This window comes from Triticum dicoccoides, chromosome 6B (assembly GCF_002162155.2).
Source record: "Triticum dicoccoides isolate Atlit2015 ecotype Zavitan chromosome 6B, WEW_v2.0, whole genome shotgun sequence".
NCBI lineage: Eukaryota > Viridiplantae > Streptophyta > Magnoliopsida > Poales > Poaceae > Triticum > Triticum dicoccoides.
Window position 1 is genome coordinate 303,710,660 of NC_041391.1, and position 72,089 is coordinate 303,782,748.

The window sequence follows — 72,089 nt, forward strand, 5'->3', positions numbered from 1 at the left end:
TCATTGCCTGGACATTGTCATAATTATTTGAAGTTCTATCAATTGCCCAACAGTAATTTTTTTACCCGTCGTATGCTATTTTTCTCGAGAGAAGCCACTAATGAAATCTACAGCCCCCGGGTCTATTCTTTATCATATTTGCTTTCCAATCTATTATTTGCCTCTTTTAGTTCAGATCTATTATTCCAAAAACCAAAAATACCTTGCTGCAATTTTTTGTTATTTATTTTATTTCGTGTTTCCACGAGATCTATTTATCCAATCTACTACAAAATTATCTATCTTTTACGTGGGAGGGATTGACAACCCCTCTTACGCGTCGGGTTGCAGGTATCTGTTCTTTGTGTGCACGTACTGTTTACATAGTGTTGCGATAACCTTGATCTCATCACTGAGGGAAACACCTACCGTATATTTGCTGCATCATCCCTTCCTCTTTGGAAAAAATACTAACACGGACACGAGCCATCAGCAGGCACACTGTCATCACCAAATCGTTTTTTATAAGAGTAAGATAAAAGTAGAGAGAGTAGAGAGTAGAGATACACTAGTAGGAGCCTAAGCTACAAGCCTGCTTGCTTGGGTTGCTCTCTTCACACTCTCCCGCATAGAACGACGGTGGCCACACCGCTGGTCACATAACCGGCATGATCCCTCCGCCGCAGGAAGGGGAGAATGTTCTGTGTAGAAGCAGTCCACAGCGGCGAGGGAGAAAACCCACAGTTGGTGTGTCCCGGTCGGGGGTCCCCGTGGTATGGTCTGATGCAGCCTCCCATCGGCCTTCTAGCTACACCTCAACGTCCTATGTAGTACAACTTCATTTTGGAGCCGGCTTGCTCCACTGCCGCAGCTCCCCACGTAGCATCATCTTCATGTGGATCTTTCTCTACTTCTACCGGCTTCTATTTGTGATGAGTTTATGTCTCATGAACTAGTGCCACTACTATTATTCTAATCACACTTCTTCAATATCTTTTTTTGAACATTAAAACAGCAGGAGAGGCTCCTACTGTTGCTTTATTAAAAGGAGGGGCAATTACATTTTACAATTTGTACAAAACCAAAGGGCTAAGCAGGAAAAGAAAAGAAGGCTACATTTTATACAGAGGGGTTTTGGTGAAGAACCAAGTCTTGAATCTGTCCTTGGATGAAAGTATTGATATCCCCCATTGTCCTAAATGTTAGAATCTCTGGGTCCTTCTTAAACATCCTCAACAGTCCAAATGTGAGGCCATCTCACCATCAAATACAACTTTATTTCTTTGTTTCCATATATTCCAAGCTGCAAGAATTGTGATTTCTTTGAATGCAGGCTTGTGCCAAGCTGTGTGAGATGAATCAAACATTATTTGGATATCATTGTCAGTCCCCCACTGAATTCCAATTGTATCCCAACACCTATTAGCAAATTGGCACTCATAAAAAAGGTGTTTGTTTGTTTCAAGATCACCCAGGTTGCACATCAGACAAGAATGATCTTCTCCAATATTAAAGTGTCTTCTAAGGAGCATATCTCTTGTGTTGAGCATGTCCATCAACATGAGCCACACAAATACTTTGTGCCTCATGATGCAGATTTCCATATTGAAGTTATATAGGTTGGGGCTGTAACATTTTTGAAAAGGAACTTGTAGAATTTTTTGGGTTTGTATTGTTCATCTCCCCAACATAAAATCCATTCGTCAACACTTCTTCAATATCTTTGCCAACAGGGATGCTCGGCTTGATTTTAGTGGAACTGCACAAAAGAATTATATGATCCGAGGGTGCCATGCTTCTTTCCTTCGACAGGTTCTACCTAGCCAGGAAATTAAATCTTGTTTAGGGTTTAGGGTTTAAGGACTAGAGACCCCATCAATAGTCCTTTTTCTACACACTGTCACAAATTTTGTCTTCAGTTGTGAAGTAAATATTGTCTATGATCTATGAATCATTGAGATGCATCAGCTTTCATGTTAGTCTTCCTTTGTATTTGATGGAATGTTGTAACGGGGCAACCTTGGAGTCAGGATACATACATGAAACAAAATTTCAAAGCTTCGTCCTCCCTTCAGTCCTTTTTTATATTCGTATAATGCTACTCATAGTGGGGAGTATCATATACTAGTATCATTCATATAATACTAGTGTATGATGCTATCTTCATAGTGCATAGTATCATAGAGTAGTATCATAGATGATCATATTTATTGCCATGCATGACACAAAGTAGCATAACATTTAACACGATACGGTATCTACCTATGTTACTCTAACCCTCTCTTCCTTCTTTCTTCCTTCTTTAATTATTTGCCACCTCAACATGATTGCTATTCCCAAATTAATGACCTAGGTATACATGCACGACTTGTAACCTGAGATGGAGGGAGTACTTTCTTGTAGCCCATTACTATACATGTTGACTACTCACATTGGTTGTAAATGACATGTCAACATGTTAGCCATCAACCGGATACATTATTAACCATGCTTAAGGCATGCTTGCATAGAGAGAGAGAGAGAGAGAGAGAGAGAGAGAGTCGCGATGCATGCATGCAAAACCGGGGAGAGAGAGATAGAGAGAGAGAGAGTTGAGTCACATGCATGCAAACCGGAGAGAGAGAGAGAGAGCTGCATGCAAATAGATCTAGTGAGCCTGCATCTAGAGAGATCGAGAGAGGAGTAATTGTTCGCGAGAATTGATTACTTTGCATGCGTGTAACTATCCAGCATTTCCTGCATAGCAAACTGGGGCAAAATAGTCTATACACTCCGGTGTATAGTAAGTTTTTCTTAGCATGGGGGCTGCTACGTAGTACTACCTCCGTCTCGATGTATAAGTCATTCGCGTAGTTCTAGGTCATTGATTTGAGGAATTAAATATGTGTTATATGTCATAAAAAGTATATCACTAGATTTTGACACGGATGTAGTTCCTAAATATATATATTTTTTGTCATTAGATAGTTAAACTGTTGACCTAGAACTAGGCAAATGACTTATACACCGGGACGAAAGTACTACTACTATACCATAGTGTGTTTGTTAAACACAAAGAAAAAAGAACCGGAGGTGTCGCACGATGTCCAAGATATATGGTGATAATGGGAGGTGGGCCATGTAGTCGCTGGGCTGCCGTGTTACGTACTCCTCCAGTGTAAGAGTGGAGAAAGTTAGTTTTATCATAGAATAAATAAATAAGAGTGCAGACACTCTACCGCCGCAGTAATAGTGACCAATGAGCCATCAAATCACATAGACCTGGCAGTTAGTTGGACGGAACAAGCAAACCATCACGCTTTTGGAAAGAAAAATTTTGTTTTGTTGGATCGCGCCATCGAGCAAAACCAATGTTTAAATCACGTCTGTCGTGTTCGTGTCTCACCCTCCTCCACCCCACACGTTCCATTGCTTGGCATGCCACTCACCGCAAACCTAGTATACACAAACTTTCTCGCCTGCCTGTCAATGTATCGCGCCATGGAGTACTAGGACTACTAGAAGAGATAGACGAGGAGGGGGAAAAGAGCTAGCTGTAGCACGGACTCCCAAGAACTTTTTTACATGCATGTTGTGGCCGTCCATGGTGACGTTTGAACACGGAGCAGCCGTGTGCACCAGGAAGCGGTGCGAGCGGCGCTCTCTCGTCTGGCGCGCCGCTTCAATGTCGGCGCTAGTGAGAGGTTGCATCCGCTCTGCCTAGGCATGAATGCAGCGCTGACAATTTCGGGTGGGAAGTGCGCGCGGGTGATGATGAGGGTTCGGTTTGGCCAGTGTGGTCAGGAGCGGGCGTGGCAGTTGTCTGGACGGCCGCAAACGAGAGGTGCTGGCCGTACGTAATTAATAACATAAATAATGTGTTAGTTGGACAAATATGATTGGAGATGGAGATGAAAGTATGAATTTTACGTAAACATGGATATGCATATCTATGTATGTGTGCACGCAAACACATAGTGACGACTCTCGCGACTACTCATACATATCATCGATGTCTCGTTCTCCCTACACACACACAAACTTGGTACTGCCTCATTTTGTTCCTAGGATAGGAATATCATAGGAGTGGAAAACAATATGAAGTGAGATAAATGGAGTACTAACTACAAGAAGAAATGTACACGCACTCACTCTGCCTCCGACATAACCGCAAGTACACGATGGAGCGCATTTGTACATGAAGAGGCAGTTTACATACGTAATAATTTGTCTGAGGGAGTCCTGGACTAGGGGGTGTCCGGATAGCTGAACTATCACCATCGGCCGGACTCCAAGACTATGAAGATACAAGATTGAAGACTTCGCCCCGTGTCCAAATGGGACATTCCTTGGCGTGGAAGGCAAGCTTGGCGATACGGATATGTAGATCTCCTACCATTGTAATCGACTATGTGTAACCCTAGCCCTCTCCGGTGTCTATATAAACCGGATGGTTTTAGTCCGTAGAGGACAGCAATCATACCATAGGCTAGCTTCTAGGGTTTAGCCTCCTTGATCTCGTGGTAGATCTACTCTTGTAACATCCACATCATCAATATCAATCAAGCAGGACGTAGGGTTTTACCTCCATCAAGAGGGCCCGAACCTGGGTAAAACATCGTGTCCCTTGTCTCCTGTTACCATCCGCCTACACGCACAGTTCGGGACCCCCTACCCGAGATCCGCCGGTTTTGACACCGACATTGGTGCTTTCACTGAGAGTTCCTCTGTGTCGTGACCGATAGGCTCGATGGCTCCTTCGATCATCAACAACGACGCGGTCCAGGGTGAGACTTTTCTCCCCGGACAGATCTTCGTATTCGGTGGCTTTGCACTGCGGGCCAATTCGGTTGGCCATCTGGAGCAGATCGAAAGCTACGCCCCTGGCCGTCAGGTCAGATTTGGAAGTCTTAACTCCATGGCTGACATCCGTGGAGACTTGATCTTCAACTGATTCGAGCCACAGCCGAGCGCGCCGCACTGTCACGATGGGCATGATTTAGCTCTGCTGCCGGACAGTGCCCTGGAGGCCGCACACGAAACCGCTCCGACCCTCGATTCGGAGCCGGCTGCGTAGATCGAGGATGGATGGTTAGACACCGCCTCGGGGGCTGCAACCTCTACGACTATCGAGCCGAATACTGACTTTGTCCCTTCTGAAGCTCGTGACTCCAAGGTGCCGGACTCCTTGCCGGACTCTGAACCTCCCGCGCCCCCACCAATCGAATCCGATTGGGCGCCGATCATGGAGTTCGTTGCCGCGTACATCTTTCAACACTCACCTTTTGGCGACATTCTGAGCTCGCTAAAATATCACTCGTTATCAGGAGAGCCCTGGCCGGACTGCGGTTAGGACGGTTGGGATGCGGACGATGAAGAAATTCAAGACCCACCCACCACCCACTTAGTAGCCGCTGCCGACGATCTAACCGACATGCTAGACTTCGACTCCGAAGACATCGACGGTATGGACGACGATGCCGGAGGATCAGCGGAGGAAGACCCCTCCAAGAAACAGCCCAAGCGCCGGCGTCAGCGGCGCCGCTCTAAATCTCGCCACAGCAAGAATGGCGATTCCGGCACCGGAGACAATAATACCCAAGACAGTGCCGAAGACAACCCCCTCCAGCAAGATTCAGTGCAGGAGGACAGAGATGCCAGCCCTCACAAGAGGGCGGCAGACGAAGAGGTAGAGGAAGATAGTTACATGCATCCCTCTGAAGACGAGGCAAGCCTCGACGACGACGAATTTGTCGTGCCTGAGGATCCCGTCAAACAAGAGCGTTTCAAATGTAGGCTTATGGCCACGGCAAGCAGCCTCAAGAAAAGGCTGCAATAGCTTAGAGCTGATCAGGATCTGCTAGCTGACAGATGGACGGAAGTCCTGGCAGCCGAAGACCATGAGCTCGAACGCTCCTCCAAAAGCTACCCCAAACGCAAGTTGCTCCCCCGATTAGAGGAGGAGGCATATAAACCTCCATCACCAGAGCATAATACGGCTGACCGGCCACCTCGTGGCCGCGACAGAGAGGCCTCTAGGCCCTTCACTAGAACCGTACCCCGGCATCGCTCGAACAACACAAGGCCACAGGGGAATGCTCCGGACTTGCGAGATATATTGGAGGATAAGGAAAGACAATCAAGATCGATCTACGGATCGCGTGGGCGCCCCATGATACGTGACGACAACCGTCACGCCGGACATAGTAAGTTCGGCCGGGCCGAACACAATAGACAAAACTCATTGGAGCTTCGCCGCGATATAGCCCAATACAGAGGCGCCGCACACCCACTATGCTTCACAGATGAAGTAATGGATCATCAAATCCCTGAAGGGTTTAAACCCGTGAATATCGAATCCTATGATGGCACAACAGACCCCGCGGTTTGGATCGAAGACTATCTCCTTCATATCCACATGGCCCGTGGTGACGATCTTCACGCCAACAAATACCTCCCACTCAAGCTTAAAGGACCAGCTTGGCATTGGCTTAACAGCTTGCCAGCAGAATCAATTGGATGTTGGGAGGACCTGGAAGCCGCATTCCTTGATAACTTCCAGGGCACGTATGTGCGACCACCAGACGCTGACGACCTAAGCCACATAATTCAACAGCCAGATGAATCGGCCAGACAATTCTGGACACGGTTCTTAACTAAGAAAAATCAAATCGTTGATTGTCCGGATGCGGAGGCCCTCCCAGCCTTCAAACATAACATCCACGACGAGTGGCTTGCCCGGCACCTGGGACAGGAAAAGCCAAAATCCATGGCAGCCCTCACATCACTCATGACCCGCTTTTGCGCAGGAGAGGACAGCTGGCTAGCTCGCAGCAACAACCTCAGCAAAAATTCCGGTAGTCCAGATACCAAGGACCGCAATGGCAGGTCACATCGCAACAAGAATAAATGCCGCATTAACGGCGACAATAATGAGGATACGACAGTCAACGCCAGATTCAGAGGCTCGAAACCCGGTCAGCGGAAGAAGCCATTCAAAAGAACTACTACGGGTCCGTCCAATTTGGACCGAATACTCGATCGCTCGTGCCAGATACACGGCACCCCCGAAAAGACAGCCAACCACACCAACAGGGACTGTTGGGTATTCAAGCAGGCAAGCAAGCTAATTGCCGAAAACAATGACAAGGGGCTGCATAGCGATGACAAAGAAGAGACCCGACCGCCGAACAACAGAGGACAGAAGGGTTTTCCCCCACAAGTGCGGACGGTGAATATGATCTATGCAACCCACATACCCAAGAGGGAGCGGAAGCGTGCACTCAGGGACGTATACGCGATGGAGCCAGTCGCCCCGAAGTTCAACCCATGGTCCTCCTGCCCGACCACTTTTGATCGAAGGGACCACCCCACCAGCATGCGCCACGGCAGATTCGCCGCATTGGTTTTAGACCCAATCGTCGATGGATTTCACCTCACCAGAGTCCTGATGGACGGCGGCAGCAGCCTGAACCTGCTTTATCAGGACACAGTGCACAAGATGGGCATAGACCCCTCAAAGATTAAACCCACAAAGATGACCTTCAAAGGTGTCATACCAGGTGTAGAGGCCAATTGTACGGGCTCAGTCACACTAGAAGTGGTCTTCGGATCTCCGGATAACTTCCGAAGCGAGGAGTTAATCTTCGACATAGTTGCGTTCCGCAGCGGCTATCATGCTCTGCTCGGACGGACCGCGTTTGCAAAGTTCAACGCGGTGCCGCACTACGCATACCTCAAGCTCAAGATGCCAGGCCCTCGAGGAGTCATCACGGTCAACGGAAACACCGAGCACTCCCTCCAAACGGAGGAACATACAGCGGCTCTCGCGGAGGAAGTACAATGCAGCCTCTTAAGGCAATTCTCGACTCCTGCCGTTAAGCGACCGGACACGGCCAAACGCGCTCGAAGTAACCTATAACAAAACCACCTGGCGCGTTCCGAGCACGCGTAGCAATGCAACCCCAACCCCAGCCCTCGCAAGATCACAAGATTGGTCCTTCGCGTACATAATTACGCTCTGGAGATACCATGCGCATAGGGGAAGGGGCACGACCACGACAGGCCCAAAATGCGGCTCAACCACATCAGGGGCTCCCAAGTGTGTCATTTCCTTTTTTTTCCTTTTTTCTTTCTTACCCACAGGACTCCGTTTACCAGAGGCCCTGTCCGGCAGTAGACCGGCCGAACTCACGATGCAACAGCCAGGGAAGGAGAAAGGCTGCGACGAATATCCAGGTGGTCTCCCTTACGAGCATTAAATCTGTTTTACACACCACTCCGCAGCCTACCCCTAGAGGAGGACATGTTTAATAGTCCCGTCCCTTGCTTATGGCTCTATTTGTATCGTTCTGCATTCATAGCAGTACTTCTTGAATAAAACAATGCATCACCTTTTTGCTTATAATTCCATTTCTTTCTTATACATATGTTCATTTGCGACATGTTGCATCCGTACACTTTGGTATGGCTAAAAACACCAGGGGCTTATGTTCCCCACATCATGGTGTGATAAGTCCGAACACTTTCACAAGTGCGGCACCCCGAACTTATAGCATTATATGCATCAGCTCCGAATCATGTCTTGGGTCAATAGTTGGGTTTGCCCGGCTCCCATGTTTTGGTGCCTTACGTTCCGTTGTATTGGCTAAGGTAGCACTAGGAGAAGCACTGCGATTGCGCCCCAGTTGAGCTGGGCTAAGGCCTCAGTGGAGAAAGCTAAAACTGACCATCATGATGAGGTGAGAGCCGGTCGCTCTCCGAGAGGTTTTTTCGAGTCCCTAAAGACTTATGCTGCTTAGAGCGAGGAACCGGCTTTGTCCGGCCCAGGCGTGGATAGCGCCCCGAATTTGGCCTTCCGAACACTAGGGGCTTCGCCGAAATTTAAAATTATAGAATTCTATGGCTAAGTGAGAGTGTTCAAGCATTATAAGTCCGGTTGCCTAGTTCATCGTGTTGAGCGCCTCCCTAGATGGACCCAAATATGGGAACAAGAGTGCTCAAATTTATCCCGAACACCCCAGCACTCGTGGCATGGGGGCTGAAGCCGACGACTTGCCATCTCTCAGATTTGATAAACAGCCGCACAGAAGGTAATATTTTAAATCAACAAGCGTTGCTTAGCGCATATGAACAAAGTTTTCTACGCACAGGATAACTAAATGCGAGTCTACTCAAATATTACATTATTGGAGCACTCACCCGCAATAGTGTGGGGCACCCTTCAGGACACTCTTGTAATACATCTCGGGCGTGCGATACTCCTTGCCCGGCAGTGGCGCGTCCGTCACAAGCTTCTCAGCATCCATCTTGCCCCAGTGCACCTTAGCACGGGCAAGGGCCCGACGGGCACCTTCAATACAGGCGGATCGCTTGATGACCTCAACCCATGGACACGCATCCACCAGCCGCCGCACCAGGCCGAAGTAGCTCCCAGGCATGGCCTCATTGGGCCACAGCTGAACTATGAGGCCCTTCATGGCCTGTTCGCCCACCTTGTGGAGCTCGACCAGCTGCTTCAGCTAGTCACTAAGGGGAACCAGATGTCCGGCCTCAGCATACTGAGACCAGAAGACCTTCTCCGTCGAGCTCCCCTCCTCGGCCCTGTAGAAAGCGGCAGCATCGGACATGCTGTGGGGCAGATCTGCGAACGCTCCTGGAGAGCTCCGAATTCGGGTAAGTAATACGTAATCCACATCCACATGCTTGCTTTGCATGAAAAATGCCTTACCCGACGCTATTTTCTTCAACGCCTCGATTTCCTGGAGGGCCTTGTAGGCTTCGGCCTTAGCGGCTTTGGCAATCTCAAGAGCCGATGCAAGCTCGGACTCTCGAGTCTTTGAGTCACGCTCCAAACTCTCATGTTTTTCCATGAGAGCCTGGAGCTCTTGCCGTACCTCCGCCACCCACGCCTCCTGCTTCTCTCGCTCAGCGCGCTCCGCGGCCGCATTACGTTCGGCCACGGACACCGCCTCCTTTAGGGTCGCCACCTTGTTTGTGGCCCCTGCAATACCCATGTTATCCTTGTCATTCTTTTTGCAACCAAATCCTTTTCTGTAAGGTACAACTTTAATAAGGTGCTACTCACCTTCTTTGTCCTCGAGCTGCTTCTTGGCACGGCCGAGCTCGTTCTCGGACCGCTCGAGGTTTTGCTTCAAAGCATTGACCTCCACAGTCAGTGCGGCAGAGGTCAGCAGGGAAGCCTGCAATCCCATATCGACATATTTTTTATGACTCCTACGTATATCTTTTTAGATCCCCAGTCCGGCTTTTCTTTCCGAACACCGAACCAAGCATCAGGGGCTACTGTCTATGTTGTACTATTTTACATATATTAATATTCTTACCTCAAAGCCTAGTAGAAGGTTGTGCAGGCTTCGGTCAGCCCGCTTTTGGCGAGCTGGACCTTCTGAATCACCGCACTCATGACAGTGCGGTGTCCCTCCTTGATGGAAGCGCGGTTGAGCGCCTCCAGCAAGTTATCCGGCGCCTCCGGTTAGACGGAGGCCGCCGGTGCCACGGTCTTGCCCTTCTTACGAAGGGACCGCCCGCGCGGACTCTGGAACCACTACAGGTTCTGGTGCAGAGTCCGGCACGAAGTCCGGGAGGTTGCCCTGTGCCACCTCCGGGTCCTCCTCCTCTGGATGGGTCCCTCTGTGGGATCCCACCTCGACGTCGTCAGCATCGCGGGGAGAAGAGGCGGTTGGAAGTGAAGTGCTGTTCACATCTGACGAGCCCAAGGACCCGCTCGACGAAGCGGGAAGATCATCCTTGGGCGGACCGCAGGGTTGTATGCGGCGTTAGAAAGACACCAAGTGGCAAAAAGAAAAATCATGAAGTCATTCGGGAGTCCGGATACTTACGATCTCGCTAGGGGCTTGGCCCTTGGAGGCCAATCCTCGTCGTCGTCACCGGCGTTGGCGGAACAGTCCGGGGGAAGAGTACTTCCCTTCTTGGACCCTTCGGCCTCCCTAGCTAGGGAGGCCTTCCTTTTCTTCCCTCCCCCCGCTGGGGGAGAGACCTTTTTCTTCTCCTCGTCCTTGGGGGAGGAGTCCGCCTCAGAGTCATCGGACACTTGAAAACGGGAACTCTTTCGAGTACCCGTGGCCTCCTTCTTGGCCTTCTTCTCCGGCACCACATGGGGTGCCGGAACCAGCAGCCCCGCCAGATGGGCATCCACTGGGTCTTCTGGCAAGGGGGCCGGACAGTTAGTCTGCTCGGCCTTCTTCAGCCAGTCCTGTCAAAGGAAACGGAGTTTAGATCCCGCATAGAGTCAAACTATGGAAAACAAGTCTCCCGTAAAAGGGTAAAATCATTTACCTCGTCAGCCCGACGCTGCGAGCGGAACCCGCGATCTTCGGTAGCGGATGCGGGGGCCTCGGCGCCCTTAAAAAGCACCTTCCAGGCATCTTCGTACCTAGTGTCGAAGAGCCCGCTCAAGGTTCGGTGCTGAGCCAGATCGAACACCCACAATTTAAAGGCCCGTTGTTGGCACGGGAGGATCCGGCGGATGAGCATGACCTGGACTATGTTGACAAGCTTGAGCTTCTTGTCCACCAGCTTCTGGATACAGGCTTGGAGTCCGGTCAGCTCTTCCGAATTGCCCCAAGTCAGGCCACTCTCCTTCCAAGAGGTGAGCCATGTGGGGATGCCAGATCTGAATTCGGGGGCCGCTGCCCATTTAGGGTCACGCGGCTCGGTGATGTAGAACCACCCCGATTGCCACCCCTTGATGGTTTCCACGAAGGCGCCCTCGAGCCAAGTAACATTGGGTATCTTGCCCACCATGGCGCCTCCGCATTCCGCTTGGTTCCCCTTCACGACCTTCGGCTTGACATTGAAAATCTTGAGCCACAAGCCGAAGTGGGGCTGGATGCAGAGGAAAGCCTCGCACACGACGATAAACGCCGACATGTTGAGCATGAAATTCGGGGCCAGATCATGGAAATCCAGGCCGTAGTAGAGCATGAGCCCCCGGACAAAGGGGTAAAGTGGGAACCCAGTCCGTGGAGGAAATGGGGAAGGAATACCACCCTCTCATTGGGCCTGGGTGGGGATGAGATGCCCCTTGTTGGGGAGCCGGTGCGCGATGTCGCTGGACAGGTATCCGGCGTGCGCGGCCTCTCGATGTGCCCCTCCGTAACGGAGGAGGCCATCCACTTGCCTCCCGCTCCGGACATGACTGGAGAAGGTCGAGGCGAGATGTGCGGACTTGGGTAATGGAGATCGAGTGCGCGGAGATGGATAAGGAAAGGAGGAAGAAGGCGCAGGTAAAAAGGTGGATCCTTATCCCCTTATATATGGGCAGACGAAACTATGCATCCCCACCGGCCTGGTAAAACTCGCTTTCCTCCCAAGCACCGCAATCAATGGCGTGGTTTGTGAAAGAACATGTGGTGCTCCCATGTTTGGTTTTGGTAATTGATGACAATCTCTATGGACTAATGGTTGTCTTGAGTTATATTTGAAGTATTTGTCCATAGGATTTTCTTGAAGTCCATGTGTTGGTTTCAAGGAGTTTATGAGTTGACCAAGATGCTATTAAGGAATCATCCAAAGATTGGTCATGCGAGTGTTGAGATTATTGCAAGCATGTCTTGAAGAAGAAGGTTGTGTGATCATTCATATTTACCTTCAATACATCATCCAAATGAAGAGAGTTGCAAAGATTTAAGGTTGATCAAAACTAAGTCAATAGTGAATCAAGTTGATCAACTCACAAAGCGTAGAAGATGTACCGAGAGGGATCAAGTGATCCCATGGTATGGTAAGCATTGTCCATTGCACTTTGTGTACTAACCCATGGTCTATGTGAGAGTTCTATGTGGGGTTAGGTACGTATCCATGGGCTTGCATCAAGAGGAAGATATCATACAACCCATGGAAAGGATGACATCAAGTGGTGATCGTCATCAAGATTGTCGTGTGCAAGTTCAAGTGGAGCATCACGAATAGATCAAGTGCTAGAATCTTGCCATCCATTGTGGTGTCAGTGGACTTGTGAAGATGAGCCGAAGAGTGGCTCACCCATAGTGGACTATGGGGGAGCAATCATCTAGTCTTCATCGAGCCAACGCAATCAAGAAAGGTGGTCCATCTTGAGGGAGTCAAGATCGTCATCATCTAGCTCAAGTGGACCATGTGCAATGCAAAGGTTTGCCCTTGATAGGTTTTCTATTTTACCGGTCTCATGGTGGTAGTAGGGAGACCGGGTTATATGATCGTTTGCCGTACTATCAAGGGGGGCTCTCAAGTTGGTAGCTTGATCGTATCGTTAGTAGAGAGCTCAAACCCTTGCCTCCTTGCATCATGTTTCTTGGTTCTTGTTTGGTTCTCTTTGTGAGTCTTAGAGCTTATGGTTATCTTGATGACAAGCTTGAGTTCATCGAAAACGGAGTTCACATGCGTCTTTTATGATGTTTTCGGTGTTGGAGGTTTTACCGGTCTTTTCCGAGGAAGGGTTCTCACCATTTTCTTTTGGGACTTTTCTCATTTTCTTATTCTTGATATTTCTATCAGGATTGTGTTTGCCCATGTCGTTAGCTTTCCAACAAACTTGGTTTCGTTGAATTCGGAGTCCGTTTGCAAAAGTTGTGGCTGTTTTGGTAAAGGCTGCAGCGGTACTACCGCGACTAGAGCGGATGTAATTTTTTACTACCGCTCCAGAGCAGTACTACCACGGCTCCTGAGCGGTAGTACCGCCCCAGAGCAGTACTACCGCGGCTCCTAAGCGGTAGTACCGCTCCGGACCAAAATCTCGTGTTTTGCTCAGCGGAAGTAGGCACAGAAGTATTTTTTTTAGTACCGCTCGCAAGCAGTAGTACCGCTACCATTTGTGGTAGTACCGTGAGGTCGAGCGGTAGTACCGTGAGGACGAGCGGTACTACCGCTCCGAAGGTTCTTTTGGCCTTTTTGCCTCCTCGCTGTTGTGTTTCGAAGGGATACTACCGCCCTAGCGGTAGTACCGCTCCTTGGAGCGGTAGTACCGCTCTGTGCGGGCTGTGAACATAACGGTTGGATTCGGGAGCTCCTATAAAAGGGGGTCTTCTTCCCCATTCATCCTTATCCTTTGAGCTCGTGTTCTTACCCCATTGTTGACCTTCTTCGAGCTTGCTAACTCTCAATCCCTCCATGGATTCTTGCTAGTTTTTGAGGGAAAAGAGAGAGGAGATCTAGATCCACATTTCCACCAATCACTTTCTCCTCTATGTGAGGGGAACCCCTTGGATCTAGTTCTTGGAGTTCTTGGTGTTCTCCTTCTTGTTCTTCCTCTCATTTTCCTCCCTAGCATTAGTTGCTTCGGTGGGATTTGAGAGAGAAGGACTTGGGCACTCCGTGTGCCCTTGCCATTGCATTTGGTGCATCGGTTTGAGTTCTCCACGGTGATACGTGGAAGTCACAAGTTGAGAAGCTTATTACTATTGGGTGCTTGGTGCCCTTGAGCTTGTTCCTCTTGGGTGCTTGGGCGCCCTAGACGGTTTGTGGTTTTTGGAGCTCAATCATTGTGGTGTAAAGCTCCAGGCAAGCGTCGGCGTCTCCAATTAGGTTGTGGAGATCGCCCCGAGCAATTTGACAGGTTCCGGTGACCGCCCCCAAGGGTTGCCAAAGTGTACGGGTTTGGTGACCGCCCCCAAGGGTTGCCATTTGTACGGGTTCGGTGACCGCCCTCAAGGGTCCCTTAGTGGAATCACGGCATCTTGCATTGGGCGAGGGCGTGAGGAGATTATGGTGGCCCTAGTGGCTTCTTGGGGAGCATTGTGCCTCCACACCGCTCCAAACGGAGATTAGCATCCGCAAGGGTGTGAACTTCGGGATACATCATTGTCTCCGCGTGCCTCAGTTATCTCTTACCCGAGCCCTTTACTTATGCACTTTACTTTGTGATAGTCATATTGTTCTTATCATATATCTTGCTATCCCATAGTTGCTTATCTTGCTTAGCATAAGTTGTTGGTGCACATAGGTGAGCCTAGTTGTTGTAGGTTTTGTGCTTGACAAATTAACCGTTAGGTTTATTCCGCATTTGATCAAGCCTAAACCGTAAATATTTTAAAACGCCTATTCACCCCCCCTCTAGGCGACATCCACGATCTTTCAATTGGTATCAGAGCCTCATCTCTCTTTATTAGGCTTTACCGCCTAGAGAGTAAATATGTCGACTAGGGGATTAGGATTCTCTGACACTCTTAGTTTCGATGGCACAAATTTTGATGATTGGGTAATTCGCATGCTTAATCTCTTTAGGGTCATGGACCCAAATTTAGAGCGAATTGTAGATATGGGTTTTTCTCCTCCAAAGGATCCCCAAAGATTATCTTTAGAGGATGATAAAAACTCTTATCTCAATGCTCAAGCTTCTAATGTGCTTTTCAATGCTTTGAGAAATGTAGTTATATTTCAACTCATGCCATTCCGAGATGCTCATGAGTTGTGGACGAAGCTTCAAGATAAATATGGTGTGTCCAAGATTTGTGGGGATGATTGTTCTCCCTCCACCTCCGGTCGTATAGTCTTCTCAACTTCTTATACTTCACCTACATGTGGTTTGCCACAAGGTAATGACATGGTGAGTAGTGTTGGTCATTGCAATGATGATAGTATGCTTATTGTGGATGATCCTTCATCACTATATTATTGCAATGCTCCTTCTTTGGGCTTTAACACTTCGAGCACTCCAAATGTTTCACATGCTTGTGTTGATAGTCCTTGCATATCATGTAGAAATTGCTTGACTAAATCTCATGATGATATGCTTGCTATGTCTTGTTGCCATGATAAAAATGCATCTATTTCATCGAATTGTTGTGCTAACAATGTAGTGGAAACAGAACACTCCATGGAACAAGATGTGGTGTTTAATGGTGCCTCAAGGGATCCTACATCATCATCTATTGCTTTTTGCCTTATGGCTAAGGCGTCAAAGGTATCTCCTACTTTGTACCCCAATATGTCTCTTGATGATGATGTTGATGCTAATGATGATGAGGATAATGATGAAGAGAATGATAATGTTGCCTCCTTAAAAACTAAGGGAGAAATGATTTTTAAAGCTCTTCATAAAAATAAAATTGCTCGTTCCAACTTCGTGGAAATAATGTCCATTGTCATTGATGGCAAGAAATACATTGAGGAGTTGGAATCTCATCTAGAGGAGCATGAGGCCACCATTGATAAAATGGAAGGTCATGGGCGTGATTACGCTAATGAGATTGCAGACCTCTCTCAAGCTACTGAACTTGAACAAACCACCAAGGAATCTCTTGAGGAGACTTTTGCTCTAGAATTGTCTAGAGTGAAGGAATCTACTGATAAAGCTCTTAAGGTGGCCAATGTTTTTGAAACTAAAAATGCTAAGCTTGAAGTTTCTCATGCTATACTCCTTGAGGATTTTGAGCACCTCGAGAATGGCTCAAGGGTCATCAAGGGTGAGCTCATCAAACTCACCGAGTCTCATGTCGAACTTGAAGCTTCTTATTTAAAAGAGCTTGCCAAGTTGCCTTCTCCTCTTGCTGTTAATGATGATGCTTGTTCTACTAATTCTATTACTTGTGAAGCATCCATTTTGAAGGAGAATGTTGAGTTACGGGCTCAACTTGAGGTGCTATCTAGCAATTATGGGAAATTGGAAGAAAGTCATGAGAAGCTCTCAAGCTCTGATGATGATCTTCTAGTATCCCACAGTGCGCTAAAGATAGCTCATGAGGCCATGATTGCTAAGGTAACATCTAGTGAGCCTCATGTGGATACTAGCACTACTTCTAGTCAAAATAGTATATTGCCATGTGCTAGTCCTTGTAATTCATCTACTCACAATGTTGGTACTTCTTGTGATGAATTACTTTCCTTGCCTTGTTGCTCTAATGATGAAGCGTATACTTCCTCTAGTCCTTGTGTTGATACTAACCATGTAGAGGAAATCAAAGAGCTCAAGGCCCAAGTCACTTCTTTGAAGAAAGACTTGGAAAAGTGTCATGAAGGGAAGGCCACACTCAACAATATCTTGAGTGTGCAAAAATCCCCCAATGACAAAGGTGGACTTGGATTCAACTCCAATAAGAAGAAGAAGTCTATGTTTAACAAAAATAAGGGCCAAGAACAAGTCAAGAATTCGGCCAAGATTGTTTGCTTCAAGTGCAAAATAGAAGGGCATCATGTTAGATCTTGCCCATTGAAGAAGAAGGCCATTAGTGTCAAGCAACAAGGGAAGAGGGCACAAGTTCAATCACATGCTCAACCTCAAGTTTAAGAAAGGCCTCTTCCCAAGAAGACTCAAGTTAATGCTTCGCAAGTTGAGAAATCAAGTGAGAAGAAAGTGAAGAGTAGACGTTGCTACCTATGCCGTGAGAAAGGTCACCTCGCTTCTTCATGCACTAGTGGTAACTTATCCAACCCAATTATTATTGATGATGTCTATTCTCTTGGGAAGGATAAGGTTGGCAATGTGGTTGCCAAGTTTGTTGGTACTCAAAGTGGTTTGAAGCAAAGAACCATTTGGGTAGCCAAGCCTATTGTGACTAACCTCTTAGGACCCAACTTGGTTGGGGACCAACTAGCTCAAACTTGATCAATAGGTGTTGTTGGAGGGCATTGGAGACTTGGCTACATTATGAAGAATTAAGGGGACTTCATCACTCTTATTGTCTCAAGCTAAGTCAATTGAATCATCAAGTTTATATCTTATATCCAATGTGCCTCCTTGCGGTAACTTGTACTTAAAATTGCTCACATTGTAAGTTACTTGCCCCCTTGCATGTTTTGGTTTTGTTCCTTGCTTGTGTTTGTATATGTTGTGATTCCAACTTGCTTATCTTGAGCAATCAAGTATGTGTGTGTTGGTTTGCACATCATGTACGTGTGTGTCGTGCGTTGAGCCTTTATGCTTCTTGTTTGTATCCTAGTTGGCTCGTGTGAGAGATTAATGGAACATCCCATTTTGGGGGAGTGATGTGCTTTGTGCACCTCACAATCCTATAAATGTGTGTACATGAGGAATACCATCTAGTATTGATATTACAAGATTATCTAGTCGCTAGGTGGTATATCTCTCATGAGAAATTCAAATTCTAAATAGTCCATTAATTATCTCTTGTTTGTTCGTCTTATTGCCTCTTGTTAAGTTCTTATTGGTATCACATTATGGGGGAGTAATATGCTAAGTGCATATTACAAGCCTAGAAAATGTGTACATTTGAGATACTGTCACCTAGAATTGATATTGTAGATTATCTTGTTCCTAGGTGGCATGTTAGCTCTCCAAGTTGCAATGTGCTTGTGTTTGTTGTGAAGATGATGTTGGATGTCCTTGTTATCTACCACCGGGAATTATTTCCAAATACTTCTTGTCTTTTGACAATTGGTAGTCACTTATGTGTGGTAGAATTTGTTGATCATCTTTACTTTGGCTTTCGTTTTTATTTGTCTTTTCTCTTGCCAAGGTTTGTGTCAACTCCCGGTGTCTTCCCTACCACTTGTGGATCTTGTTTATTTCTTGTTCTTGTCTAGTGTTTTCTAGATATAGTGAAAGTAGTGATCCCACCCTGTGCATTTTGTATTCAAATGCAAATCCTATATAATGCACAACTCATGGGGGGAGCTATCATATTTTCTTTAGAACACTCTTCTTGTGATCCTTATCAAGTGTGTTTTGGTGGAAGGCAAGCCATTTCTTTTTGGTACTTTGTGCCATCATGAAACTTTGCTGAGAGCTTGGTTTTTTTGGAACCATCCTCTCTTTGGGAGTTTGTCATCTTTAGTTTAGTGTGTATCAATGGATATCTCATTCCTTGATGTATCTTTAATGATATCTTCCAAGTGATGATTTCTCCATTTGGTATCCTTTTCACTTGGCATTTCCTTGTCTTTTGGTTTCGGGTTTTTAAGTCTTGAGCATGCATGTTTACTTCATGTATTTCATTTGGCATGCTTTCTTTCTTTGACTCAATATATAGGGGAAACTCCGCCTAGTCTCAATTTGGATGAGATGTGCATGAAATTCATTTTCATATCTATATGCACATATTTATGTGGAGTTTGTCCTATGTATTGGTGTTTCTAACTATTTGGTCCCGATGAGTTTGGGTACCGTTTAGTTTGTGTTGTTCTTCTAGGAACATTTGGAGATGCATTGGATGCTTGGCTCACTCACAAGGAAGGTGTTGTCACCATGTGCATATTGGAGTCAAGCTAGGATGATCAATGAACTACTATCTACCTTCAATTGGTATCTACTACATCCTTCCAATGATATCTCAGGTAACAAGTATCTATTCATGCTTCCCCTTCTTGTATTCAACCTTGTGTAGGTTGTACCTTGGCATGATATTCATTCCATATCTTGTGATACTTGTTTCCCGTCTCAAAGCATCCCAACAATGATCTCATGTTGCTATTTGTGATGTCTTTGATGGTTGTGTGGTAGGAATTCATTTATATACAATAAGACCATATCTAGCCAAGTGCTATGCTTTCAAGCAAATATCTTATTGGTATATTTATGACTTCCTTGTGGATATCTTGTTCCTTCGTGTTGTAACTATTTCGAGTGTACATCATTCTTTGTAGATATATGTCGCCATGATTTCGTCTACCTAGAACCTTATACACTTGAGAGAAATTACATCTCTAGTTGATTCCTCTCTTTCACGTCCACCCTGTCTTTCTTATGTTATTTCTTTGGTGGCTCCGTGAAAGCTTTTGCCTTGAGTGCATGTTCTCTATCGTTGCATCTTGTTGCACTCGTGTGTGGTGAAGATTCTTTTTCTTCTTGCTTATCTCTACGAGGCTTTTGCCATCTTAATTGGTATCCCTCGTCTTGATGAGGCTTTCATCTTCTATCTTCACCATGGGTTGTCACAAGCATAGGTTCTTTATATGCTTATTAGTGACCTTGTGAACCTGTTTGCTAGTTGTGTGTGGGAATGACAGGCCTTGCACCGTGTGCCTCATTCTTTCAAGACTATGTTGATGCTTAATGCTCATCCTAATTTTAGTCTTCTCAAGTGCTTCGCCATGACTCACACACATTATTTTGGTTGAGCCCATTCTTAAGTTGCCTCTTTTACTTGTTGCTCAACCATGTGTTTGTTGCAAGTACTAGGCTTTGTTTCCTATATGCTCACTTCCACTTATTGCAAGTTTCTATTGATTTTGGGGGAGCTATGATCCTATTTTGTGCACTTTGTATCCAATTACAAAACATTCTTTTTTGTGCACAAATCATGGGGAGCTTCTCTAGTTTCTTTAGAACACTCCTCGTCTCATATCATAATATCCTTCATTCATGTGGCTCATAAGATCTTTGGTCTAGTTGGTTCAATTGATATCCTTTGATTGCTTGCTTCAATTGGTATCTTTTGATTGCTTGATTGCTTGTTTCTCTATTTGTTATGTCTTTGTGGCATATCATTCTTTTGCAATCTTTGGGCCTCAATATAGTTTGTGTTCCTCCAAGTATTAACCGTTGGATATGTGTATTGCATTCCACTCTCTTGTTGAGAAATACACAATTTATGGAGGACCACAATTTATATTGGTCTTCTTAGCTTTTCGCCCATTTTGGCAATCGATGCCAATGGGGGAGAAGTTTCAGAGAGTTTTGTGGAGAAGTTTACAGAGTTATCTCCTCTTGCTTTGGTTTTGTTCCTTAGCATTTGCATCTCATACGCATGCACTATCGGTTGTTGCATTGCATAGTGAAGCATAATTCCTTATATAAACTCTCTTGAAAGTGACTGTCATCAATTACCAAAATGGGGGAGATTGAAAGAACATGCGGTGCCCCCATGTTTGGTTTTGGTAATTGATGACAATCTCTATGGACAAATGGTTGTCTTGAGTTATATTTGAAGTATTTGTCCATAGGATTTTCTTGAAATCCATGTGTTGGTTTCAAGGAGTTTATGAGTTGACCAAGGTGCTATTAAGGAATCATCCAAAGATTGGTCATGCGAGTGTTGAGCTTATTGCAAGCATGTCTTTAAGAAGAAGGTTGGGTGATCATTCATGCTTACCTTCAATACATCATCCAAATGAAGAGAGTTGCAAAGATTTAAGGTTGATCAAGACTAAGTCAATAGTGAATCAAGTTGATCAACTCACAAAGCGTAGAAGATGTACCGAGAGGGATCAAGTGATCCCATGGTATCGTAAGCATTGTCCATTGCACTTTGTGTACTAACCCATGGTCTATTGAGAGTTCTATGTGGGGTTAGGTACGTATCCATGGGCTTGCATCAAGAGGAAGATATCATAGAACCCATGGAAAGGATGACATCAAGTGGTGATCGTCATCAAGATTGCCATGTGCAAGTTCAAATGGAGCATCATGAAGAGATCAAGTTCTTGAATCTTGCCATCCATTGTGGTGTAAATGGACTTGTGAAGATGAGTCGAAGAGTGGCTCACCCATAGTGGACTATGGGGGAGCAATCATCTAGTCTTCATCGAGCCAACACAATCAAGAAAGGTGGTCCATCTTGAGGGAGTCAAGATCGTCATCATCTAGCTCAAGTGGACCATGTGCAAGGCAAAGGTTTGCCCTTGATAGGTTTTCTATTTTACCGGTCTCATGGTGGTAGTAGGGTGACCGGGTTATATGATCGTTTGCCATACTATCAAGGGGGGCTCTCAAGTTGGTAGCTTGATCGTATCGTTAGTAGAGAGCTCAAATCCTTGCATCCTTGCATCATGTTTCTTGGTTCTTGTTTGGTTCCCTTTGTGAGTATTAGAGCTTATGTTCATCTTTATGACAAGCTTGAGTTCATCGAAAACGGAGTTCACATGCGTCTTCTATGATGTTTTCGGTGTTGGAGGTTTTACCGGTCTTTTCCGAGGAAGGGTTCTCACCATTTTCCTTTGGACTTTTCTCATTTGCTTATTCTTGATATTTCTATCAAGATTGTTCTCTCCCATGTCGTTAGCTTTCCAACAAACTTGGTTTCGTTGAATTTGGAGTCCGTCTGCAAAAGTTGTGGCTGTTTTGGTAAAGGCTGCAACGGTACTACCGCGACTAGAGCGGATGTAATGTTTTACTACCGCTCCAGAGCAGTACTACCGCGGCTCCTGAGCGGTAGTACCGCCCCAGAGCAGTACTACCGCGGCTCCTAAGCGGTAGTACCGCTCCGGACCAAAATCTCGTGTTTTGCTCAGCAGAAGTAGGCACAGAAGTATTTTTTTAGTACCGCTCGCAAGCAGTAGTACCGCTACCATTTGCGGTAGTACCGTGAGGTCGAGCGGTAGTACCATGAGGACGAGCGGTACTACCTCTCCGAAGGTTCTTTTGGCCTTTTTGCCTCCTCGCTGTTGTGTTTCGAAGGGGTACTACCGCCCTAGCGGTAGTACCGCTCCTTGGAGCGGTAGTACCGCTCTGTGCGGGCTATGAGCATAACGGTTGGCTTCGGGAGCTCCTATAAAAGGGGGTCTTCTTCCCCATTGAACCTTATCCTTTGAGCTTGTGTTCTTCCCCCATTGTTGACCTTCTTCGAGCTTGCTAACTCTCAATCCCTCCATGGATTCTTGCTAGTTTTTGAGGGAAAAGAGAGAGGAGATCTAGATCCACATTTCCACCAATCACTTTCTCCTCTATGTGAGGGGAACCCCTTGGATCTAGTTCTTGGAGTTCTTGGTGTTCTCCTTCTTGTTCTTCCTCTCATTTTCCTCCCTAGCATTAGTTGCTTCGGTGGGATTTGAGAGAGAAGGACTTGGGCACTCCGTGTGCCCTTGCCATTGCATTTTGTGCATCGGTTTGAGTTCTCCACGGTGATACGTGGAAGTTACAAGTTGAGAAGCTTATTACTCTTGGGTGCTTGGTGCCCTTGAGCTTGTTCCTCTTGGGTGCTTGGGCGCCCTAGACGGTTGGTGGTGTTCGGAGCTCAATCATTGTGGTGTAAAGCTCCAGGCAAGCGTCGGGGTCTCCAATTAGGTTGTGGAGATCGCCCCGAGCAATTTGACGGGTTCCGGTGACCGCCCCCAAGGGTTGCCAAAGTGTACGGGTTCGGTGACCGCCCCCAAGGGTTGCCATTTGTACGGGTTCGGTGACCGCCCTCAAGGGTCCCTTAGTGGAATCACGGCATCTTGCATTGTGCGAGGGCGTGAGGAGATTACGGTGGCCCTAGTGGCTTCTTGGGGAGCATTGTGCCTCCACACCGCTCCAAACGGAGATTAGCATCCGCAAGGGTGTGAACTGCGGGATACATCGTCGTCTCCACGTGACTCAGTTATCTCTTACCCGAGCCCTTTAGTTATGCACTTTACTTTGTGATAGTCATATTGTTCTTGTCATATATCTTGCTATCACATAGTTGCTTATCTTGCTTAGCACAAGTTGTTGGTGCACATAGGTGAGCCTAGTTGTTGTAGGTTTTGTGCTTGACAAATTAACCGTTAGGTTTATTCCGCATTTTATCAAGCCTAAACCGTAAATATTTTAAAACGCCTATTCACCCCCCTCTAGGCGACATCCACGATCTTTCAGTTGGGTTACCCACGTACGTATTGATGAGATTCCCGGAATAAGGGGAGCATGATCTCTGCTTCGACAAGACGTGCCAAGGAAACCGCTTCGCTAAACGCGTTGAGGCGGTATAATAAAAATAATTCGAGTGAAGGCTTGGTTGTGGTGTGACATCACGCCACGAAATACGTCAGCAGATTGAACTTGTGTAAATATTATTCTCTCCATGGTGGAATGTGGAATTTATTTTGCAGAGACGGACACTATCCTGGTGTTCACAATCTTCTACAAATTATTCGGAGAAGGAACCCGCCTACAGAGATTTTTTTACTCCATTGTATGTAGCCTCTTGTTTGATAGGGTTTCTTGCGTCTCTCTCTCTCACCCTCTCCATATCTAAACAAGATGACAGTGTCCACTCTATCTCTCTCCTCACCAGTGGTCACATATCCGGCCAGATCCTGTCCATGGCGGGAGGTGAGGAGGTCCACTGTTGACGTTGTCACCGTCGGCTATGGAAGAAGCGGATGCACACCGTCCTCTCTGAGTGGGCGGCAGTGCGGACGCAGGTCCTCTGCACCCTTGTTCGCTGCCGTCGTGTGGGCAGATCCCGCCCACCCGCCTAAGCCACATCTCGCCCACCTGAGGTATAACTTCTATTTGATTTCATGCTCCATTGTAATCTGCATGTCGGTTTTCTTCCATACCACTACTCCCTAGCTTCCCATGTACAGTAGCCAGTGTTCGTTGACTGGTCCAACATCACCTATTTTCTACTATTATAGAGGAGAGGCCACTCCAAAATTTGTCCTGGTTTATCATTTATGCATCGGTGGAGGTATATATGTTTTTTTCTGACAAAAACTACATGGTGGTTGCGCAGACATTGTCCATATACTCTTATTGCTACTGCTAATCTAAAACTATCATTGGTAAAATGAAGCAATGCCCATGTTAAAGTGATGTCCCTTTTAAGTAATTCTACTGTCAATCTAGAGGCGTCGATAAATGCTTTTGTCCTGCTTTAGTTTCTTTTGGGTATCCTGCTTTTGTTCCCATCAAGATAATCATGATGCTTCTATATTTTGGTGTATGTTTCACTAATTCTTATTGACAATTAAAATGTCATTGTTAATCTTGTTCCACTACTATAACAAAGTGACGACACTACTGAGGGAGTCCTGGATTAGGGGGTGTCCGGATAGCCGGCCAGATCCATTTATACATGTGGACGCACATGGTGCTGGCATGTCCCATGTCCGATACAAGTATTTCGTTGTTGTTAATCTAAGAATGCCGGTCGAAAATTGAGAAATGCCACTACTAAAACTAAATTACATTTTTAATGAATGTTATTTTAAGAGAATGTCTCTATAAATTACATTGTTGTCAATGCAACCATTTTAGAAATGCTACTATCCTACTTTGTTTCCATCAAGATAAGGTATATGCTTATTTTTGTGACCGTATGGTTCATCCTCTTTATTGGTCAGTAATTGTTTCTTTTTTACCTCTAATAACTAGGATATCTATTCAACTCATTGCTATTGCAACCTTTTGCACTACAGAAAACACTTTTGTTTTAAGAGTGTTTTGTGCAGTTCAACTTAGATGTCACACAGACAACTTTGCTTGATTTAGTTGAACTAAACAAAACGAGATTGGATTTCCTACTCGTGTTGGCAGATTCATATTTGATCTTGGCTGCCTCATGAAAGGTTAGTACGGGCCTTCATCCACATGATTGTGCAGTGTGCTTTGAGATGTTGTGCTACTTTTATTGGTATTGTTTTAAATAAATGTGATTGGAGTTATTGTATTGCTGACTTTTCCCATTAATGCTTGCTTCTTTGTTACAACAAACTCTGAATCACCCCCTTTATAAGTAGATGGAAGCACATGGTGTTGTTGGGCCTGAGGGAGTCCTGGATTAGGGGGTCCTCGGACAGCTGGACTATATACTTATGCCGGACTATTGGACTATGAACATACAAGACTCAACACTTCGTCCCGTGTCCGGGTGGGACTCTCCTTTGCGTGGAAGGGAAGCTTGGCAATTCGGATATGTAGATTTCCTTCTCTGTAACCGACTCTGTGTAACTCTAGCCCCCTCCGGTGTCTATATAAACCAGAGGGTTTAATCCGTAGGACAACAACAAACACAATCATAGGCTAGCTTCTAGGGTTTAGCCTCTATGATCTCGTGGTAGATCAACTCTTGTAATACTCATATCATCAATATCAATCAAGTAGGAAGTAGGGTATTACCTCCATAGAGAGGGCCCGAACCTGGGTAAACATTGTGTCCCCTACCTCCTGTTACCATTAGCCTTAGACGCACAGTTCGGGACCCCCTACCGAAGATCCGCCGGTTTTGACACCGACATTGGTGCTTTCATTGAGAGTTCCACTGTGTCGTCACCATAAGGCTTGACGGCTCCTTCAATCGTTTACAACGATGCGATCCAGGGTGAGGTTTTCCTCCCCGGACAGATCTTCGTATTCGGCGGCTTTGCACTGCAGGCCAACTCGCTTGGCCATCTGGAGCAGATCGACAGCTATGCCCCTGGCCATCAGGTCATGTTTGGAAGCCTTAATTACACTACCGACATCCGCGGAGACTTGACCTTCGACAGATTTGAGCCCATAACAGGTGCACCCTACAGTCGCGATAAGCATGACCTAGATCTGCCATCGGACAGTGTTCGGGAGATCGCACCTGCAGCTGCCCTTGCTTTAAATCTGGAGCAGATCGTGCCATCCGAGGTCGAGTGGATGGACCCCACGACGGAGGCCGCACACTCAGCAGTGATGGAGCCGAACACAGATCTCACTTCCAGGGAGGTCTGTGTTGTCGGATCCTCAGACTCGCTTCCGGCCATAGGATCCGAACCGCGTGCATCTGTGCCCATCGAACCTGACTGGGCACCGATCATGGAGTTTAGCTCCACGAATATCTTTCAGCACTCGCCCTTGGGCAACGTGCTAAACTCATTAAAATCTCTCTCCCTGTCAGGAGACTCTTGGCCGAAATGTGTCCAGCTTGAGTGGGAAGCGGACGACAAAGAAATTCGTTTCCCACCCACCACCCACTTAATAGCCACTGTCGACGAGTTAACCGACATGCTTGATTTCGACTCCGAAGACATCGACGGTATGGACGACGATGCCAGAGAAAAACAGGAACCACCGCCCACAGGGCACTGGACAGCCACCTCATCATATGATATATATATATATATATGGTGGACACATCCAAAGAAAGCAATGGCGATGAGGCAACGGAGGATAATCCACTTGAGAAGCAATCGAAGCGCCGGCATCAGCGGCGCCGCTTTAAGCCCCGCCATAGCAAAAAAGCAATACCGGCACAAGAGACAATAGCACTCCAGATGATGCCGAAGATGAAAACAATCCTGCCCAGCCAAGCATCGAGCAAGGCGGACGGGAGGATGGGCAAGTTTTCCCTGATGAATAGGCAATGGATGGAGACTCGGAGGATGAAAATTACATGCCCCTCTCCAAAGATGAGGTGAGCCTCGACGACAAAGAATTTATCATACCTGAGGATCCTGTCGAGCAGGAGCACTTCAAGCGCCGGCTTATAGCCACTGCAAAAGCCTGAAGAAAAAACAGCAGCAGCTTCAAGCTGATCAAGATCAGCTAACTGATAGATGGACAGAGGTCCTGGCAGCCGAGGAATACGGACTCGAGCGCCCAACCAAATGTTACCTGAAGCGCAGGTTGTTACCTCAATTCGAGGAGGAGGTGCTAGAGCCTACACTACCAGTGCATGATGCAGCTGACCGGCTACCTTGTGGTCGAGACAAAGCGGCGTATCAGCCCGGACACCAGCCCGCACCCCGTCGCCAAACAAATAAAAACACGAAGGCCTGGGGCTACGTGCATGACCTGCGAGACGAATTGGAAAACAAAGTAGGACAGTCAAGATCGATCTACGGATCACAGGAGCGCGCCCTAACGCGTGATGATGACTGCCATGACGGATATACTAAATACAAATCCGGCCGGGCCGAATACAACAAACCAGACTCATTTGAACTGCGTCGTGATGTAGCCCGGCATAGAGGCGCTACACACCCCCTATGCTTCACTGACGAAGTAATGGAGCATGAATTCCCAGAAGGGTTTATGCCCATGAATATCGAGCCCTACGATGGGACTACAGACCCCGCGGTATGGATAGAAGATTTCCTTCTCCACATCCACATGGCCCGCGGCGATCATCTACTTGCCATCAAGTACCTCCCACTAAAACTCAAGGGACCGGCTCGGCATTGGCTAAATAGTTTGCCAGCAAACTCCATTGGAAGTTGGAAGAACCTGGAAGACGCATTCCTGGACTCGGATGCTGATGATTTAGGTCACATAACCCAACAGCCCAGAGATTCAGCCAGGAAATTCTGGACTTGGTTCCTAACTAAAAAAACAAATTGTCGACTGTCCTGATGCCAAAGCCCTAGCGGCCTTTAAGCATAACGTCCATGACGAGTGGCTTGCCCGACACCTCGGCCAAGAGAAGCCGAAGTCCATGGCAGCCCTCACAACACTCAAGACCCGCTTTTGTGCGGGTGAGGATAGCTGGTTGGCTCGTAGCAACAATACATTAGGAAATACTGGCACTTTAGATGCCAGAGATAGCAGCGGCAAGCCCCGGCGCAACAGACACAAGCGTCGCAATAATGGCGATAACGTCGAAGACACGGCCGTCAATGCCGGATTCAGTGGCTCCAAGTCTGCTCAGCGAAAAAAGCCATTTAAAAGAAACAATCCGGGCCCGTCCAGTCTGGACCGCATACTCGATCCCTCATGTCAAATCCACGACACCCCCGATAAACCAGCCAACCACACCAACAGAGAATGTTGGGTATTCAAACAGGCCGACAAGTTGAATGCTGAAAACAAGGAAAAAGGGGCCGCATAGTGATGACGACGAGGAGCCCCGGCCGCCGAACACAGGAGGACAGAAGAAATTTCCTCCCCAAGTGAAAACGGTAAATATGATATACGCCACCCATATTCCCAAGTGGGAGCGGAAGCGTGCACTAAGGGACGTCTACGCGATGGAGCCAGTCTCCCCAAAGTTCAACCCATGGTCTTCTTATCCGATCACCTTCGATCGCAGGGACCATCCGACCAGCATCGGTCATGGCAGTTCGGCCGCACTGGTACTTGACCCTATCGTTGACGGATTCCACCTCACACGAGTCCTCATGGATGGTGGCAGCAGCCTGAATCTGCTCTATCAGTATACAGTGCGCAAAATGGGCATCGATCCCTCAAGGATCAAACCCACCAAAACCACCTTTAAAGGTGTCATACCAGGTGTAGAGGCCTGTTGCACGGGCTCAATCACACTGGATGTAGTCTTCGGGTCTCCGGACAACTTCCGAAGCGAGGAGTTAATCTTCGATATCGTCCCCTTCCGTAGTGGCTATCATGCACTTCTCGGACGAACCGCATTTGCCAGATTCAATGCGGTGCCGCATTATGCCTACCTCAAGCTCAAGATGCTAGGACCTCGCGGGGTTATAACAGTCAATGGAAACACATAGCGCTCCCTCTGTACGAAGGAGCACACTACCGCCCTCGCAGCAGAAGTACAGAGCAGCCTTCTAGGAAGACCTCCAATTCGGCAATAAAGCCCCCGGACACCTCCAAATGAGTCTGAAGTACTCTGTAACAGGATCGTCCGGCACGTCCAGAGCTCGCCTACAATTCAGCCTCCGTCCTAGTCCCAGTTAACTGATGAAATTTGTGCCGCGCGTACATAATTACGCACTTAAAATACCATGGGCATAGGCAGAGGCACAACTACAATGTTGCTCAACAGCCCTAGGACCCGTACACCTTCACCCTTTTCTTTCTTTCAGGTCCCTATCTTCTTGAGGCTCTTCTAATAACCTGATTATCGGACCCATCACGGGATGGAAACACCAAGGAGGCAAGAAGCTTTGACGTACGAGGGAATCCCCAGGTGGTCTCTGATAACGATCGCTATACCTGTTTTTACATGCCCGCATGCAGCTCGCTCTTGGTTAGGACATGTCAAAAAGTCCTATTTTGTTTATCGCACTACTTGTATACATACGCCTTGACGTATCATCCAAATAACAATGTAAAATAATGTACAGCGCCAGCTTATTATTACATTTCTTTTTCTTTTTCTTTTTCCTTGACTCTTTATTTATAACAAATCCGCCCATACACTCTGGTATGTTTAGTTCGCCAGGGACTTCAGTGTACCCCATAACATGGCAAGAAAGTCCGAACACTTTCGACAGTGCGGCACCCGGAACTTATAGCATTATATGCATCAGCTCCGAATCATGTCTTGGGTCAATAGTTGGGCTGCCTGGCTCCCCTGTTTTGCTGCCTTACGTTCCGCTATATTGGCTAAGGTGGCACAGGGAGAACTACTGCGATTGTGTCCCGGTTCTTCGGGACGAGCACCTCAGTAGAGAAAGCCGAAAACTGACTGTCATGATGCGGCGAGAGCTGGTCGTAGTTCGAGAGGTTTCAAATCCTTAAAGATTTTTTCCGCTTTGGGCGAGGAATCGGTCTTTGTCCGATTTAGGTGTGTATAGCGCCCCAAGATCGGCCTTCCGAATACCAGGGCTACGCCAAAATTTAAAATTATAGAACTTCTATGGCTAAGTGAGGGTGATAAAGTTGTATAGTCCGATTGCCTTGTTCGTTGCACTAAACACCTCCTCAAAGGACCAAAAATTTGGATAAAGAGTGTTTAGATAAATCGCACCCCTGTACTAGTTACATGGGGGCAGAAGCCGACGACAGGCCAACTCTCAGATTTTATAAGCGGCCGCAAAGAAGGTAAAGTTTTAAATCAACAAGCGTTATATTGCGCAAATGAACTTGTTTCATAGTACAGGATAAAATGAGTGCATTCACTCAAAGATTACATCCTTCGCACATTGCTCCGCCACAAGGCGGAAGCCCTTCAGGACACTGTCATAATACTTTTTGGGCCTGCGGTGATCCTTGCCCTTCGGTGGCCCCTCCGTCATCAGCTTCTCGGCATCCATCTTCGCCCAGTGCACTTTTGCGCGGGCGAAGGCCATTCGTGCACCTTCAATGCAAACTGACTGCTTTCTGACGTCGAGCCACGGGCAGGCATTCACAAGCCGCTTCACGAGGCCGAAGTAGCTACTGACAAAGGCTCAGCAGGCCACAGCCGGACTATGAGGTCCTTCATGGCTAGTTCGGCCGCCTTGTGCAGTTCAACTAGTTGCTTCAGCTGGTCGTTCAAGGGCATCGGGTGTTCTGTCCCAAGATACTGAGACCAGAACAACTTCTCCGTCGAGCTTCCTTCTTCGGCTCGGTAGAACTCTGTGGCATCAGATATACTACATGGTAGATTTGTGAATGCTCCTCGAGAGCTCCAAATTCGGGTAAGTAAAAGGAAAGTATCCTTCACATGCTTGCTTTGCATAATGAATGCCTTACCCGCCGCAATCTTCTTGACTGCCAGAATATCCTAGATGGCCTTTTGGGCTTCGACTTTGGCGTATTGCACACTCTGGAGGGCCTTAGCAAGCTCGGACTCTAGAGTCTTAGAGTCACGCTCCAAGGACTCATATTTCTGGATGAAATCCTGGAGCTCTTGCTGGACCTCGTTGACCCAGGCCTCTTGCTTCTCGCGCTCGGCGCGTTCCTTGACCGTTGTGTCTTCGGCCTCGGTCAGCGCTTTCTTAAGGGCTGCCACTTTGGTCGTGGCCCCTATTAAAGTTTACGACGCTTCTATTAGCAGAAACCATTTTTCCTTTACAAATATACAGACAGGGTATTGTGTACCTTTGTTTTCCTCGAGCTGCCTCTTCATGAGGCCGAGCTATCCCTCGGTCCGCTCCAGGTCCCGCTTCAGTTTGGAGACCTCCGCAGTACGAGCGGCAAGGGACAGCAGCGACGCCTGCTTATTCACATAGACATCTTCTGTTAGACTCCTCCGGATGTTATTTGATCCTCTGTTTGGCCTTTCTTTCTGAACACCAAACAGAGCATCAAGGGCTACTGTCTATACTGTGATATTTTCTTACAATTTTATTACTCACCTCAAATCCTGTTAGGCGGTTGGCGCAGGCTTCGGTCAATCCGCTTTTGGCGGATCGGACCTTCTCAATCACCGTACACATAAGTGTACGGTGTTCTTCATCAATGGAAGTGCCGCTAAGCGGTTCCAGCAAGTTGTCCGATGCCTCTGGATGGACAGAGGTCATCGGTACAGGCGGCTGCCTGCCTGAATTCGGAACAACTGGGGGTTCCGGATCCGTATTCGGCTGGGGGCCAAACATGCTGCGGCCCCCGTTATCAGAGTCCATGGGGGTCTCCCGCCCCCCATGTGCCCGGCGATTGGGATTTCGCCTGGGCGCGTCTCCAGAACTGTCTCCCCCTGGTCCGATAGTTTCTGAGACAACACCTCGGTGTCGTCCGCATGCCTGGGGGAGGAGGCTGTCGGCAGTGAATCGCTGTTCATCACCGACGGGACCAGGGACCCCTCCGAAGAGGATACCTCGATGTTGGATTTGGCCGGACTGCATATGCATGTTCGGCATGATAAGAAGCAATAAAGCAAAAATACTGGAAGTATTATAGTGTCCGGATACTTACGACTTAGCCAGGGGCTTGTCCCTGGGCAACCACTCCTCGCCGTTGTAGGTGGTTGTGGTGGAGTGGACTGGAAGGAAAGTCTTTCCCTTCTTGGATGCCTCGGCCTCCCCCTGCGGGAAAGCCTTTCTCTTGTTTTGCCCCCCGGTTGGGGGGAGGGATTTCCTCCTCCTCCTCGTCTTTGTTGGAGAGGTGTGCCTCGGTGTCTTTGGACGTCACGTCCGATACAACCTTGCGCCAGAGACCTTTCCTGGTCCCCACAACCTTCTTCTTGGCCTTCTTCTCCCGCACCTCATAGGGCGCCGGAAATAGCATATTCGTTAGAAGAGTCGATTCTGGATCTTCAGGTAGCGGAGCCAGATAGTCAATCCGCTCCGCTATCGCTACCCAGTCCTGTTAAATCAGCATGAAGGCTTAGATTCCTCCCGTGAATGTGCTGGTAAAAGGCACATCTTGCAAAACACAAAACTCACCGGATCGGCTTGGCGTTTCGCGCTGAGTCCGCGATCTTTGGTTATGGGTGGAGGGACCTCGTTGGCCTTGAAGAGCACCTTCCAGATGTCTTCGTGCGTCGTGCCGAAAATCTCCTGCAGCATTGGTGTTCGGCTGGGTTGAACTTGCACAAATTGTAAGCCCGTCTCTGACACGGAAGGATCCGGCGGATGAGCATAAGCTGGACCATGTTGACAAGCTTGATTTTCTTGCCTATCATATTTTGGACGCAGGTCTGAAGTCCGGTCAGCTCCACCGCTAAGCCCCAGGCTAAGCCCTTCTCTTTCCCGGAGGTGAGCCGCATGGGGACATCGGATCGAAATTCGGGGGTCGCTGCCCAGTTGGTGTCACGTGGATCGGTGATGTAGAACCACCCCGATTGCCACCCCTTCACGGTCTCCACAAAGGAGCCTTCGGGCCAGGTGACATTGGGCATCTTGCCCACCATGGCGCCCCCGCACTCCGCTTGCTGGCCAACCACCACCTTTGGCTTCACGTTGATGGTCTTCAGCCATAGGCCGAAGTGGGGCGTAATGCGGAGGAATGCCTCGCACACGACGATAAACGCCGAGATGTTGAGGATGAAATTGGGGGCCAGATCATGGAAGTCCAGCCCATAGTAGAACATAAGTCCATGGATGAACGGGTGGAGGGGGAATCCCAGTTCGTGGATGAAGTGAGAGAGGAATACTACCCTTTCCTGGGGGTTTCGGGGTAGGGATGATCTGCCCTTCTTCTGGAAGCCGGTGCACGATGTTTGCGGACAGGTATCCGGCCTCCCGAAGCTTCATGATGTCCTCCTCCATAACGGAGGAGGCCATCCACTTGCCTCCTGCTCCAGACATGCTCGGAATGACTTTGCGGAGAAGGTGAAAGCTTGGGCGCTAGAGCTCGAGCGAGAGAGAATGGATGAGCAGAGGAAGAAGAAGGCATGGGTGAAAAAGGGGAATCCTTATCTCTTTATAAAGGTGGAAGAAACCATGCGCCTCCCACCTTGCCCTGGAAACTCGCTTATTCCCCAAGCGCGGCATTGATTACGCAGTTGGGTTACCCGCACCCGTATTGATGAGTATCCCGTGATAAGGGGACACGATCTCTGCTTCGACAAGACGTGCCAATGAAACCGCCTTGCAAGGTGTGTAGTAGCAGGTTGAGAAAAAACGGTTCGAATAATGACCGGCCGCGGCGTGATGTCATGCCAGGTAAAAGTTGTCAGCAGATTAGATTTGTGGAATATTGTGCTCTCTACGGTGGTATGTGGCATTTGTTTTGCAGAGCCAGACACGATTCTTGTGTCCAAAATCTTCTTTGGAGTATGTAGAGAAGGAACACACCTTGCAATGCTGAAGACAATCTATGTGCCGGACTCATCGTCATTGAAGCCTGGTTCAGGGGCTACTGAGGGAGTCCTGGATTAGGGGGTCCTCGGACAGTCGGACTATGTACTTATGCCGGACTGTTGGAATATGAAGATACAAGACTCAAGACTTCATCCTGTGTCCGAGTGGGACTCTCCTTTCCGTGGAAGGCAAGCTTGGCAATTTTGATATGTAGATTTCCTTCTCTGTAACCGACTCTGTGTAAGCCTAGCACCCTCCGGTGTCTATATAAACCGGAGGGTTAAGTCTATAGGACAACAACAATCATAATCATAGGCTAGCTTCTAGGGTTTAGCCTCTACGATCTTGTGGTAGATCAACTCTAGTAATACTCATATCATCAAGATCAATCAAGCAGGAAGTAGGGTATTACCTCCATAGAGAGGGCCTAAACCTGGGTAAACATTGTGTCCCCTGCCTCATGTTACCATTAGCCTTACACGCACAGTTCGGGACCTTCTACCCGAGATCCTCCGGTTTTGACACCGCAGCGCCCACTCTCCCCTGCAACTACTTATGCTTTCTGTTAATCTAATGCCATTGGTAAAATTATGGAATGCCACTCTTAGAATTAACTACTGAATCTTAGTTCAAAATAGCAACACTTGTTAGGGATCGGCGGGAGTACCATTTCTATTAGGGATCGGTGGGAGTACATGTTTAAGAAATATGTTGTTGAGATAATGTCTCTGTTATTATATATGAGTTACAGTTTTTTACAATTGGTACTATCCTGCTTTGTAGTTCTTTCTACATGTTTAACCAAGGTGTTGTTAAGATAATGTCTCTGTTAATATGATAGTTGCACTATTTCAGGAATGGTACTTTTCTACTTTGTCGTTCTTTATACATGTTGAAAGAAGGTATTGTTAAGATAATGTCTCAGTTAATATGAATGAATCACATTGTTTGAGAATTGCTACTATCCTGCTTTGTTTCCCATTAAGATAAGGTAGATGTTTTTCTTCTGAGAGTATAAGTCATCAACCGTTATTGCTCAGTAATTGTTTCCTTTATACCTATTTGTGCATACAGGGATATCAAAACATCTGCTCGGTTCTCTTTCGACTTTGATTTTAGTTGAACTGCACAAAAGGAGCCAATGTGTTTAAGGCAAATTGTTGCATTATTGGGCCCAGTTGGTCTTTCCACTTTGCAGAAAGAAGAAGTCACTGTTTGCACTACATTAGAGAAGGAATGACCGAGAAGCTTTAGAGTATTACTAGACGCTGGTCACATGACTAGTCTGCAAACCAAGGAAAACTCAACTCAACAGCATGTGGAGTGCAAAATTCACTCCACAAGGAAAGGTATGACCAAGTTAGTGGCCGACCCAGCTGTAACAAAGGAGGTCAATATCATCCTTCATCCACATGATCGTGCTTTGTTATGTTGTGCTAATTATATTGTTGTATTGTTTTGAATAAATGTTTAATTGAAGCTATTGTATTGCTATCTTTTCCTATTAAGATAATGAAGATGATTATATTCTGAGCGTATGTTTAATCAACTAGTACCACTATTAGATTCATCACACTTTTTCTGTATTTATACAGAAAGGGATGCTTAGCTTGATTTCAGTGGAACTACACAAAATGTTCAGATGGTTTGTGTCCTCCATAATACTTGATCGTGCAGAATACATTGAATGGTTCGCTAATCATTGGTCGTCACCTTGAGCCACCGGACTATCTACTTGAATGGAGTTGCCAACATCTTCAAGGCCTTGCAATATATAAATATGAAATCTACCATGCTCTGCAAGAGATTGTTTGATTTCAGTGGAACTGCACAAAAAGATATGTTGGTTAATCCGGCTCCATGTGCCATTTCAATGTGCAAACTAGTGACAAACCCTGCCCGTTCCACAATCATAGGCATTACATATTTTGAATGGGACAAGCTTGTCAAAGTTTAATCACTGATGTTAGCAAGAAAACATTCGTTTTATATTTTGGAATTGGAAAACGTTATCAAATTTTTCTCATTGATGTTAGCCAAAAGACATGCATTTGATATTTTGGGATGGGACGCCCTTTGCTGTGAGCAGTGTCGATCTTTTTTTCCTATTCATGTGTTTAGTTCAGAAGTAAATATTTACTCTGATGAGATGCATAGTCATGAATGTTGACTTATGTAAGGTATTTTAAGAGTTTGTTCTGAATGTTGTTTATGAAATGCCAGTCCTTGTGAGTTTGATTGCAAAATTGAGCTTGGAATGTTGTGGCATGCGGCATCATGAGCTGTTCACCATGCCTCCTGAGAATAATGCTTCGTATTTTTTGCATGTTGATCTAATGCCAGGATATGCATGTTAAGAAAATTATCCTCTTCTGTTGTTTCTGTGCTCACGAAGTTCATCGTCTTATGTTTCATTCATAGCCTATACGACAACTCAGGTAGGTTAGAGGTGAAACCATATGATCTCCCGACCAACTCATCATATTAGGTCGTGATTGGATTGTTGTTTTCCAACCAAAACTCTTGCAAAACTGACGCTTGTAAATAAAAGCAGATGGTTTAGGGCGAAGCGCTTGGTTGGTCGTTTTTGACTGGTAAAATATACACTAGTTTCTCATATTACACGCGTAACTCGCCGATTTTTGTTACAGACCTCGAGTTGTCAGTTACATAATGCTTGTATTTTACGCTTTGTCTCCGGTGACGAGTAAATTACACGTGTATCCTTAATACAGGTGTGAAACAATCCAGAGCTCCCAAGCGCGGCCTTACCGTTTCATGCGGGCTCAGTCTCTCGAAGGTGCTCATAGGGGTCCGATGATCCTGGCTTCCTGAACGGCTAGCAGGCACTGTATCAGACCATCCGTAGGGCCCGCGAGGCCCTCTCGATCGTCCTTCGAGTTGTTGCACTCACCTTGGCGCCGCCTTATCGCGTTGCCAACATGGTTAAAGAACATGAGGAATCAGGAGATGACTTTACTTGGAGAGGATGACAGTAGGGACCCACCAGGGACATAGCCGTACGTAAGAAAGTGTTTCCTTATTATATACAACTATATTTTTTTTGCTTCCTCCTCGTTTCCTGACATCATGGTTCCACACCATTGTCAACCTATATAGTCAATAAACGAGAGAATTGCACAAGGAGCGGCCGGCAGCTAAGACCCAACAGCTTGAGCAGTATTTATTTTTTGAGGTGTGAGCAGAGTTTTATTTGAGCGATGTTTTTGTTATGGTTCATAGGAGCAGGGTATCAACTGGGCGGGCTGTGGCCCATCAAGCCTAGGCTATATTTTATGTCGACCAAATATCCAGCCCAGATATTAATTTTTAATGTGAAAATGGCTAGCCCAATTATACATTTTTTGCGGAATACCCAACCAAGGTCAACCGCCCTGCATTAGACTTGCCAAGAGAATGGACTGTAAGAAATAATAACTAGGTTGTAACTATAAATATTTGGTTGTACAGATAAAAAACACACTGAACAGGTAATTAGTTTCAAAATTACTATTTTTGGATTTTATTTTTAAAAAAACTTCATTACTTGTTGTGCGCGCAAAATTTCATTGGATTTTTACCTAATTCAAAATTATTTTTAAATTATATTTAATCTGACTTGAAATTTGGGGATAAAACATATTTCGGATCCCATCAAAATACTGGAAATTTTGTTGATTTCTTTGAGTAGTTGGTTGAAATTATTAACCACTAGCTAGAAAATGGGCTGTGATTTTAACAAACAGTAAATGGGCTGCAGTAAACTCCATTAGAATTAAAAAGTCGGTTGTACATTATAACAAATCGCAAATGGATTGTATGTTGTCTGCCACAGATGTGATGTTCACTTGTGCGCCTACTAAGTTGACTCATACGCAAGGCTTTGTCAACTTACAATCAACACAAGATTCTAGTAGCAGTGACCATTGGCTGTCCATCCAATGACTATGGTGTTTCTTCAATCTCGGATATTCTTGCTTCAGCCGCCCAAACCACCGCCGACGATACCACCTACTACCGCCTCCCGTGGCCGGTTGTGCTGCCGCGCAGGTCTCACGGGCTCACCTATTCCCATCGTTGTCCAGGTCATTCCTCTACTCACCAACTCCTCGTGTTATTCTCTGGCGACGGGAGCCTCACACCATAGCTGAACCAGTGAACCCTCGTACTCCCCTCCACATGGGCATCCACTAATGTGTCTTCGCTGGCTCCGGCTCATTCCCTTCCTAGGCCTCGCCATCATCCACCGCGTTGGTTCTCTCGTCGTGGCGTGGTAAACTTTATCAACAAACAATAGCCATCAGAAGAGGCATGTACATGGAATGGCTAACAATATGGACCCACATGGCCACGGCTGCACCTTATTATGCGAAAACAAATGATTCACCCCGCCCTTGACTGGTTTGACCCACCAACTACATCTTCACACGCAAGGAAGTGCTTCCTTCACTATACGGAAAAAAGTTTCCTCTCCATGATAGCTGGGACCCACCAACTTCATTATGATCCACTCCATGAAAATATTGATTGTAACAAAGATGATAAATTGTTTTATTTTTATTTTACCTCAAAAAAGAAGAAACTAAAAAACCCAAAAAACATCTTCGCACACAAGGAAGTGCCACCTTATTACGCATAAAAAATGATACCTCCTGCTAGCTGGGACCCACCAGATTTGGAGGCTAACTTGCGGGCCTACTAAGTTGACCCATACACAGGGCTTTGTCAACTTAGTCAATAAACAATTCTAGTTGCAGTGACCGTTGGATGTTAATCCAACAGCCGAGCTGCGTCTTCAACCTCTAGTCTTCTCACTCCAGCCACCCAAACCAGCGCCCGCTATACCGCCTGCTCCAGTCTCCCGTGGCCGGCTGTGCTGCCATGCAGGTCTCACTGCCCGACCATACCACTACTGGCCAGGCCTTCCCTCTACTCATCCACACCCCATGTTATTCTCTGACGACGACAACCTTACACCGTAGTTGAACCAATGAACCCTCGTACCCCCCTCCGCACGGGCATAAACCTGCCTCGTCTTCCCTAGCTCCGCGTCATTCGCTTCCTAGGCCTCGCCGTCGTCCATCGCCTGGGTGGTGTCCATGCGACGTGGTCAACATGGTCAACGAACGAGATCCATCAGAAGAGAATTATGCGTGACGAGGCTGACAGATGGACCCACCATCTAAATCTTCGCACGCAAGGAAGTGCCTCCTTATTACGTGCAAAAATGAATCCTTCCCCTTATAGCTCGGACCCACCATCCATATCTTCGCATGGAAGGAAGTGCGTCCTTATCCTCCCTGACAGCTGGGACCCACCCGGTCGAAGCATACGTAGAATTGTCTATCTGGTCGCGGACGTGTACGTACATACTGGTAGATCGGTTTCTATGCAATGATGAACCATGGCCGAGCAAGCAACGACATGTGTAGTAGTAGAGCCCCAGTCGTAGCAGTTCAGGCAGTCCCTTCTAAACTGTGTACACGTATGTACAACCACATGGAAAAAAATATGGCCACGTACATACATACGGGCTAGGTCTCGAATACGTACTCGTGCATACGTACGACTACTACGTCTTGAGCTTGCCTTGGTTTTCCTTGAAGAGGAAAGGGTGATGCAGCAATAGTAGCATAAGTATTTCCCTCAGTTTTTGAGAACCAAGGTATCAATCCAGTAGGAGGCTCCTCAAAAGTCCCACGCACCTACACAAACAAACAAGAACTCGGAACCAACGCAATAAAGGGGTTGTCAATCCCTTCAAGGCCACTTGCGAAGTGAGATCTGATAGAGATAATATGATAAGATAAATATATTTTTGGTATTTTATGATATAGATTGGAAAAGTAACGATGCAAATAAAAGTAGATTGAAAGCTTATATGATAAGAGATAGACCCGGGGGCCCTAGGTTTCACTAGTGGCTTCTCTCAAGATAGCATAAGTATTACGGTGGGTGAACAAATTACCGTCGAGCAATTGATATAAAAGCGAATAATTATGAGATTATCTAGGCATGATCATGTATATAGGCATCACGTTCGTGACAAGTAGACCGACTCCTGCCCGCATCTACTACTATTACTCCACACATCGACCGCTATCCAACATGCATCTAGAGTATTAATTTCATAAAGAACATTATAACGCATTAAGAAAGATGACATGATGTAGAGGGATAAAACTCATGCAGTATGATATAAACCCCATCTTTTTATCCTCGATGGCAACAATACAATACGTGCCTTGCTGCCCCTGCTATCACTGGGAAAGGACACCGCAAGATTGAACCCAAAGCTAAGCACTTCTCCCATTGCAAGAAAGATCAATCTAGCAGGCCAAACCAAACTGATAATTCGAAGAGACTTGCAAAGATAACTTAATCACACATAAAATAATTCAGAGGAGATTCAAATATTTCTCATAGATAAACTTGATCATAAACCCACAATTCATCGGATCTTGACAAAAACACCGCAAAAAGAGTTACATCAAATAGATCTCCAAGAAGATCGAGGAGAACTTTGTATTGAGATTCAAAGAGAGAGAAGAAGACATCTAGCTAATAACTATGGACCCAAAGGTCTACAGTAAACTGCTCACAACTCATCGGAGAGGCCTTGGAGATGATGTAGAGGCCCTCCGTGATTGATTCCCCCTCCGACGGAGTGCCAACGAAGGCTCCAAGATGGGATCTCGTGAATACAGAAGGTTATGGCGGTGGAAATAGTTTTTCGTGGTTGCATCTGATGTTTTCGGGGTACATGGGTATATATAGGAGGAAGCAGTAGGTCGGTGGACGCCCGAGGGGACCACGAGGGTGGGGGGCGCGCCCACCTATTGGGGGCGCGTCGGGCACCCTCGTGGCCGCCTCCCTTGTTTCTTGACTTCCACTCCAAGTCCTCCGGATCATGTTTGTTCCAAAAATCACGCTCCCGAAGGTTTCATTCCGTTTGGACTCTGTTTGATATTCCTTTTCTTCGAAACACTGAAATAGGCAAAAAAAACAGCAATTCGGGCTGGGCCTCCGGTTAGTAGGTTAGTCCCAAAAATGATATAAAAGTGTAAAGTAAAGCCCATAAACATCCAAAACGGGTAATATAATAGCATGGAACAATCAAAAATTATTGATACGTTGGAGACGTATCAACAGCCAGGGCTCGTGTACATGAAAAGGCAACAGACGGCAACAACGGCGTCCTGTTGATTGGCAGCTAACCGGCTGGGTCGTAACGGAGGAAACAACATCATATTCATCGGGAGGCAACCGACTGGGTTGGAATACATCATGTTCATCGGGAGCCAACTGGCTTGGACGAAACAGCCAAAACGAGGTCTGGCGTACCGCAGTACTGAGGAAATGACCTTCTGTTCGAGTGCCTACAGTCGAAACGGGGTCCTGTTGATCGGGAGGGGTGTGGCGTACCGCAAAACAGAGGAAACAGACTTGTGTTGTAGCGCCTATGGTCAAAATGGGGTCCTGTTCATCGGGAGGGGTGTGGCGTACCGCAAAACGGGACTCCATGGGCTACTGTTCATCCACCGTCTATTGCATCGCTCCAGCCTCCACGGGCTACTGTTCATCCACCGTCAACTTCCTCCAGCCTCCACCTGCTACTGTTCATCCACCAAGTCTTCCTCCTGCCTCCACCAGCTACTGCTCATCCTCAGGCCAATGTTTATCCAGGCTCCACTGGCTACTGTTGAACCAGCCCTCCACGGGGTCCTGTTCATGCACCCCCAACCGGCTACATCCAACCCCCACCAAGAACTATTCATCTAACCCCCAACAACGGTCACTGTTCATCAATAGGCAGGTTCGATCAGATTTATTTTGCAGCAGTAGTGAAGGAATCGCTCGAGTCCAGTTAACAACCAAGGGATCAATCGCTCGGGTTCCGTAACGTAGCTAGTGCGATCGCTCAGGTTCAGTAAGAGAACGCCTTGCTCGGATTCAGTTAGAGCCCAAGGCCTCGCACACACACGCATACGTGTAAGAGAGAAACGTGCAAACCTCCGTGCATCGCTCGGCCCCGACCACCCACTATAACTGGGAACTCCCCAGAATTTTCCTCGCCCTCGCTTCTACCATGATGTTTTCCATCATGGACGGCCCAAAGAATGTCATGCAGCTGCGTCCCCGGCCCACCCAGGATGAAAAGCCCATTTTTTGTTATGATTTTTTGTCATAGAAGTAGGAGCCCACCACATCTATGATGATACATGGTTTTCTGACAATTATCGTCACAGAAGCACCATCAGCTTGACAGAAAAAATGTACGTTCAACCCATAATGTCACGGATGTGTCCTGGTTCTATCGTACGTCCACATTGATGGAGACTTCAACCCATGAAGGGTAAGGGTTGCGCGAGTCCACGGAGGGCTCAACCCACGAAGGGTCCACGAAGAAGCAACCTTGTCTATCCCACCATGGCCATCGCCCACGAAGTACTTGCCTCACTTGGGTTGATCTTCACGAAGTAGGAAATCTCCTTGCCCTTACAAACTTTTTGGTTCAACTCCACATGATGTCGGAGGCTCCCAAGCGAGACCTAACCAATCTACGAGACACGATTCTCCAAAAGATAATAAACGGTGTGGTGATGATTAATTCCTTGCTCTTATGCTTCAAATGATAGTCCCCCAACACTCAACACTCTCACACACATCTGGCTATGGTGGAAGAAGGATTTGAGTGGAAAGCAACTTGGCGAAGGCTAGAAATTAAGGTTCAAATGATAGGAACGGAATCTCTTGATCTCAACACATGAGTAGGTGGTTCTCTCTCAGAAAATGAATGGTGGAAGTGTAGGCACATTTTCATGGCTCTCTCTTGTGAGAAGAAGGGGTGGAGGAGTATGTAAGTGCATCTAGTTAATTCAAGACTTATAGGTTAAGAGACCGATATGTTTGTGCGTGTACACAGGCTCTATAAGTCAATGAGGAGTTTGATATAAACAGTGAAAGTCGACCCCTAAAAATGAATGTCTTCGGCTGAAGACTTTGGTTCTCCTAAAGACTTTGAAAGTGAAGAAATTGGTGTGACCGTGAAGACTTGATATTCTTGTGAGGACTATGAAGAGTGAAGACTTTTGTTTTCGTAGTTTCATTTTCTTCTTCTTGAGTCATAGGAAACACCGTACTGTTAAAGGGGGTCGAGGTAATACTAAGGAATCTAATTTCCAAGTGATGCTCATCTCAAAATCCTACACCTACCCAATCTTTCGAGTGAAGCCATTTGAAATCTTATATCAGTTCAGTCCATTTCTTCAGTGACAGAAACGAAGATCTTCTGGTCTCTAAGGAATTTGTTCCGACTGAGGAGTTAGGAATTCACCAGTGTAGATTGCCTACACAGTGAGGAACATGATAGCCTTGAGGAATTTGAACCTCAAATATCCGACCATTGCTGAGCCACGTGACAGCTGTTCCAAAATATCCTACCACCTAACGGTCATATCAGCCAAGGGCATTTATGTCTTATCATGTCGGGCTGCTCCCTAGGCTATAAATAGCCGCCCCCTACAACCACTAGTTGGTTGGCTGCTCCAAGAGAAACTGACACTTGTCATTTGAGAGCATCCCATCCTCCAAGGACTTCGAGCGAAAATCATCATGTGAGGAAAACCCAAATCCCAAACCCAAACCTACAAACACCAAAGTGATTGAGCATCACTGAAGAGATTGTTCCTATGTGGAATCGATGCTTATTACCTTCGAAGGCTGTGTATCCTCCATACGGTTAGCCGTCATGGTCTGAGCACCCAAGAGGAATTGTGGGTTGCCGAGTGACCAAGTCTGTGAAGGTTTGGAAGTCACCTGTGAAGACTTACCACTACTGTTGGGCGAGATCTGTGTGATCTTAGCTCAAGGAGAATATCGCGAGGACTGTGTGTCCGGGACTATGTGTCCTCGAGTTTAAATACTCAGACACTCCAACCAGACGTACAACTGTCACAGCAGCTGGCACTGGTCTACCAAATCATTGTCTTCACCAAGCCAACTGGTTCTATTTTCTCAACCCTTTCATTTCCTCAGTTATGTGTTGATGAACCTGATCATTACTTTTTGAAGACTTTGACTGAAGACTCTCTAATTTCTCAATCCTAATTCTTCAGTGTGTTTTGTCTCATCCCACTTTTCCTGTGTTTACGCTTTCTGTACTCTGTGTTTGTCTTTCATTTCATCATAATGACTATGTTGTTGCTCTGTTACGTATACCTGAGTACTTATTCCGCTGCAAGTAGTTCTTCGCTTAGGAATTTCCTCACCCTGAAATTCCTTAGTGAAGAATTTATAAAAATCGCCTATTCACCCCCCCTCTAGTCGACGTAACGCACTTTCAATTGGTATCAGAGCAAGGTACTCCCTTGTTCAGGGTGATTTTGGTTTAACCGCCTGGATTTTTAGTTATGTCGACTGCAGGTATGATCAAGGTCTCGACTGGGTGTCTTACCTTTGACGGGACGGACTGCCCCTAGTGGAAGAACAAGATGCGTATGCATATTGAGGAAATTGATAACGATCTTTGGTACGTTGTGTAAAATGGCATTCCCTCAGTCACTCCGTCTCTGAATGCTACTAATGTGAAGAGATTCAAGCTACTTGATTCTCAAGCGAAGAATATCATATGTGGCCATCTGAGCAAAGGTCGGTATGGCAGAGTGAGTGCGCTAGAAACTGCTAAGCTGATTTGGGACAGGCTGTCCAAGGTCAACGAAGGAGTCTCAACTCAACGTGACTCCCGAGTTGATGTTCTTCGCAATTTCTTCAGCCGCTACAAAAGACTCGACAACGAAAATGTTCAGCAAACCTTCGATCGCCTCACTGACATCTCAAATGAGCTTCAAGCACTTGGTGCCACTGATATCACCGATCATGAGTGGTGAAGAAATTGCTGAGATCACATGACACCTCATTTGATACCCTTGCACTGATGATTCAAGAATGAACTGATTACAAGTCACTTGATCCCGCTGATATCCTCGAGAGGCTAAACACTCATGAGTTCCAGCTTTCTGAGAAGAGAGATCTCTATGGACGGAGCTACGAAAGATCACGTGCACTGAAGGTCAAGGCAGTATCTGAGTCTGAAGTTGAGGATTCTGGTAGCAGCCTTCGTGATCCTGAAGAATTGAGCCAGGAGCTAGCAATGCTCATGAGGAAATTCTAGAAGTTCCCTTGCTGCAGCCGTTTTGGAATGTCTTCAAGAAATGATGATTCCTCGTCCCGTGACTACAAAAAGAGAACTTGCCACAAATGCAAGAAACCTGGTCACTACATGTCTGATTGTCCTCTGTGGGAAAAGGAATCAAAGAAGAAGAAGTACAAAGATGACGATTTAGATGACTCAAAGAAGAAGAAGAAATCCTCAAAGTCTTCATCTTCAAAATCCTCATAGTCTTCATCATCAAAATCCTCAAAGTCTTCATCTCACAAGAAGAGCAGTTCCAAGAAGGCCCGGGCATTCATTGGCAAGGAAATGGACTCTGAAGCGGAATCTTAGGATAATGTGGAAGAGGAGGAAACTAAGGAATCTGACTCTAGTGTGGCTAGCCTAGGCCTCTCTACTGCTTATGTCAGCAAGTCCATTTTCAACACTGAAGAAAATGACTTCCCCGACTTTGCTGACTTGGGCAACGATGACTATGCTCCCACCTATTGCTTCAGGGCAAAAGGTGCCAAGGTACTCAAACATTCTCCCTCTGACTCTAGTGAGGATGAATCTAGTGACAATCTTAAGCCTAGCTATTCAAAACTTGCAAAAATTGATGTTAAACAACAGAAGGCTTTAGAAAAGATTCAAAATCAACTAGACAGAAGCGATGACCTGTTGGGTGAGGAATTGAATCGAACTAAGACTCTGACAGATAATCTTCAGAGACTCCAAACTTGGTTTGACAACCTTCAAAATCATCATGACACTCTCTTAACTGATCACGAGAAGCTCTCTTATGAATTTCTTCAGAGAAAGCAAGATCTTGAGAAGTTAAAAAGCGAGTTATGAAGATCTTCAGAAGGAAAATGATTCATTGCTTGCTCAACAGATCTGTTCCGCTCAGGAAGAATTTATTCCACCATGTCTTAAATGCACTGAGCATGAATCTGCTAATTCATCACCTGAATGTTCAAATGCTTCTATTGCTGCAAATTCTTCAACAGTCTTTGTGGTCACAAATTCCTCATCTGTGGATACCACAAGTATCAATGAGGATAATGCAGGGCTGAAGGAATTGTATGTGACAGGCATTTACAAAAGCCTCAAAGGGCATCAGACTCTATGTGATGTGCTCAAAAAGCAGATCTTGAACAGGAACCCTAGGAAAGAGGGTATTGCCTTTGAGAGGAAACTCAATGCTGAAGGGACATACTGAGCAGTATCCCAAAACCTCATGGGTTGCTACGAAAGGACCTCCTGTAGATCCATGCACTTTATCTGGCTTTACCTGTGATTCTTCATATTCCTCTGATGAGTCATTTAACTCCAACTATAAACTGTTTAAGAATCAGAATGGTGAAGTATTTGCTCGATATGTTGGAACTAACTGCAGGAATGGTCCCCCTATGAAGAAAATCTGGGTTCCTAAAAGGTGCCTTGAAAATCTTCAGGTGAATGTCATCATGATACCACCCATGAATAATAGGAACCCCAGATCAAATTCTTCATATGGATCAAATTCTTCATATGGACCAAATTCTTCTTATGGATCCAAGTCCTCATATGGACCAAATTCCTCACGTGGATCAAATTCCTCACGCGGATCAAAATCCTCATATGAACATCGTCGTGCTAACACTTCTGTTTCGCAGGGAAAGTCTAAGGGCCATGAATATGTGCATTATTATTTAAACCATTATGTTCATAAGTCCTTGAAGAATTTCTCTTCTTATTCATAAGCTTATCCTAACCACTCTTTTGTGAAACGAAGTGCACTGGCTTCTATGCCATCATTTTCATATGGAGCTCGCAGAATGATGAACTCTTTGCCATCCCTCCAGATGTGGGTGGTGAAGAAAAAGAACTAACCTCTTATGCAGGGTCAGGTCTCCAGACGAACTTGATCATCTGAAGTATTTGCTGGAGACCTGAATGTGCTTGAAAGGATGCAGGCTAATCATGAAGAAATGAATTATTCATTTCTCATGTCCTCATATTGCTATATTTGTTACTGTTGATGAAATTGATATCATATTCTTCACTGATGAAGTATATGGGTTCGTAAGTTGCATTAATTCATCTGCAGGATGAACAATCCAAAGCTACTGAGTGGGTCCTCGACAGTGGATGTACAAATCACATGACTGGTGACAGTAGCTTGTTGATGGACACTGATTTGTCACCATCTTATCTGAAGCATATCACCTACGCTGACAAAGGCAAAAGCAAGGTATTGGGTCTAGGTAAGGTTGCAATCTCAAAGGATAAACACATGGACAAAGTCATGCTTGTTGAGTCCTTTGGATTCAATCTTATGTCTATCTCAATGCTTTGTGATCTTGATATGGTTGTTGTCTTTGGCAAATTTTGCTGCCTTGTGCTAATGGAATCTGACAACTCCAAAGTCTTCGAAGGCTTTAGGAAAGGAGACTTGTACATTGTTGATTTCTCTGCAGGACCACAGACTGCCACATGTCTACTTGCAAAAGCTTCAGAATGCTGGTTATGGCATCGACGACTTGGTCATGCTGGGATGAGGAACTTGCATACACTCGCGAAGAAGAAGCACATCATTGGCATCGAGGGTGTCAAATTCCTCAAAGATCATCTTTGTGGGGCTTGTGAGGCTGGAAAGATCACCAGAGCCAAGCATCCCTCGAAGACTATCATGACCACTTCTCGTCCCTTTGAATTACTTCATATGGATCTATTTGTACCTACTCATTATGCCACGTTCACTAGTTCTGCATTATTATATGGCTTTGTCATAGTTGATGACTATTCTCGTTACACATGGGTGCATGTCATCACTTACAAAAATGAAGTGCAGGAAGTCTTCAGACGATTTTCCTCAAGGGCTTCCACTAACTTTGGTGTGAAGATCAAGCATACCAGGAGTGATAATGGAACCGAGTTCAAGAACACTAGCCTCGATGAATATCTCGATATGCTTGGTATTACTCATGAATTGTCTGCTCCTTATACTCCTCAGCAGAATGGCGTCGTGGAGCACAAGAACAGGACTCTTGTTGAGATGGCTCACACTATGCTTGATGAATACAAGACGCCTCAGCATTTCTGGCCTGAAGCAATTGATACTGCGTGCCACATCATCAACAGGGTATACCTTCACAAATTCTTGAAAAATACATCATATGAACTCCACACTGACAAGAAACCCAATGTAAGCTATTTCAAAGTCTTCGGTGCTAAATGCTGGATTAGAGATCCTCACCATCACTCTAAATTTGCACCGAAAGCACATGAGGGTTTTATGCTTGGTTACGGAAAGGACTCGCACACCTACGGAGTCTTCAACATCAATCATCACAAGGTTGTTGAAACTATAGATGTGCGGTTCGATGAAACTAATGGCTCGCAAAGAGAGCACCTACCTCCTGTGCTAGATGAAATGTCACCTGAGGAATCCATCAAGTTCAAAGCTACTGAGGATGTCATCCCTACCGAAGAATCTGTTGATGAAGTCATTCCTGACCGTGAAGAAAATCACGTCGGTGCTGCTAAAGAAACTGGCCCTGAAGAAACTGCTGGGCCTAAGCAAAGTCATCAACCCGCACATCCTCGCATAGAAACGAAGTGCAGATCGAGAAGATCATCGATGACATTCGTGCACCAGGTCCTCTCACATGCTCAAAAGCTTCACATTTATCTAACTTTTGTGGGCATTTTGCATTTGTCTCTATCACTGATCCCACTAAAGTAGATGAAGCATTGATGGAATCCGAGTGGATTCAAGCCATAGAGGATGAATTGCATCAATTCAAGCTCAACAATGTGTGGGAGCTTCTCAAGCGACCAGACCCACGCAAGCACAACATCATCGGTACCAAATGGATCTACCACAACAAACAAGACGAAAATGGCCTCGTAGTGAGGAATAATGCTCGTCTTGTACCTCAAGGCTACACACAGGTTGAAGGAATTGATTTTGATGAAACTTTTGCACCTGTTGCTAGACTTGAGGCTATTCACATATTGCTTGCTTATGCTAACTATCATAATATCATCTTACAACAAATGGATGTGAAAAGTCATTCCTCAATGGTAAGCTTGAGGAAGAAGTATATGTTGCTCAACCACCAGGTTTTCAGGATCCAAAATTTGCAGATCATGTCTACAGACTCAACAAGGCCCTCTATGGCCTCAAGCAAGCACCTCGTGCGTGGTATGACACACTGAAGGAATTCCTCATGAAGAAAGGCTTCAAACCCGGTTCACTTGACCCAACTCTTTTCACCAAAACATATGATGATGAATTATTCGTGTGCCAAATATAGGTTGATGATATTATCTTTGGTTGTACTAACCAACATTACAGTGATAAATTTGCCTATACGATGAGTGAAGAATATCAAATGTCTATGATGGGAGAATTGAAATTCTTCTTAGGTCTTCAGATTCGTCAACAATACAATGTGTCGGTGGGAAGCGACATCTATGGGATCACAAGAACCCCTACTACGGTTGCGGGGCGCGGGGTTGTGAGAAGAGCAGGATTAGCAGTCAGCACAAGGATCGTTTACCCAGGTTCGGGCCGCGAGGATGCGTAAAACCCTAGTCCTGCTTGGTGGATGTATTAAGGGTTCTTGAGCTCTTGAACTAGCTACGGTGGCTATGTGGTTCCAAAGAGCTGAATCCCTCTCCAGTACGCCATGGGCCTCCTTTTATAGGCAAAAGGGGCTGCCACAGTGGCACACAGGAGGTGGAAAGGCCTACAGTGCTATGAGCTTATCCCTCGCATTACAGGACAAGACACATTTAATGCGCAGCTTAGGTGCCCCCTCGCTTTATCGGGGACAGGGGCGAGGCCCGTCCCATCCATCGCTGCTTCTCCTTGCTTTGACACGCGCCCTGGCCAGCGATGCATGCGGCGCCATGTAGGAAGGCAAGCAGCTGAGGTGGCACGGTGGTGGAGCCTCCATGAAGATCTGCATGCCGCCACGCAGGTGTGTGCTGAGTTGGCCTCGAAGCTACATGTTGCCACGCAGGTGCCTGCCCAGCTGGTTGGGCTAGCAGCTGCATGTGAACGGCGGTGGGGACTTGGCTGGTGCGGGCCTGGCTGTGGCCCCGCCGACGCCCTTGGCAAGGGTCTTGGCGGGTGGCCCGGAAGGGCCTTGCCGTGGCGCACTGTCTTCCCCAGCAAGGATCTTGCCGGGGGTCTTGTGGGTTTCTTTGGCAAGAATCTTGATGAGGATTGTTCCCTCCCAATCCTCATTTGATCTTGAATATTCTTTGTCTTAACAAAGATCTGCATACCACCATGGAGGTGCCTCCCGAGCTGTGGCCCAACGCAGTTGATGGTGTTGGAGGCTGTGAGTTCGAGGGTAGCTGACTCCGCTGGTGTGGGCGAGCCGCCCTGGCAAGGGCCTTGCCGGGGCTACTGAGGCTGCCCTCGGCAAGGGTCTTGCCGGGGAAACCTGCTTCGTCCATATGCACTTTGTGGCCTTGGCCCTTGATGTTGGCTTGTTTGCCTTGTGCCTTCAGCTTCTCTCCAGCTCCCCTCCTTTGCCCTGCTATGTTCGGCCATGGCGCGTGGCTCCGACTGCCTGTGCGCAAGTAAAGGGGTCAAAAGGAGAGCCCCTACTTTTGTACACCGACAGGAGCCCCCGGGCCTGGGCCACACATAAGCGCGACACATTGTTGGGCCACGCCCAGAACGGTGCGCGGGCAGGCGGGGCGGATTTCATCATGGTAACTATTTCGTCTGCTGTGCTTCCCCATGACCCGCGTTGAATGCGCGAAGTGGGGGTCGCGTGTGTGTGCGTGAGCAAAGCACGCTGGCGTCATCTTGCGGTGGACAGTAAAGAGGCGGCTTGCATGTCTCCTTGAGGCCACAGGGCCACTGCTCATTTACCGCCCTTACTCGGGAAACGTCGCTCCACGCGTCCCATTGCGCCCATCTCTTGCTCCACGTTCGCTGCATGCATGATGCAGAGGAATGACAGGCGCGCGGATATGGGAAGTTGCACGTGCGTGGGTTGATTCCCACGCGCCTTTAATTGAGTGGGGAGGGCGGTCGACGGCCCCGCCCGTTGTCACTTCAATGGGCCGAATTGGCCGAGAGGGGCGGCCGAGCCTCACCCCCGCCCCTTTATATAGAGGGGAGTGGGAGGAACGGCGCCTCTCAACCCTTCGTCATCTGCTTCTCCCCATTCCCGCTTCCTCTTTCCTTCTTGTAAGTGCATCTAGTGCCCCTTAGTGATTTTGGTGTATTGAAGACTTATAGGTTAAGGGACTAATGCATTTGTGAGTGTACACAGGTCTATAAGTCTATGAGGAGTTTGATATTTACAGAGAAAGTCGACCCCTAAAAATGAAGTTCTTCAACTGAAGACTTTGATATTCTGAAGACTTTCTGAAGACTTTGAAAGTGAAGAAATTGGTGTGACCTTGAAGACTTGGTATTCATTTCTGGAACATGAAGCGTGAAGACTTTTGTTTTCGTAGTTTCATTTTCTCTTTCTTGAGTCATAGGAAACACCGTACTGTTAAAGGGGGTCGAGGAAATACTAAGGAAAAATTTCCATGTGATGCTCAACTCAAAATCCTACACCTACCAATCCCTTCGAGTGAAGCCTTTGGAAATCTCATACAGTTCAGCCACTTTCTTCAGTGACAGAGACGAAGTTCTTCTGGTCGCTGATGAATTTGTTCTGACTGAGGAGTTAGGAATTCGCCAGTGCGAATTACCTACACAGTGAGGAACATGATAGCCCTGAGGAATTTGAGAGTCAAATTTCCGACCGTTGCTGTGCTGCGCGCCAGCTGTCCCAAAATATCTTATCCACCTAACGGTCATATCATTGAGGGGCATTTATGTCTTATCATGTCGGGCTGCTCCCTAGGCTATAAATAGCCGCACCCTACAACCACTAGCTGGTTGGCTGCTCCGAGAGAACTTGACACTTGTCATTTGAGAGCAACCCATCCTCCGAGGACTTCGAGCGAAAATCATCAAGTGAGGAAAATCCCAAAGCCAAACACCTACAAACCCCAAAGTGATTGAGCATCACTGAAGAAATTGATCCTGCGTGGATCCGACGCTTGTTACCTTTGAAGATTGTGCTTCTTCCAGACGGTTAGGCGTCAAGGTCTAGAGCATCCAAGAGGAATTGTGGATCGCCGAGTGACCAAGTATGTGAAGGTTTTGAAGTCGCCTGAAGACTTACCACGAGTAATTGGACGGGATCTGTGTGATCTTAGTTCAAGGAGAATACGGTGAAGACTGGGTGTCCTGAGCTGCGTGCTCAGAGACTGGGTGTCCGGGACTGCGTGTCCTCGAGTTTAAATACTCAGCCGCTCCAACCAGACGTACAACTGAGACAACAGTTGGAACTGGTCTACCAAATCATTGTCTTCACCAACCTACTGGTTCTATTTCCTCAACCCTTTCATTTTCTCATTACTGTGTTGAGTGTTTGTTCATATCTGTGTTTGAAGACTTTGACTGAAGACTTTCTCAATTTCCTCAGTTCAATTTCTCCAGTCTGTATGTCTTCATCTTGTGTTATCCTGTGATTACGCTTTCTGTACTCTGTGCTAGTCTTCATTTCATCATGATGACCATGCTTGTATTCTGTCATGCTTACTTCTGAGTACTTATTCCGCTGCTAATAGTTCTTCGCTAAGGAATTTCCTCACCGGCAAATTCCTTAGTGAAGAATTCATAAAAATCGCCTATTCACTCCCCCTCTAGTCGATATAACGCACTTTCAATTGGTATTAGAGCAAGGTACTCCCTTGTTCTATGTGATTTTGGTTTAACCGCCTGGAGTTTTAGTTATGTCAACCGCAGGTATGATCAAGGTCTCGGCTGGGTGTCCTACCTTTGATGGAACGGACTACCCCTACTGGAAAAACAAGATGCGAATGCATCTTGAGGCAATTGACAACGATCTCTGGTATGTTGTGGAAAATGGTGTTCCCTCTGTTTCACCCTCACTGAACGCTACCGATGTGAAGAGATTCAAGCAACTCGATTCTCAAGCGAAGAATATCATATGTGGCCATCTAAGTAAAGGACAGTATGGAAGAGTGAGTGCTTTGGAAACTGCTAAGCTTATCTGGGATAGGCTGTCCAAAGTGAATGAAGGAGTCTCAACTCAGCATGACTCTCGAGTTGATGTTCTTCGGAATCTCTTCAACCGCTTCAAAAGACTCGACAATGAAAATGTCCAACAAACCTTCGATTGCCTCACTGACATCTCAAATGAGCGTCAAGCCCTCGGTGCCACTGACATCACTGACCATGAGGTGGTGAAGAAACTGTTGAGATCGCTTGATTCCTCATTTGATACTCTGGGCTGATGATACAAGAATGGGCTGACTACAAGTCTCTTGATCCTGCAGATATCCTCGAAAGGCTAAATACTCACGAGTTCCAGCTTGCTGAAAAGAGAGATCTCTATGGTTCGAGCTATGGCAAACCACGTGCTCTGAAGGCCAAGGTTGTGTCTGAGTCTGAATGTGAGGACTCTGGTAGTAGCCTTGGTGATCCTGAAGAACTGAGCCAGGAGCTAGCACTGCTCGTGAAGAAATTCCAGAAGTTCTCAAGACATGGTCGCTTTGGAAAATCCTCAAGAAGCAGTGATTCCACATCAAGTGACTATAAGAGAAGGCTGTTGAGGGAGTCCCGGATTAGGGGGTGTCTGGATAGCCGGACTACCATTAGCGGCCGAACTATCATCGGCCGGACTATCATCATCAACCGGACTCCAAGACTATGAAGATACAAGATTGAAGACTTTGTCCCGTGTCCGGATGGGACTTTCCTTGGCATGGAAGGCAAGCTTGGCGATACAGATATGTAGATCTCCTACCATAGTAACCGACTCTATGTAACCCTAGCCCTCTTCGGTGTCTATATAAACCGGTTGGCTCTAGTCCGTAGGACAACAACAACCATTACAATCATACCATAGGCTAGCTTCTAGGGTTTAGCCTCCTTGATCTCGTGGTAGATCCACTCTTGTAAACATCCACAATTTCAATATCAATCAAGCAGGACGTAGGGTTTTACCTCCATCAAGAGGGCCCGGACCTGGGTAAAACATCGTGTCCCTTGTCTCCTGTTACCATCCGCCTAGACGCATAGTTCGGGACCCCCTACCCGAGATCCGCCGGTTTTGACACCGACATTGGTGCTTTCATTGAGAGTTCCTCTGTGCCGTCACCGATAGGAAGGATGCCTCTTCCCGTCTTCAAAGACGGCATCTTCGCCAATGGAGCCTTGGCCGCCGGCCAAACTATCCGGCTAGGAGGTTTTCTTATGACCGCCTGTCCGGCCACCGCTCCAACGATGACCTCTCATGTCATCGAGAGCAATCTTCACGTCAACTCAGAATTCGCCGAGCAGTTAGATCCAGCAGAGCTCTCGTCTGTAAACGAACTCTTGGATCGGATCGCCGCCCTGGGAGTCGCTACAGACTACAATCGGATCGGGCTTAAAACCGATCTGAGAGAGATTAACTCTCCCCAGGTTACCCACCACGTCACGGTGGTAGAGGAACATCGCGACGATCCTTCTCCCATATTGAAAACTAGTCGTGTCTGGGCTACCGAACCCTCCATGCCGGATTCCCGCGGAGGAGCGGATTCCGATCAAGCACTGAACATAAAGTCAGGCATCGAACCGGACTCGTTGGACAACATTCCACTTTCCAAGCTTCCAAATTCGGAAACTTCTCAGCCCTTGAGCCTCGAGATGGGCAGGGTCCCGGACTCAATTAGGCCCGCCCGTCCAGATATATGCGATCTATCTCTAATCCAGCAAGAGCCAGCCAAAACAGTACATCATTACTGGGCCAGATTCCTCCTGGTCATGGACCGGATAAAGGACTGCCGAGAGGAAAACGCAATCTCGATCTTTTGCAACAATTGCACGGACAGGGGAATCTTGAACGCCGTCAGCCATCATGAAATCACACGTTTCGCCGACTTGGCATCCATAGTGCGAAAGTACTGTGCCATAGAAAGTTTCCGGAAAACCGAAGATAGGTTTTGGGATAATCCGGCCCCGAACATAGCCCTAGTCCGCAACAAAAGGGTGCATTACACTCAGGCACCAAGTACAAGAACCAAAAAACAGAAGCCCCTTAAAGGGAACGGAACCGTACTGGAGGGATGGCTCAGCAAACCCTGTACAATTCACAGTACCAAGGGCGCCACCCCAACACATAGCCTTCGTGCATGTTGGATATTACGGCAGGTGGCCAAAAGTGGCGAGGAGCTTCTAGCCCCGTGAAACCACACCAACAATACCGGTGCGGTATCAATAGTCTTCGAGACTTTCGCATCAAACAATATGCGGAAACGAACGATCCACAGCCTTGCCGAAGTCTACCAAGTAGCAACAACAAATCCTTGGAGCGACGCGGCCATCACCTTCAACGCCAGCGACGAACCTAAATTCCGAACAGCCCGAGCACCAGCCGCATTGGTCCTCAGTCCAATAGTGGACGGCTTTCGACTTACCAAGGTACTCATGGATGGCGGCAGCGGATTGAACCTCATCTACGAGGAAACTCTTCAAAAAATGGAAATAGACTGGAGCCGCATTGAGCGAAGCAGCACAACCTTCAGAGGAATAATCCCTAGCCGGGAAGCACGCTGCACCGGAAAAATCACACTCGATGTGGTGTTCGGCTCGCCGGACAATTACAGGTCCGAAGAAATCACGTTCCAAGTGGCCCCGCTCAGCAGCGGATACCACGCTATATTAGGACGAGAGGCGTTCACAATTTTCCAAGCGGTACCCTATTACGGGTACATGAAGCTCAAAATGCCTGGGCCCAGCGGGATAATCACTCTCGTTAGTAATCCGGACATAGCACTCCGCGCCGAAAACAAAACAGCCGCATTAGCCCTGGAGGCACTATCCGAAACCCTAGCGGCAGAGGAACTCACCGCGCTGCGTGCTACGGTGCACAAAGACGACGTGATACTCGATAAGAGATCCAAGTCCACCTCCTTTAAACTAGCGGACAAAATTATAAAATTCCAGGTCCACCCAACGGACCCGACAAAGACGGCCTCCATCGGGGCACAGTTGAACCCTGGTGTAGACGCCGCGCTGCGAGAATTCCTTCGGGAAAATTGGGACATTTTCGCCTGGCATCCTTCAGATATGCTAGGAATCTCTCGCAGGCTGGCAGAGCATAGCCTAAACATCCTAAAAGGGTTCAAGCCAGTCAAACAGTCTCTTCAACGATTTTCTGAACCCAAAAGACAGGCAATGGGAGAAGAACTAGCCAAACTATTGGAAGCCGGATTCATCAGAGACATCAAACATCCGGATTGGCTAGCAAACCTGGTAATGGTACCAAAGAAGGAAAGATCCTGGCGCCTATGTGTCGATTTCAAAGACCTAAATAAAGCCTGCCCAAAGGATCCCTTCCCCCTCCCCCGCATCGACCAAATCATAGATGCCACTGCAGGGCACGATTCATTGTGCTTCCTGGACGCATACTCCGTCTATCATCAAATCAAGATGGCAGAAGCGGATCAAGCCGCAACGGCGTTCATTACTCCATATGGACCATTCTGCTTCAACACGATGCCCTTCGGACTTAAAAACGCCGGCGCAACATATCAGTGCATGATTCAGACATGTCTGACAACCTCCGAGCATATGACATCAAGCTGAATCCGGAACAATGCATTTTCGGCGTACCAGCCGGAAAGCTCTTGGGCTTCATTGTATCCGGTAGAGGAATTGAAGCAAATCCGGCCAAAATCCGAGCCCTATCACAGTTGGATATTCCAAAAAACCTCAAACAGATCCAGAAATTGACTAGATGCGTGGCGGCTCTCAACCGCTTTATCTCCCACCTAGGAGAAAAGGCATTGCCCCTCCATCGCCTCCTCATGCACACCGAACACTTCGAGTGGACGGATGCTGCCACTGCCGGACTCGAAGAAATAAAGGCCATATTGGCAATGAATCCGGTCCTGGTTGCGCCCAACTTAGGCGAACCTATGTTGTTATACATCGCGGCAACACATCAAGTAGTAAGCGCGGTGCTCGTCGTAGAACGAGAGACAGAAGGGCATAAATTCCCTCTTCAAAAACCAGTGTACTACGTATCCACTGTTTTAACCCCCTGCAAGTCCCGTTACCCGCACTATCAAAAGATAGCATATGCGGTGTTCATGGCATCCCGGAAGCTCCGACACTACTTTCAAGACTGTTCGATAAAGTGGCCTCCGAAGTACCCCTAAATGACATTATAAATAACCGCGACGCAATGGGTAGGATTGCAAAATGGGCCATCGATCTCTTACCATTCGACATAACTTACAAACCCCGGCGAGCTATAAAGTCGCAAGTCTTGGCTGACTTTGTCGCTGAGTGGACTGAAGCCGAACTCCCTAAAGAGTACGGCGCATACTCCAATTGGATTATGCATTTCGACGAGTCCAAAATGTTGGCCGGATTGGGGGCTGGCATCGTACTAATGTCCCCAACCGGGGACAGAGTCCAATGCGTACTTCAGATAATGTACACGGACTCCAACAACACAGCCGAATATGAGGCCCTCTTACATGGCCTCCGGATGGCAATCTCCATGGGCATCCAATGCCTAGAGGTGCGCGGGGACTCAAACCTCGCAATATCCCAAGTAAATGGAGACTTTGACACCAAGGATCCAAAAATGGCAGCCTATCGCAACGCCGTCCTTAAAATGTCAGCTCGGTTCGAAGGACTAGAATTCCACCACGTAGCCAGAGATAATAACCAAGCGGCCGACGTATTGGCACGCATCGGCGCAAAATGTGACGCTGTCCCTCCAAATATCTTCCTGGAACGGCTGTTCAAGCCATCCGTACTATGGGAAGAGGAGTCCGGAAATAACAAACCGGAGGCAGCCGCAGAGCAATCTGACATAACCAGCGATCCAGCCGACGAAACAACACCCTCAGCTCATGACATAATGGCAGTAATCGCCCCGTGGACAGAGCCGTTCCTAGCCTACTTGCTTAGGCAGGAACTCCCCGAAGACCATAACGAGGCCCGCTGCATAGTCCGGCGATCTAAAGCCTACAAGGTCCATGAGGGAGAACTCTATAAGAAAAGCACAATCGGAGTCCTTCAAAGGTGTATCTCCGAAGAGGAAGGGCGAGACCTTCTGGCTGAAATTCACGCCGGACTAGGCGGACACCACGCCGCAGCCCGGGCCCTTGTAGGAAAGGCATTCCGTACAGGATTTTATTGGCCGACGGCCCGGGCAGATGCTCAGGACTTAGTCCAAAGATGCGTCGGTTGTCAGCTCTTTGCTAATCAGAGCCACATGCCACCCACCGCCCTCAAAACTATACCCATTACCTGGCCGTTCGCGGTCTGGGGGCTTGACATGGTTGGACCACTTAAAGGGGGAACCCACATGCAAAGGTACCTATTGGTCATGGTGGATAAATTCACCAAATGGATAGAGGCCAAGACAGTTAGAACGGCAGAGTCCGGACCAGTGATAGACTTTATATCCGGGGTAGTACACCGTTATGGTGTCCCCCACAGCATCATCACCGATAACGGCCGATGAGGTTAAATCATGGTGCAAAAATATGGGCATCAAGCTCGATTACGCTTCAGTCTATCATCCTCAAACCAACGGTCAAGTGGAGCGAGCAAATGGTCTAATAATGAGCGGCATCAAACCCAGACTAGTGCGGTCCCTTACAAAATCTGACATGCACTGGGTAGAGGAGCTCGACTCCGTACTCTGGGGGCTGCGGACAACGCCTAACCGTACTACCGGATTCACACCATTTTTTATGGTATACGGCGCAGAAGCAGTTTTGCCCTGCGACATAATTCATGACTCACCTCGAGTGCGCATGTACGAAGAAAGAGAAGCCGAGTTGGATCGGCAGGACAGCTTGGACGCATTGGAGGAAGAACATGACGTCGCCAAGGCTCGTTCCACATTCTATCAGCAGCAGGCTCGAAGATGCCAAAGCAGAGAAGTACGGGCCAACACTTACAACGTTGGCGAACTAGTTCTACGCCTGCCGGACAAGAAAAAGGACAAGCTCAAGCCCAAATGGGAAGGCCCCTTCATCATCGATAAAGTCTTGACCGGCGGAGCGTACCGTCTATGAAATACGTCGGATAACCGACTCGAGCTGAACCCATGGAACGCAGCCCTCCTCCGAAGATTCTATGCCTAGCGCCGGACTAAGAGTTCGTCCCTTTCCCCCCGTCCAAATTTTTTTTACTTCAGCTGCCTTTTGTTTATCTTTTTCTTCTCACCCCTATTCATCAAAGCCTTCAAAGGCCCACTTGCGCATCATTCGCGCGCAATTGATGTGCTATCCGCACTCATTATACCTGGGGGCTTCTTTACCAGAAGCTTAATTATAAGGGCTTCATGCCCAGCACATGTGTCAAGCCTCCACATGTACCTTTTATTCACCATTATATGCATCGATATGACTTAAGTTTTGGCCAAGCTGGGTTGCCTGGCTCTTGTGCTTACCCCTAAGTTCCCGATTGTTCGGCTAGGAGGTAAAGGGAGCACCTCTGCGATTGTTACTGCCAGGTCAGCCGGATGTGTACCTCAGACTGGGTGAAGCCGAAAGCTAGCGTTCTTAAGGGAATACTCGGTCGGTGACTCAAAAGATGATTTTTTATCCACTTATTTATCTGCCCCTAGATGTTTTCCTGCTTTTTTCACAGTCCGGACATGCACTTTAGGGCATGCCACCCCCAGAGGAAAGGAACCCTTAAGGAAGTATTCTCCCTGGAAGATGTTTCTTACTACCCATGTAATATAACATAACTAGTTGGGCACTTGTCTGATAAAGCACTAATGACCCCTACGCCTGGTCTCCATGCATACCCCGGTTGTTTCATAACCGAGAAGGTATTCGGACACACTCCGGACTCTAGGGTCCGAGGTCGAAGCGAAAAGGTCGGCAAAGACAAACGATCTACAATTCGGCTAGAAGGCATTTTATATGTCATTTTATAATACATTGTCAAATCGACTGATTGTATTCTTCCTCAATCCCATCTAACAGGTTGTCTAATTTACAATCCTGTTGGGAAAATTTAGCGGCCAACTCTACTTGGCCGTATACTAAACTCACAGGGATCTCCTTCCCATCGGGCCCCACAGGTGCGACTTCGGCCATGTGGTTGGGATCCGTTTTTGTACCGCGTCTTTACCATGGCCCAGGCCTCCCTGGCACCTTGGCGGCAGGCCGAAAACTTCCATAAATGGAAGCGCTGCCGCACTATCTGAAGCTTCTCCGCAAGATCCCCAAGACCCTCGGGTAAGGAGAAGGCTGGCCATAAAGCCTGGATGACGCCGCTCATTGCCTGCCGAACTCGTTCGATCAGTTGCAACAATTCGGGAAGTTGATCACCCGTTGATACGGGCATCTCCTCCGCAAGGCGACCTGTGAGCATACCTGCAGACATATTCTGTCAAATTGACTTCCTCGCCGAACTCTTCTTTTCAAAGGAGTTCGCTCAAGCACTTACTATAGATGCCGCGACGAAGCCGATGATTCTCCTTAATGGAGCCCGACAGCTCGGCCCGAACGCCTTTCAGCTCTTCTCCAAGCTGGGCATGGGCATCCTGGAGCTTGTTCCTTTCATGCTGCACCTTATGCAGTACCCTCTCGCCGGCCTTTAGTTGGCACAGAAGTTCTTGCCTGTCCGGATCTTGTCCGGCAGCACCTGCGACGTCATTTTTTAGACTTGCGCAAAGGCCAAATGCTACTTATCTTTCTAAAATAATGCGTTACCAGGAGAGGTCCCTGTGTTTCCTCCTGCGCCAGAGAGTGCGGCCTCAAGTTGGGCCTTGCACTCTTGCAGCTCTTGAGACAGTTGGGTATTCTTCTCGGTAAGATCCTACGTTTCATATGATCCTTAAATTAGTTAATATAACTACTTTAAGTCTCGGGGGCTACTAGCATATACAACTATTAAATTCTCTTACCCGTATGTCTTTTACATACTGCTCCGTGGCTCTGGTAAAACCATCTTGAGCAGCACGAAGGTGCGCGTCCCCCGCGTTAAAGGCATTCAACGCCTCGGGGGAGAAGCACGCATCACGAAATACTGTCCGGCGTTGCCTGTGATTCATGGCACTCTCCACCTCAGACTTGGTGGCGGACAGTCTGTCGGCATCCTCCGTCGGAGGAACATCCGGCTCGCGCCTTGCGCTCACCTCCCCCTCCAGACCAGGTGCTGGAGCCTGGCTGTTAGAGGTTGGATTGGCAACCTCCACGCCCGCAGTCCGGCGGGCGCTTTTTCCCCTACAAAAGTCATCAGCACTCAAATGCTTCCTAGGAACGTTGCTCTGAATAATGAATTGTGAGCTACACCTTTGCGGCGACGTTTCAGTCCGCGCCGCGCTCCTCTTCCGCCTACTGGTGCGGACTGGCCTTTGTTGGTCAGCCACCACGGGCTCGGCTTCTCGCCCTAGGGGCGCCTCCTGCACAGCGCCATCATATACGGTGGTCAGAAATAAGCAAGGAAGGAATGACGATGTCAGGACTTCGGTCGCAATCACCTGGGAAGCCGGATATAGTCCGGGATAGTCGGCCATGATGGCGACTAAAGCATTGTCCATGCTGAGCTGGTGGAACACCCCGTCGATTAGCTCCACCTTTATGTCCGGATCCTCTTCGGAAGCCGGATCTCGGGATCTCTCTGGATCCTCGGGTTGCGGAGCTGGACTTAGCATGTCCTCCACGATCCGGCGCAGTTCCTGCGTCGAAAGAAGAACACAATATAAGAAACTTAAGTTTCAAAAAGCATGGGTTGGACACGCAGAGTGTTCGCTTACCCGAGGCCGGGGATTATTCATGGAGAACCCATTTAACGGGTTCGTCCGAAGGAAATCCTCCTTCTCCCCCTTATACAGGCCGCACAGGATCGTCACCAGGTCTTCGACCGAATCCGGCCCTTTGCGGCCATGATGGGTGGGATCGTCCTCCCCATTGAAATCCCACATGGGGTGGCCCCTGTATTGTAGTGGCTGCACCCCCCGCATAATGCATGTTGCCATGACTCCAATCATGGTCAACCCGGAATGGGCCGGTAACCTTATTCGGCCCATCAAATAATGGACGCTCTTGTCTTCCTCCAGTTGGGGGCTCCGCGGACGCCAACTAAGGCGTTTCTTCAGAGGAGCATTGCTGAACTCCGGGAGGCCGATCCGAACAGGGTCCGGCAGTGGAGCGTCTTCTATATAAAACCATCCCGAAGGCCAGTCTTCGGACGCCTTCTTAGGGGTTCCGGATGGATATCCGGTCCCGGCAATGCGCCATATTTCAGCGCCGCCCACTTGATATATGGACCCCTCGTGAGAGCGGGGTACAAGGCAGAACAACCTCTTCCACAGCGTGAAATGGGGCTCGACGCCCAGGAATAGCTCGCAAAGAGCTACGTAACCTGCAATATGCAGGATCGAGGCGGGCGTGAGGTGATGAAACTGGAGTCCGTAGAACACCAGGAGCCCACGGAGGAATGGATGTACAGGAAATCCGAGCCCCCTTATCAGATAGGGGATGAAGCATACCCGCTCCCCTTTGTTGGGACTTGGGGTAACCTCTGCTTGCTTCCCACCTTTGTAGGTGGCCAGCCCGGCTCGAACCGGAACCATAAAGGCCGGAGGGAGATATCCCCCCGCTTGGAGCTTCACCAGCTCGTTGTGCGGAACAGAGCATCTCCTCCAATCTCCTGGCAAAGGGCTGGGAGCGCGAGAAGAGGAGACGCGTTGACGGTCCATGATGGAATGGATTCTTGGTCGAAAGCGCTCCGATGAGTATTTGCGGGAGGAAGATGGTGATTTGGATCTGGATTCTTGCCTCCCTTATAGGCAGACTATTCGCACAACTAGGGGGTAAAACATAAAAGACACCCTGGCTTTTCACATTCGTGCGACGCGTGGAAGAAGGCCATTATTGGGCGTAGAAGCCAAGACGCGCAACATTGGTGAGGAAGCCGGACACTGTTCGGCAGGTACGTAGAACTTGAAGGAGAACCCGCCTTGCAACGCCGAAGACTACACACATGTTGGACTTATCGTCATTGAAGCCTGGTTCGGGGCCTACTGAGGGAGTCCCGGATTAGGGGGTGTCCGGATAGCCGGACTACCATCAGCGGCCGAACTATCATCGGCCGAACTATCATCATCAACCGGACTCCAAGACTATGAAGATACAAGATTGAAGACTTCATCCATTGTCCGGATGGGACTTTCCTTGGCGTGGAAGGCAAGCTTGGCGATACGGATATGTAGATCTCCTACCATTGTAACCGACTCTATGTAACCCTAGCCCTCTCCGGTGTCTATATAAACCGGATGGCTCTAGTCCGTAGGACAACAACAACCATTACAATCATACCATAGGCTAGCTTCTAGGTTTTAGCCTCCTTGATCTCGTGGTAGATCCACTCTTGTAAACATCCACAATATCAATATCAATCAAGCAGGACGTAGGGTTTTACCTCCATCAAGAGGGCCCGAACCTGGGTAAAACATCATGTCCCTTGTCTCCTGTTACCATCCGCCTAGACGCACAGTTCGGGACCCCCTACCCGAGATCCGCCCGTTTTGACACCGACAGCTGTGCCACAAATGCAAGAAACCTGGTCATTATATTCAAGATTGTCCTAAGTGGGAAAAGGAATTGAAGAAGAAGAAATACAAGGATTACAGTTCTGATGATGCGAAGAAGAACAAGAAATCGTCAAAATCTTCGTCATCAAAATCCTCGAAGTCTTCATCTCACAAGAAGAGCAGCTCCAAGAAGGCTCGGGCATTCATTGGCAAGGAAATGGACTCTGAAGCTGAATCTGAGGAAAATGAGGAAGAGGAGGCGTCTGAAGAATCCGAATCTGGTGTGGCGAGTCTGGCCTTCACTACTGCTTTCGTTTGCAAGTCCATCTTCAACACTGAAGAAACTGACCCCACCGACAAGCCTGATGAAGATAATGATGACTACGCTCCCACCTATTGCTTCATGGCAAAAGGTGCAAAGGTACTCAAATACACCTCCTCTGAATCTAGTGAAAATGAATCTGATGAGAATCTCAAGCCCAGCTACTCTAAACTTGCAAAGATGGCTGTAAAACAACAAAGGGCTTTTGAAAAGGTTCAAAACATGCTAGACAAAGGTGATGATATGTTGGGTGAAGAAATGGATCGCACTAAAGCCCTGACTGAAAATCTTTAGAGACTTCAGTCTAGGTTTGATAACCTTCAAAGTCATCATAACACTCTTTTATCTGATCATGAGAAACTTTCTTATGAATTTCTTCAAAGAAAGCAAGATCTTGAGAAGCTAAGAGTGAGTTATGAAGATCTTCAGAAGGAGCGCGATTCATTACTTGCTCAACAAATCAGCACTTCTCAGGAAGAATTTGTTCCTCCATGCTTAAAGTGCATTGAACGTTAATCTGCTAATTCTTCACCTGAATGTTCAAATGCTTCAACTGTTACAAATTCTTCACCTGCCTCTGCTATCACTAATTCCTCATCTGAGGACATTGCTAGTATCACTGACGATGCAGGGCTGAAGGAATTATACACAACAGGCATGTACAAAAGCCTCAAAGGGCATCAAATTCTTTGTGATGTGCTCAAAAAGCAGATCCTGAACAGAAACCCTAGGAAAGAGGGTATTTCCATTGAGAGGAAACTCAATGCTGATGGAACATATTGGAAGCCTGAGCAGTACCCCAAAACCTCATGGGTTGCTGCAAAGGGACCTCCAGTTGATCCATCCATGTTATCTGGCTTTACATGTGAATCTCCTCATTCTTCTGATGAGTCATTTGACTCCAACTATAAACTATTCAAAAATCAGAATGGTGAAGTGTTTGCTAGATATGTTGGGACTAACTGTAGGAACGGTTCCCCTATGAAGAAAATCTGGGTTCCCAAAAGTTATGTTGAAAGTCTTCAGGTGAATGTCCTCATGACACCACCTGTGAAGAATAGGAACCCCAGAACAAACTCTTCATATGGACCTAATTCTTCATATGGATCAACGTCCTCATATGGACCAAATTCCTCACGTGGATCAAATTCCTCAAATGGATCAAAGTCCTCATATGACTATCATCGTGCTAACAACTCTGTTTCGCAGGGTAGAGCTAAGGGCTATGAATATGCACATTATTCTTCAAATCATTATGTTCATAAGTCCTCGAAGAATTTCTCTGCTTATTCATATGCTTACCCTAACCCCTCTTATGTGAAACGAAATGGTTTGGCTTCTATGCCACCATTATCGTATGGTGCTCGCAGAGTGATGAACTCTTTGCCACCCCTTCAGATGTGGGTGGTGAAGAAAAAGAACTAATATCTTCTGCAGGGTCAGGTCTCTAGACGTGCCTTTAACGTCTGAAGAATTTGCTGGGGACCTGACAAAATTGCCTGAAAGGACGTAGGCTAACCATGATGAAATGAACTTTCATTTCACACGTCCTCATACTGCTATATCTGTTTACCACTTGACGAAATTCATCTGATGAACTTAATATCATATTCTTCACTAATGAAGCATATGAGATTGTAAGTTACACTAATTCATCTGCAGGATGATCAACCCAAAACCACTGAATGGGTCCTTGATAGTGGATGTACAAATCACATGACTGGTGACAAGAATCTTTTGATGGATGCTCCCTTATCACCGTCACATCTGAAGCATATCATCTTTGCTGACAAAGGCAAAAGTCAGGTATTAGGTCTTGGTAAGGTTGCGATCTCTAAGGACAAACACATGGACAAAGTCATGCTTGTTGAGTCCTTAGGATACAACCTCATGTCAGTCTCAATGCTTTGTGATCTTGATATGGTTGTTGTCTTTGGCAAGTATCACTGTGTTGTGATTATGGAAGCTGACAATTCCAAAGTCTTCGAAGGCTTTAGGAGAGGAGATTTGTATATTGTTGATTTCTCTACAGGACCACAACCAGCCGTGTGCCTACTTGCAAAAGCTTCAGAAGGCTTGCTATGGCATCGACGACTTGGTCACGTAGGCATGAGGAATTTGCACACGCTTGCGAATAAGAAGCATGTCATTGGCATTGAGAATGTCAAATTCCTCAAGGATCACTTATGCGGAGCCTGTGAAGCTGGAAAAATGACCAAGGCCAAGCATCCAGCGAAGACTATCATGACCACTACTCGTCCATTCGAATTGCTTCACATGGACCTCTTCGGACCTAATCATTACTCAGCAGTCACTAATGCTGCTTCTCTATATGGTTTTGTCATTGTTGATGATTACTCTCGATATACATGGGTACACATTGTTACTTACAAACATGAAGTGCAGGAAGTCTTCAAACGATTTTCCTCGAGGGCTTCAACCAACTTTGGTGTGAAGATCAAGCACATCAGAAGTGACAATGGAACTGAGTTCAAGAATTCCGGTGTTGATGACTATCTTGATGAACTTGGTATTACCCATGAGTTATCTGGTCCTTATACTCCTCAGCAAAATGGCGTCGTGGAGCACAAGAACAGAACTCTTGTTGAGATGGCTCGCACTATGCTTGATGAATACAAAACGCCTGATCGTTTTTGGATTGATGCAATTGATACTGCATGCCACATCATCAACAGAGTATATCTTCACAAATTCTTCAAGAAGACGGCCTATGAACTCCTCACTGACAAGAAACCCAATGTGAGTTATTTCAAAGTATTCGGTGCTAAATGCTGGATTAGAGATCCTCACCACAATTCTAAATTCGCACCGAAAGCACATGAAGGTTTTATGCTTGATTACGGAAAGGACTCGCACACCTACAGAGTTTTCAACATTGTTCTTCACAAGATTGTTGAAATTGTAGATGTGCGGTTCGATGAAACTAATGGCTTGCAAAGAGAGCACCTACCTTCTATGTTAGATGAACCAGCACCTGAGGATTCTATCAAGTTCAAGGCAACTGAAGATGTCATTCCTATTGAAGAATTTGCTGAAGAATTCATTCCAGTACGCGAAGAACATTGAGCTGACGCACCTGAAGACAATGGTGCTGAGGAAAATGATCAAATACCTCGATGACAACGAGCTCATCCTCGCGTTGCAAAAGAAGTACAAGTTGACAAGATCATCGATGACATTGAAGTGCCAGGTCCTCTCACACGCTCAAAAGCTTCACATTTATCTAACTTTTGTGGGCACTATGCTTTTGTCTCTATCACAGAGCCCACTAAGGTAGATGAAGCATTTTTGGAGCCGGAGTGGATTTAGGCTATGCAAGAAGAATTACATCAGTTCGAGCTCAACAATGTCTGGGAACTGGTCAAATGTCCAGATCCTCGCAAGCATAATATCATTGGCACAAAGTGGATCTACCGCAACAAGCAAGATGAAAATGGCCTTGTGGTAAGGAATAAGGCACGACTGGTAGCTCAAGGCTACACACAGGTTGAAGGAATTGATTTCGATGAAACTTTTGCACCTGTTGCTAGACTTGAGGCTATTCGCATATTACTTGCTTATGCTAATCATCATGATATCATCTTATATCAAATGGATGTGAAAAGTGCATTCCTCAATGGTAAGCTTGAGGAAGAAGTATATGTTGCTCAACCCCCAGGTTTTGAAGATCCAAAGAATCCTGACAAAGTCTTCAGACTTAATAAGGTCCTCTATGGCCTCAAGCAAGCCCCTCGGGCGTGGTATGATACATTGAAGGAATTCTTCGTGAAGAATGGCTTCACACCCGGTTCACTCGACCCTACTCTCTTTACTAAATCTTATGATGGTGAACTGTTTGTGTGCCAAATATATGTTGATGATATTATCTTTGGCTGTACTGACGAACATTATAGTGATGAATTTGCCTATATGATGAGTGAAGAATATCAAATGTCTATGATGGGAGAGTTGAAATTCTTCTTAGGTCTTCAAATTCGTCAACAGCGCAATGGCATATTCATATCTCAGGAGAAATAACTCAAAGATGTACTGAGGAAATTCAGCATGCAAGATTGCAAAGGCGTCAAAATTCCTATGCCCACAAAAGGCCATCTATGCACTGATGAAAATGGTATTGACTTCGATCACAAGGTATACCGCTCCATGATTGGTTCTTTATTGTACTTATGTGCATCTAGGCCAGATATAATGCTTAGTGTTTGCATGTGTGCCCGATTTCAAGCTGCACCTAAGGAATCACACCATAAGGCTGTGAAGCATATTCTTCGATATCTAGCTCACACACCAACACTAGGATTATGGTACCCCAAGGGCTCTGTTTTTGATCTCATTGGATATTCTGACTCTGACTATGCTGGTGATCGTGTGGACTGCAAGTCAACTTCTGGCACTTGTCATTTCCTCGGACGATCTTTGGTCTGTTGGTCCTCGAAGAAACAGAACTGCGTATCACTGTCTACTGTGGAAGCTGAATACATTGCTGCTGGCTCTTGCTGTGCTCAACTGCTTTGGATGAAGCAAACACTCAAGGACTATGGCGTCAACGTGAAGAATGTGCCTCTCCTATGCGACAATGAGAGTGCCATCAAGATTGCTCACAACCCAGTTCAGCACTCGAAGACAAAGAACATTCAAATTTGTCATCATTTTCTTCATGATCATGTGTTGAAGGGCGACATCTCCATCGAGCACGTGAAGACTGAAGAACAGCTAGCTGATATCTTCACTAAGCCCTTGGATGAGAAGAGATTTAGCAAGTTGCGGTGTGAGCTAAATATCTTAGAATCTTCGAATGTTCTTTGAAAAGGACACACATCCTAACACTTATGCAAAATTGATGACTTAGATGTGCAACACATGAAGAAACGTTTTTCTTCAATCAATGAAGAATAACACTCTAAGTGTGAAGAAATTAATGAAGAATTTGATTCTCAGAACCCTACGACAATTGCACACGGTGTCTGAAATCATCATTCTTATACGGTGGGTCACACCACCACAAAAAGTTGAAAATCTTCAATTTGAGTTTTTCCTTAGTTTTGAAATTCTTCAGTTTTTCAAATTCTTCAACTTTGCAAAATCTTCACTGTTTCCTTCGTTTTTCTTCATTGGCTATATATATATATATATATATATATATATATATATATATATATATATATATATATATATATATGAGTTTATGTCCTCTACATCATTCACTTATAGCTATTTCTTCAAGTTGCTTTTTCTGCTAAGTGAATGTGATCGGACCCTTCCCCCTCTATGCTATACTCAACCCAATCTATTCACAAATTCTTCATGTGCGTTCTATTTGAAACTCGTTCAAAATCTTCACTGTGTCCTTGTCAGCTGAAGAAATTGCGAACGAAACTTTAAAACAAATCTTATCCAAATTTTCGGTTTTGCCGCTCAAACTGTTCTGCATCCCACGATGCATTATTCTATTCACCCACGATCGTACACAATCTCCACTACACAGTACGTGGGTGACACATGTCATGAGAAGGAGAATGGTCAGGGGCACATTCGTCCTAAATCTTTGGGCGAACAGTTTTTCACCGTGTCTATAAATACCCCTCTCCCCTTCCTCACTTCATTTACTCCACTCGACCTCTCTCTCCCGCTCGAGCTCCTAAAACCCTAGCGCCGCCGCTACTCCATCGTCGCCGGTGAGGAAGAGCTTCGCTGCCTCGACCTCGTCGCCGTCGTACTCATGCCGACCGCGGAAATCTTCACTCCGCCGTCGCCGTAGCTGTCTTCCTCCGCCGAGTTAGGGCAAGGAAGATCTAACCTGATGAACTACCCATTTGTTCTTCTCAGTTCGTCATGTTCTTCACTTCGGGTAATTAAAAGTTACTTTTATTACTCGCTTTGATTCTCAAGCTTTCCTGAAAATCTTCAAAGGTGTTTATTCTTCAAATTTTCACACACACGAACACCACACACATCATATGATCTTGAACTGTTTCTCTAAGCAACCATTTTCTTCAAGATTCCCTAATTGTGTGGATCTTCGATCTGTACAACTCTGGAACCTAAGACAAGAATGCTTAGTGAAATTCCTCAAGGTTCATCTGGTCAAATTCCTCAAAACTTGTTCTTTTCAAAAACCTTCTCAGAACGCAAATGACCTCTCCAAATTCCTCGCACCTGTACTCTATTCACAGGTACTCATGTCTGCTGCTGAATCACTAGGTTCTCATCAACTTAACTCATTTGCAGCGTTCCTCGAAGAAAAACGGCATACTTCTTTAGAGAACTCATTTGTTCAAATTCCTCAACTGAAGAATATGGCAGACGATAAGAAGCCGCAGAAAGGAGGAAAGAAACCTGAGGTTATGACTGCGTTTGAAATCCCTGAGGAAATTTATGCTGACTATTGCACACCTGATGAAGCAAAATATGGCAAAGAAAACAAAAATCAGCGCAAGGTGCGCATTCAGAAGATTGAACGGAGATGGGCAAGGGAATGGAGGGAATACAGATATGTGACTCCAAAGTACATGAAGAAATTCTCCCTCAATCCTCCATTCCCAAGAGCTCCATTGGCACCTGGCCAAGTAGCAGATCCCACAAGCATCAAACGTGGTGAGGACTTTCCTGAAGAATGGGCTAAGCGCCAAGCCAAATTGGCAAGACAAGCCAAGGAGGCAGTGAAGAAATTCAATGAGGATTCTGCCACTGCTACTGCTATTGAGGCTTCGGTCAAACCGAGGAAATCCATGCCAAAGAAGCCTGCTCGTAAGCCAAGTGCTTCACCAACAGTGCCCTCACGGCCAAGTTCCTCAGCAGCGCCCTCACGGCCAAGTTCCTCAGCAGCGCCCTCACGGCAAATTCCTCACACTGCTACTGCTCCACCAAAGGCCTCAGCTCATGTGCATCTGACTACATGTCAAAGGACTGCTGATTTCTCGATTGCCTCTGGTGTTTCAGCAAGTTCCTCTGCTGCACAAAAGTCATCATCTGGCCCGACTCTGCTGAAGACCAAAGCAACAGCTGGACGAGGTCCTCGGCCAAGTCCAAAGAAGAAACAGGTCGCATTCCATGTGCCTTCTGATGATGAAGCTTCTGATGATGAACTTGCAAAAATCATCAGAGACAGACAGGTGAAGGCCGCTAGAGCCAAAGGCACATCTGTGCCACTGCTGTTGGATCCGAGGAAAATCCTCGATTATATTGATCTCTGGCACAAGGATCCAAACACCCCAATGCCTGATTTTCATCTGACCGCTGGACAAAGTCACATGCTGATCCATTTCATCACTGAAGAGAAATGGAAGTTTGAAAAGGCAAGAGAGATTAAGAAAGCTCAATACAGAAAGGAGAAGCTCCTGAAGAAAAACATTGTTAGAATGACACCTGAGGAACTTCTCTAGGCTCAGTCTGAAATTCAAGCCCTCAGCAATGACTTTGATGCCTACTATGCTGATTGGCAAGGAGCCAAAGTCAGATTCGTCAACCTGACGAAGAAGTTCACCAATGTTGCTGCCCCAACACAACATGAAATTCCTCAGGCTGAAGTCTCAGCTCAGCCGACTGAAGAACATGCCAGCACCACTGATGAAGTTCAGGATGCTGATGAAAATGCTAGTTCCAGGGCTGATGATCCCATTCCAGCCGCTGAAGAAATTGCCAGGGCATCCACTAGTGGTGCGCCTGAAGAAACTGAAGAAGTCAGGGCAACTGCATTAGTTGCGCCTGAAGAAAATCAACCAGATTCCTCAGCTCCATCTGCACCTACACCAACTCCAATTCTTCCATGTGCATTTGATGTGAAGAAGACCAAGGCTGCAGAGCGAGCTGCAGTGAAGAAAAGGAAGGCATCCGCTGTGTCAAATTCTTCGACTACGAAGAAAATGAAGCCAATGACCAGCTCACTCGAAAATCCAATTGATGCTGTTCCGATTTCCTCCATGCCATCAAAGGACCTTGTTCCTTTTGGAGAAGACTATGAGATCCCAATCAGATCTGATGAAGAACATCATTCTGCTGCTTCATCAGAGCAGATTGATGAAGAAATTGAAGTGGACGCAATCCCTTCAACGCCAATCATTTCCTCACCTATGCCTCAGTTCACAGCTGAAGAGGCTGGTGTTGAGGA